This window comes from Rhopalosiphum maidis, chromosome 2 (genome assembly GCF_003676215.2).
Source record: "Rhopalosiphum maidis isolate BTI-1 chromosome 2, ASM367621v3, whole genome shotgun sequence".
Taxonomy (NCBI): Eukaryota; Metazoa; Arthropoda; class Insecta; order Hemiptera; family Aphididae; genus Rhopalosiphum; species Rhopalosiphum maidis.
In genome coordinates this window covers 79,070,258-79,131,205 of record NC_040878.1, presented here as the reverse complement: position 1 = coordinate 79,131,205, position 60,948 = coordinate 79,070,258, and the positions used below count along the sequence as shown (strand labels likewise).

Sequence of the window (60,948 nt, the reverse complement as noted above, 5' to 3'; positions counted from 1 at the left end):
TTTATTTATTTTTTTTGGCACAATCATCTCTAAAACGTCGATTTCCCTAGGTTTCGAAAAGAATAAATTGCAAAAATCGCGCGGTAGCCAAACTTCAGTAATTATAATTATTACTATATGATCCCATCGATTCGATTTCGTTTAATCGCGCGCATGCCGCACGTCAACTTTATTATTGTCGTACGCGTACCGGTCGACGGCCGTCGCTACTCGTCGTCCGTCGGCTTTTGTACGATAACGAAAAAAAACACGAATAATTCCACCGCGAGCGGCATAAACGAGGCAGTTAGCGCGCGTTCAGGTGCCGGCGTGACAGTTATTGTTCCTCTTGTCCTTTCGCTGTCGTCTTATCGCGGCGGTCCGTTCCATATTATATATTTTTTGTATTTTTTACATAATTATTGAAGTTATTGCAACAACGATAATCTACAATCGCTTTGTCACAGCACTTCAAACGATCCGAACGACACCCAAAATTTTCGTCCGTGGATCACGGATTCACGGTGTCGCGATTTTTTTTTTGTTGAATTTTATCCTTAACCGTTCGATAAGCTCGAATTCGTTTGACGGTGTTGGTGATTTACGGGTTTCAAAATCGAATCCTACACGTCTATACTAAGAACCGTTTTTAAAATAAAACCGTTTGTCGGCCTGGTTTTTTATACTCAGGTATTTATAAAATATACAAATTCTATAATTAATATGTATATAAATGTATAATACGCGTATTATGTGTTTCGTGCGTGCCCAGTATAAATTAAAATTTAAAATACTTTAATGTTTTCATGTACTAATCGTTCTTGATCGTTTCTTGTACCGTGACATTTTTGAAAAATTGATTTATATAAATATTATATTATATGATAATGTAGCAGGCAGAAACCATTACTTATAAAATAATTAACAAAGTACTGACAAAGACTAGTAGGTAATAGGTTAGCATAACAATTTCATATAGTCTGTCAGTCTGTGATACTGGTTACTGCTCGTTTCTGACGACCTGGCGTATCTGTAGGTATTAGGTACCTACACAATATATGATGGGTGATATTCGTTGCAACTATAATATAATATTATCGTTGTAATCAATAATAATTAATAATTAATAAGATATAATAAACGTAAAAATAAACGGAATTTTTCTTTCAAAAACCCTATAGTTAATAATATTCATAAATTTTATATCATTAATTTTTCCGCGTGAAATAAAAATATATCTACCCATTAATATGACATAATATTTTAAGCCAGACGCCAATCGTAGGTAGATACATAGTGTGCGACGTGCGGACGATTCTTGATTTTGTTTATGGATACTGTATTTTATCGTGTGCATATAGAACACGCCTTTATATATATGCATAATCTGTGTAATATGTATGGTCGTCTATTTATAACCACATATGCAAGTAATATATTTTATTGCCAATAGCTTCGCCTGGAGATTTTTTCGAAAACTACAAACTTTGCAATATCCTTCTCAAAATTCTGAATCCGATAGCAGTTCCGTCGTCCCGTCAGATTCAATCAAAAAAATCCAAAGTTCCGAGATACCTACCAATACATGAGTTAGGAACTTAAATTATTTTAACATTTATCAATTTCACTTTAGGTATGTAAATCATTTATTTATAAAAAGTCACAAATTTTCAAAAAAATGAATACAAAATATAGATTATGTGACTGTAGACAAATCGTTAACATTATAAAGGAGTCAAATTCGTATGATCGTTTATTATTTACTATAGCAATTTAAATACTTCGTTTATGTATGATTACTGCTAAAATATCTCGGTACAGTTTTTAATTTTTCGGCATGTAAAAGCTACAAAGTTTAATATTATGGCTACATCTTTAATGCAGCGACAGCGGTACATAAATGGCGCCAAAACATGAATTTAAAATCGACCTACCTATTGCGCGTACGTTTATGTTTTCCACTGTTAATACAGCTTGTGTTTTGTTAAATTTTTAGAGGTCGTCAACAAACGGATTATCCTCCAACTCTCGGGTGCTGAGACTCCCGAAGTAATCATGATTAAAGTGGACGAATCAGATCCAATAGGAGGTAAAAGTATTTTTTTGATCGTTTTACTTCTAATTTACTGCTGTAATATATTATATTATGATTATAAGTATTTATAATACATAAAAACAAACATACATGATAGTGTAGTAGTACAATATTGAGAAGATATTTGGGAACTATATGTTCCTTATTAATGACTAATGTCTTTAATTCCCTCGTTATTTAAGAAGTATATCTACATTTCAATATTTTTTTTTGCTTTTAAGTCCTATCGGAAAATTGATTTAGAAACTTAGATTAAAAAAAGTCTTGTTTTCGGAGTCTTTAAATTTCATTGTGTTGCACATATACCTAATATGCTCTTGGCCTGTAAATCGTGCAATACAGTAATGTAGCCAGGATTTTTCTTCATGGGGGGATCAATTTTTGTAAAATAAAATTTAAGAATTTTGTTGCATTTTGTGAAATCTAGTCTGCGATGAAATTGTTGGAGAATATAGTTATATACTTGCTATAATTTCTTTGTAACAAACCTGAGGTTAGGAATGAAGTCAGAACATAGGATTTTAATTCTTAATTTTTTTTTGAGGGGGGGTACTCGAGGACGCTAAGCACATAGATTTGAGTATACCTATCCACCTAAGCATTTTAAATAATAACTAAGTCATAGAAATTATTAATAATTTTCGTACTAAGATATACTTGACATAATATTGTATGTTGACGGAATGGACACTTAAAGTGCCCCCTCCTTTTTATATACGTGTTTTAGGTATGAGAATCTTTAAATCTGTTTATATTATTATTTGTTAGTGGGCAGTGATAAGTACTGGACATTTGATAGACAATAACAACGCGAATAGAGTACACGTAAAACATATTAAAAACATTAAACATTTACTCGGGGGATACTCTACACGCGCGTGTGTAGAAGAATGAATATAATATATTATAGCAAGCTATTATACGCGGTACGGATTTCGCGAGACCCGTACGTGGGCGGTGACAAGGTGGAAAAAAAACCGTCACAATACACGAAGAACACGGCTGCCGTTGTCCGAGCTCTTCGGTCCGGTGAGCGTAAAGTATTTGCGAGATCAGCAGCGGCGACACTATAATAGTCTATAACATAATAATAATACGCTGGCCGAGCTAAAATTAGACAGTCCGACGCGTATCTCCTACCGCCGACCGGACGCTGTCTTTCTTTTCTGTTGCTGCGTGCCTGCGTTAGCGTAATTTTATCATATTATTATTATTATTATTACTATTATACGCGTGTAGATGTGTATATATAATATTAATAATATTAAAATATATTATTATAAACGTACAACGTACCACGGTATAAACGTTTTTTTTTTTTTTTTTTTTTGGCAACAATGACCGCATATTTTTTTTTTTGTTTTCCGTCCGAGTGTACGAAAAATTCACCTATTTATAAAAGCCCCGCAAGCCGGGTCCACCAACTACGCACACGCCACTGACTCTATTGCTCCTCTAGACCGCCTTAACGGTGTGTAATGAATGACGCCGCGATCGCCGTATAATATACCAAGTGCACGTCGTGACTCGTGAGTGCACACCTATAGCTTTTGAACGTTTGCCAATCCGAATTTCCGTACCATTCTCTGGCATAGTTTTTTTTTTTTTTTTTTTACTATTTCGTTTTACTCCTTCGTTGAGGAAACAACCGAACAATCTCGTAAACATATTTCACAAAATTAATAGATACACATTAATGATAAATAATTGGCCCTTTGGTACATTATGAATTGAATTTAAAAAGTTATAAAGATAGAGATTTGAGTGCCCACTACCCATCAAATCCGATGCCTAAGAAGAAAGTGTTTTGGTCCTACATGAAAAAAAAAATCATTCATAGTACTTACACAGGGAATTAGTATGAATAAAAGAAGATATGAGAAAATTAAAAACATAATACACAATTGTTAATATGTTATACACACAATTTTATTGTACGTTTTTACAACAAATCTTATAAAATACATCAGATTAAATACATTTTTGTGTTAGGTACGATGTAATTATTGAAAAGAATATTTTATAAACAAACCTTAATAATAATAAATATACTATAAAGTTTAAACTTTCAAAAAATCTTGGGCTTCGTCTTGCATCCTGTACTGCATGTTCTTGACTTCCGAACACCATGTGTCCAGTCTACCAATCATACCCGATATTGGTGTTTTGTTCATCACTCTTGGTTGAACCCATTCCAAGTATACACCTTCACTGACTTGATCGATTTTACCCTTAACTAGACCTAATGATAAAGCTTTCATTACCAACATTTCAATCTGTTCTAATGATAACTGTGTCTCAAGTGCAATTTCTTGAAATGATAAACACCTGTTTTTAGCTTGTCGTTTGAATGTCATTTCCATCAAACAAAGTAAGGAAATTTTTTGTCTGAGTTTATGTTCTTGAACTGCTATATCAGGTATAGAAGCCCACTGTGGTTTCATTTTGGCAAATTTTGTAATGTCTCCTGTGTTGAACGCATTTAATAGTTCTACCAACCAATAATTTGTTGTGTTGGTTAATGAATCTAAAATGGGATGCATGAGCAGTTCACCCAAATTATAAATGTCATCACTTAGTAATGCAGCAAGACCTAATAAAAATGCGTTTCTTATTTGATCCGGTTGGCTAATAGTAGACAAATCGATTGCACCCAAATACTTCAAACAAGTGCGGTAGTATTCAGTATGCTTTCCTTGAATACGATACAGGTGACTGGCCAACAAATAATATCGACTGTGCACAGGAGATATTTCATCCAGATCACTCAGCAATTTATCGACATCAGTAATAACAACCAAACAGTCTTGTTGATTTTTCAATTTATCCAAAAGTATTTCACCTTTTAAAACTTTAGCAAAAATTAAAGCTTCGACTTTGTCTTTAACTTTGGGTTCCAGAGTTTCTAAAAATATAACTGCTTCCTTTGGTTCTTTAATAAATGGAATTACATATGAAACAATTTCAACCAAAGCAAAAGAATTCATTTTACTTTCTATTGGTTGGATAAATTTATTGTAGAAATTCAATAAGTCAACCTTTTTTTGAACATTTGTATCCTTAACATAGGCCAAGAGTTTTAAAGTCAATTGATGCCATAATTTTTTGGTTTGTAATTCTTCCAATTCTGACATTTCAACTTCAGGTTGTGCCATGTTTGAACTAAAAAAAAATTACGTTTAGATTAAATAATTTAGTACAATAAGTACAATATATAAATAATAATTAAATTATTGTAATTATTTTTTTAGAACTAGAACCTAGTTTTCCTTACAAAGATATTACAATTCGTAGAGGAGTAGATATGAAAGAACACTATGAACTACAATCAGAAATTGGACGGTAAGAACTTTTATACGTTTCACAGAAATTTGTATTATTAGTTAATGTGATTAAGGAGCCAGACCATTAAATAATACTAATTTAAATTTTTACTTAAAACATAATGCATTATATGTCACATATAATTCATTAATATGGCTATGATAATAACTTATTCAAAACTTAATTAAAACTTAATACATTAACATAATATACTATATACATATAGTACTTCTGCCAAATCTTTAATTTAATCTAAAAATCAACTATAATTAATATTTCAAATAAATACCTGTAATATTAATTATAAACTATGCATACAACAAATAGTGCTAAAAAGATAAATTATAAAACCGTAGGTTGTGCACAAAGTAAATTATTATTTACTGGCACTAGTAGAGTTTGACCAAATATTCCAACTATGTGATAATGACCATCACGACCATGTTAGCTGGCTTTAAGCTATTTATAAAATATATAAAGCTTTTAATGCCAACTGTCTAAAAACAACTTAAACTCTATGGTAATACTGTTGTGAAAATCTTTTCAAAAGATAATTTCTTTTGATTTCATACCTTAGTATTTAATACAAGATTTTAAAAAGGATTTTATTTAAAACTAACATTCAGTACCGATATTTTAGAATTAATTTACTTAAAGAATTATATAAAATGCAAATGGATCAAACAAATTATTTAAACATTTTTAAAAACAAGTTTATTTTAAGCATTATTCATTTTTAATACAAACATATTGCTACTTATTGTAAACATTTAAAATGCATGATAATAACAAAAATATTTTGGCATTAGCCGTTTATAAATAAACATCCATATAATAAACAAATTAATAAGTTATATTTTTTATTCTAAGTATACAAATAATTTAAATATAACGTTATGGCTTTATGGGATACACTATTCTTATTAATGCTTTTGTTTTAAGTTCATAACTAATAAAAAGTTAATTGTTAAATAAATTATATGAATTGTAGTAGTAATATTTTTTTTTTGTGATTATTTATGATAAATAATTTGTTTAAGAAAATAGTTTAATGAACTTATTTACAAAGATCATTATTAAAATACAATTATCAATGTTATCTTATTAATAAAGTTAAATTAAAAAATTCCAAATTAAAATTAATAACAGTATCTACTTGAGTATCTATTTCAAGATAGAGAAAACATTCTACTACATCTGTAGTTAATTTTTCAATATTAACACTAATATTGGTAAATAGGTATTGAATGATATTAAAAAATGTTTAGATTATAATTTAAAAAAATTATAGTTATTGGAATTCAATTATTTTATTTTGTTAAATAAATTTAATTAATAAAAAATCAACCTAGTCCAAGGTATATTATTAGTTATGCTAATTTCTTAAAACTGTATGTATTTACTTGGTAAAATAAATTGATGACTAATCCTTATTAAATACATGTTTGTTTAAAATATTATGATTTATAATGATTGAATGATTTTTATTTTCCATAAATTACTATTATAGGCACAAATTATGTTATTTATACTAAACCCAATTAATAACTAAATAAGAATAGCAAATTCTTAAAATCATTGTCAATAATAATCTCGAATAAATTTAAGATAGGTATAATAGGTGGATACTACAAAAATTAATTTTCCAACAATATGAATAAAAATAGTTGAATCTCCAATTGTTGATTGGAACTTGTTCCAATTATTAACTTTTAGCTTTATAACACTAGGCTAACAATTATAAGCATATATTTTTGTCTAGTCATTGTGTCCTAATAATGAACGAATGATTTTTGCTTACCGATAACTTAGATACAGCCTTAAAAATATATTTTCAAACGAAATTAGTGTTAATAAATAGCAGTGAAATAATAATATACAATACTTACATAGTAATTTCAATTATAAGACACGAAAGGGTTAAGTTTGAGGATGAAAATTGATTTAACTTTGTTGTGCAAGTTGTGCTGTAATGCTTCAAATTAGTATAAAATAATATCACGGAACAAAACATTGATAACAAAATATACAATTCACGAATCCGGCATTATTTTCGTCGTGAGAGGAGGAGACTATTACAGTGATGCCAACTCTTATCGTACAATATTTCAAACATACTGCCAACGTTTGTTCTTGTTTATTAAATCAAATTTAATTTAAATTTAAACACCGGCGTCTGGCATAATATGGCTATATAATTGTGCGATTTATAAGACTGTTCATTATAGTTTAGTGTTCAAAAATCAAATAATTATTCGTCTATACACCTACCACCCAGAGCCGGCGAGAAGGTGGGGCAGAAGGGGCCAGAGCCCCGAGGGCCGTACCTTTAAGGGGGCCCGGCTAGGTTAGGTATAAAATAAGTATAATAAGTAAAAGGGCTCGGAATTGATCAGCCCTGGGGCCCACCATAGTTCTCGTCGGCCCTGCTACCACCTACCTAATATAAATAATTAATTAGTCATCCTGATCCTATACTCTATAATTTATAGGCACAACCGCACAACATTTTAGATAATACTACAGAATATAACAATACCACTTACATTTTCATGTGTGCGATTATAAAATAAATGCAATAACTACCCCACCCAATTTTTTTTTTTAATTTTCGTGTATTAAATATTTAAGAACAATGTTTTAATCAGAATAGTTGGTCGAACTAAGTTTTGAAGTTCACGATGTTCTTTTTAGTTCTTTTCATGCATTGCAGTATTGTATTATTGTAACATATTCTTTTAAAGTACCTACCGCCTGTACGAAGAAGTCACTCCTTTCACCTATACCGGCTCTGGGCGTTATAATAAAAACGCTATAACTTCGAAACTAAGTTCGACCGACAATTACTGATTGTTTTACCATTATTATTCTTAAATAGGTTAAAAACATAGGTTTCAAAAAAATAAAAAACATTGAAAAATTTGCATGTGTAAGTAAAAGCATTTTAGCCTAAATAATAATGAAACGACTTAACGATGTTAACAACAATCATAAAATATATAGGTAGTAACTAGCAAGAATGTATTACCAATATAATGCGTTCATTAACTATCTATTTATAATATTATACATTTGTTTTTCTTTTAAAAGGGGGAAGTTTGGTACGGTGTTCAAATGTCGAGAAAAAGCTACGAGTCTTATGTTGGCTGCTAAATTCGTCGGCATTGTTCATAAACAAGATCGTCGAAACGTAGAAAGAGAAGTAGAAATAATGTGTGAACTTCAACATCCCAGATTAATACAACTATACGACGCTTTTGAAGCAAATAATGCAATGTGCTTCATTTTAGAATTGTAATTGAAACATTATTTAATTATTATTTTATTTTTATTTTTTCAATACAATTGTAATTCAATTCAATTTTTAAATAAAATTAAAGATCGTATCAAATTTTTAAGATTTTGCATACTACATACAGAATATCTGCTCTGTGGAAATATTAACTTTTATTTTTTAAATGAGAACCCCCTCTTTTCTATTGTAAAATATTTAACAGATCATTTTTCTTGAAATTTTGTTGTATCAAAATCAGAATTTAAACTAGTAGTTTTTAAATTTTTCAATTTAGTGTACGAAAGATGATATATTCATAAATTATACTAATCATTAAGTAATTAACTTAAAAATTCCAAAAATTAGAATTTGAATAAATGTATTATTAAATGAAAAAAATGGGGTCCAGGGCTGAGAATACTTGGTGAATTACAATAGATATTTACATACTTATTAAAACTCCGTTTTTAAATTGGAACATTTACCTATATTTGTATACGAATAATTATTAATTTTCTAGAGTCGAGGGAGGTGAATTATTTGAACGAGTAATTGGTGATGATTTTGTATTGACTGAAAAAGCTGTAACGATATTTATGCGACAGATCTGTGAGGGAGTGCAGTTTATTCACTCGAAAAATATACTCCATCTTGACCTCAAGGTACCTATATATTTAAATATCACAGCATGTTTACATAAATTGTTTATTGTACGAATGTATATGCGATGATTACCTATATACCTAAATTTAAATATAAGTCTAAACACTATTGTGTTAATCGGATTTCAGCCAGAAAACATACTGTGCTTAACTAAAACTGGAAATCGTATTAAAATCATTGATTTTGGTTTGGCCAGAAAATTCAATCCAGAAAATAAACTCCAAGTGTTATTTGGTACACCAGAATTTGTAGCCCCTGAGGTAGTAAACTTCGATGCTATCGGATTTGGAACAGACATGTGGTCTGTCGGGGTAATATGTTATGTTTTGTAAGTAATAAATTTACAATTTCTACTATAACGAAATACCGAAGTTCAATTTAGTGTCTATATTATTATGTCCTGGTTTGATATATTTATTATAGATTATCGGGTCTATCGCCTTTTATGGGAGAAACTGACGTGGAAACTATGGCCAACGTAACAATTGCTCAATATGATTTTGATGATGAAGCATTCGATTCCATATCTAATGACGCAAAAGATTTTATCAAAAAGCTTCTTGTCAAAGATCACAAGTATGGTTTTTGTTGAATTGTGGTACAGTGAATTCCCGTTACAACGAATACCAATACAACGAAAAATCCCATTATAACGAAAGTCATAGAAGTTTCCTGCCGAAAAGCAGGCTTATAAAGAGCTTATTTGAATTTTCGTTACAACGAAAAATTCGGTCCCTTGGAGTTCGTTGTAATGGGATTTTACTGTATTATGTAATATATAATATATATAATATTGTACTAATTAAAACTCACTGATAATTTTTTGACTACCTTTTACATAATATTATATTAAACATTTTTTTTAATCACATTTTATTCCTAATTATAAAAATACATCACTCTATACAGCTATACATACTGACTATTGTAGAGATTTTATCAGGGCCGGTTCAGTGAATATATGCAGATATTTTTAATGGGGTGGAATAATTAAATCTTACATTCTTGCCTATGTGTAAAATGTCACTAGTACTGGCCTTGACTATCTATATTATGTAGTATAATAAATTGCATTTGATCTTTATTTAAATACCTACATACGTAGTTTAACACTAATATACATTATATAGTAAGACTAATAAGGACGCTTCGTGAGTCATAAACTTTTTAAACATAATATCATTATGATTTTATTTTTAAACAAACGTGCTTTATTTCATCGAATTAACATTAAAACTAATAAAAACGATTTTACTGGCTCATAAATGTGCAGATTTAAGTGTTTTAAAGTTAGTATGAAAATATTTTTAATTTAACTTCTATGTAGATATACCATACAATTAAGTTCTTTATAGGTACCTACCTAGTACCTACTCTGTAAACAAAAACATCGTATTTTTACTTTCCATTACAATTTAATTTATCGAACGATTTAAATATCTATCATAATTAATAAGTATTTAAAAATTATTTACTTTGTTATTAACTGTATGTTGTAGAAATTGATTGGATATTTAATTATGTAATACGTTTGCATTTATTTTAAGTCTTGATATTTTTATCACTAATTAGTAATAGTTCTAACCAATATATTTATCAACAAAAATAAAATAGATACCTACATAATAATACTTTTGGTTGATACGTTGTGTTTATAGTTGTACACATAATTAAATAGTTACAAGTAAAATTATTAAATTTAATTAAATACAAAGAACAGGGTTTCTAGGATATTTAGGTTTTTCTAGATTTAATTAAAAGTTTATAATTTTTATAAAATATTGTTTAAATTTAAATTTATTTTTAAAATTAGTGTATTTGTTTAACTGTTTAATAAAAATAGTGTACTCTCCTATAAGTACAACAACATGGTACCTATGTAGAAGTGACAATTTAAAAGATTTCTGTTTTTATATTGGTGTATTAATGTTTTCAATAAACCGTTGTTATAAACCTATTACCTAGGTACTTTATAATGTATTTAGCTGTTATTTACATTTTACTATAAAGTATATGTTCTAATTTATAAACTTGACTATACAGATACCAGATATATTGTACAGATACCTATACATAATATTTATACTTAATATGTATAATTACGTACCTACCTACTAAAAATATCAGTGATTTTAATACATTTTTATGTCAGCGTTATAGAATGTATAAATGTGTGTGTGTAGGGGCGGATTTAAGGCACTACGAACTATAAGCCAGCCGCATAATGTGTCAAATTTTGGAGGGCGGCAAAATTGTATTGAATATTTATTTTGTTTTTATATGTAAATATGTGATAGCTAATAAACTTACATAATTAAATAATTTTTAATATTTTACTATTTTAACATTTTAAACAGTGTAATTACTTGGATTTTTTTCCCAGGAACTCGTCGATGATGATGACGATTGTAACTTATTATAGCTTATCTAATTGTTTATAAAATATAGATAGGTACAAATTATACAATACACTATACGTTATACATTATATACTATTGAAATTACCCTTCAAATATTTATCTCTATACTAGCTATTAACTGTACCATCGAATGTTCGATTTTCGTTTAAAAAGAATAAAATATTATTGACTTAATATAATATTTTTAACTATGTTGCAAGAAAGATTAAATTCCTTAACCATTTTAACTATAGAAAGTGACTTAATGTCACCATTAGACTCATTAAAGTATGAAGATATCATTGATGACTTTTCAAGAATGAAATCTAGAAAAAAAAAATCTATGAATAGTTAGCATTAAAATAATAAAATCACCTATATTATTATAGCAACATTTATTCTATTTATTAAATTATATTTTTTTTTATACATTTTTAATTTATAAAAATAAATAGCTTTTATTATATTTGAATTACAACGTTTTCTTTCTAAACTTAACTTAATGAAAAAATATTGCATAATATTGAGAAAATAAATTTATTTAAGGATATTTAGTAATATAAAAGTTATTTATGTTAGGATAGGGATAGTAAATTTAATTTGGCAAATGAGCAGCAAGTTGTACAATCCGCCCCTATGTGTGTGTGCGTTCCTATTTTGATATATATTTTCCAGTGATAGGTATAATAATCTATATATCCTGTCCTCCAATATACATATGTTTGATTTTCGCTATGAATTTTTATTGTGTGTGTATGTTGGTTGATTGTAGGAGCCGTCTGACTGCCACTGAGTGCTTATCGCACCGATGGATGCAAAAGAAGAAACCGAAGAAAATGGTACGAAAAAGTTCGAGCAAAAAATTGGTGAAACAAACCGAAGAAAATACAATACAAGCACCAGCAGTGGCGATGATAGAGACTACAACATGCACCGGACAAGACTCGTTACTGTTGCCTTTGGATACGAGCAAAGAGAACTTGAAAGAGTTATGCAGCAAGTCGCGAAGCCAATCTCCGTTGGAGATTACCGCCGTATCACCAACTGTTGTTCTACAAAAGGACAGTGAATCGTCAAAAACGTGTGGAAACGATGAAGATATATCTACAACCGCCGAAATCGCCACAAGCAAATCTATGGTGCCGGCGCCAGTACCGCGAGACACGAACCCCACCTCCAGCGTACCCCAGCACACAACTGTTATAACTTCTGGTGTACCACAGAACCCGGATGCTACATCTTCCGGCATACCGCAAAACACGACTGTTACAACTTCCAGCATACCGCAAAACACGAATAACACGACTTCTGGAATGTCTTCTTCAGCGGCCATCGACATAACACCGGCGTTAGATATCATGCAAGGCGGTGCAGACAGACAGCGGATGTCGACGACCACCTGGTCGCAGACAACTTTCCGAACGATGACGAACTGCAGCAATAATTACCGACGGGCGTCAGACGTGTCGTATACGTTTTCGAACTTCCGGACGTCTTCGGCGGCGGCTGTGTCGTCCAATTTCCTGGGACAGGAGCTACGAGACTTGCAGACAATGATGTTGGGAGACCGGCCGGAAGCACTTCAGAAGGACGGCGCGAGCGGCTCCGGAAGCAGCTTGCATAAGCTGTTGCTGAATAGGCAGCACTTGACTGCGGCAGTTGCGGACCGGAAGCCCAAGTTCAAGTTCTCGTCGATGAATCGCGACGTGCCGGCGGGGTCCCCGCCACCCGTCAGCAACTTGTTGTATTATATGACCGCGGCGGCAGCGGCAGCGTCGTCGTCGTCATCGGCATCGTCGTCGTGCCGGTCCGCGCCACACAGCAAGCGCGCCTCCCCCGAACACGAATTGACCTCCGCCAGAGAAATGTTGCTCAAATTGTTCTACGGTGGCAGTGACACCGTGGCCGAACCCAATTTGTCCACTTGATACTCCCCCTCCCTGCAAGTATATACCATAATAAATACAGTTAAACGTAAATAATATGTATGTGTGATTTATTGTATACATATTATATATATGTGTGTGTGTGTGTGTGTGTGTGTGATTTATTATATACCTTTATCACAAATTAATAATATGTAAATGTTTATCGATAAATCTCCGAAATGTGTTATATTATTTATATTATATAATGTTACTGAGGGTGTAAGTACAAGTTCCCGCTCTGCATCCCTAACAACACACTCTATAGGCCCTTAATAATATATAATACTGCTGGAAACCCGACAGTTCCGCGTGTTATCGATCATCATCACACATCATGGAAATATTTTATTTTACGTACCTATTTTCTTTTTTTATATATACAAAATGTACATACCCGCTGTACACTATAATATTTTATATAATAACCCTATTCTATATTTTATATCTAGTGTATGATATATATACGTATATACTTTCTCGTTTGAACTTAAAAGCACTGGCAACGTTGTACTTCCGACTGGATTTCGTTATATAGGTACACACACACTCACACCACGCTATTAACTCAAATTTATAGTTACCAATTCTTTTTTAATACCGTGTTATTAATATATAATATAATATACGGTGCTTTCCGTGATACGACTCCAGTATTTGTAATTTAATTCCCCGTGCGAAAAGTTGTTTTTATTGTCGAGACACAATGTACTTAATTAGGTATATTATACTGTGTTTTATGTTCTGATTCTCTAATTTTTAAAAGAAATTTTTTTTTTATTGTTTATATTATTTATCTATATACTTTGTACAACCACTAGTTTTGTTATTTATTTTTACTATAGTTGCGTTTTGATTTATATATTATTATTTATTATAGGATTATACCAAAGTAGTAATTGCGTTTTAGTTTTAATCGTGCCTATAGATTTTGTTATACAAATGACCAAAAGTCCGTAGTAAAAAAAAAAAATGTGTCAATTACTTATTACTTCATAATACACAATAATGATTATGAAAAAAAACGTTGGCTCAATTTAAGATTAATTAAATGTTAATAGTTTTAATCGTTTGATGTATACCTACAATTTTATATAACTATATTTAAGTACCTATTAAAAATGTATGTCTAACAAACATAATATTATATTGTTTTACTATCTGTCAAAACGTGTATTATCAAGAAATTGTAATATATAATATATATACTTTATTATTATAAACTTAAGTGTAAAAATGATTCGTATTTGCTAATAACTTTTTTCATTCTTCCATTATATAATGTCATATCCCGTTTATAATGATATTATATAGGTACCATGCATATTATACTGATATCATAATCGGGAAATCAATTTATTGACCGTATACTTTTAATTTAGTCGTTACTCATCTTCTTTTATAATTTAGCCGACGTCTCCAAACCCTATATAATATTTTTGAGTAGGTACAGCTTATATCGTATGTATACGCAAATAAACGATGCAAAGCCATATCTAATAAGCTAAAAATACGAGAACATCTAAAGCTTCGCAATAATTTTCATAGCATCATAACATATAATATCATACGTAATAATACCAATTAAATCATTGTCGTCGTTTATTTATTTTACTAATGTATATGAGCTTTTATTTCTATTTCGTTTTGCGTTTGTTTTTGCTTGATCGGAGAAGAGTTTAAGTTTATACGGTCGAACTACAACATCATTTTTGACGGTTGGCAATAATTATTGTTGATGTGTTTAGTGTTTACATTATTATTTCGCATATACGTAACATAGCACATACGCAGACATGCAGTACCTACCGGTTCTCAGTATATCTATATATTCAAATATACATATTATCTACCAAGATAATTCAAAAATACTTAAAAATATAACTTTTAATGTAATATTGTCTCTATGCACAGGAACAGGATGTCGGCTGCTGAAGCTCTTAGACACAACTGGCTAAAGACGGCAGAACGTCGGAAAGCGTTGAGCAAAACCAAATTGAAACGATACGTAATAAAAAAACAGTGGATTCGGGCGACCAATACAATTTTAGCGTTAAAACGTATGGGCGCTAAGTTGGAATAATAATAATAAATACAAGGTTTGTCGGTATAGGATAGGACAAAGGTACTTATAAGTTATAACTGCCATATTATATATTATATATGTGTACCTACGGAGACATGGAGTGATCTGTTTAACTATAGTTACACTAAAGCTCTCAGTATAGAATTTTGTCGTTTCGAAGTTTATTATTTTTATGTACAGTAAATGAAGGTATAAGTATTTTATTTCCTGTATAGGTTTTTAATTTTTTTTTTAATGGAAAGCTGCCAAGTCATGTATTTTAAATTATATAATCGAAAGCAATATTATTTTCAAATAAATAATAATGTTGATGTATTTGTAAAGGATAATATTAAACAAATAGTTTAATAATAAGCTAATAAATAATAATTTACTATTAACAAAAAAAAATATTTCTTCTGATGCAAATTAAGTTTAGACATTCATATTTTAAAGAAAATATTATAAATATTATAATGCTTCTGATAACGAAAAAAACAACATTTTTGTCATTAAAAATAGTAGATTTTTTAAAGTGTAGTGATACGATTACTTTTTATAATTGGTTATAATTATAAAAATCTCAAGCTAGGTAACTTAGTAAAATGTTTTAAAAAAACTAAAAAGTTCTTGATAAATTAGTGCGGCCACAAACGATGAAAATCATTCTGTATACATATTATTATGATCATTATGCTAGACAAATTTTTATCGATGTTTTAAGTTATTTTACATGTATTTTTAATTTCATACTCCTAATTAGAATATTTTTTTAAGTATTTCTATACATGTAAATCTAATTTCGAACTAGTACCTAGTTATTTAAAATACTTATAACTCAAAATTACTTAACTATTCGTTTGAAATTTGATTGTAGATACAAATTTTACTCAGAAAAATATTTTGATTCGGAATATGAAATCAAAAATGTAGATATTTAAATAAGTAAAAACTTGAAAAATAATAACTTACATTTTTTTTTCTAAAAATGTTGTTTTTCAATTACATCAAACTATGTAAAAAGAATAGGCTAGATTGCGCCCAATTTGTTAGTACGTTTAAAGCTAAATCATAGGTATTATTGTTATACACTACTTATATAGTTATATATACGTGTTGTATTAATGCTATGAACTGGAACCGTCTTATCTACGTGGACTCAGTGCCTCGGTGGACACAATATGGTAGCTATATTGTGAAAGTTATATTAATTTTAAATATAATTGTATAAAGATGAATGTTTTTATAAATTATAAATACTATAAACTAACTGAGCACTTTTGAAGACATTCGTTTATATTAATATATTAAATTTATATAAGCACAAATGCGTAATACCTACTTACTACCTAGATGGCTAGATATCTAAATATCTATAATATCTATAATGTACCATACAATGTTATTATAATTATAATAATAATATGTATCATTATTCATTGTTAATTAATTTATAAATTGTATACAGGTAGTGGGTACTATGCATTTATACAATTACATAACGTATGTTCTTAGACAACACGGTGCTGTTAAATTTATGAAATATTTTGAGCTTAATATCTTTTATTTAGTTGATAGAAGGTTTTTTTGTTTCCTGTGTTATTACTAGATTTTTTTAATTATTTTTTTTTTCGTTTTGATTTGTTAAGACATTTTATTTTAAAAATACAGAAAGACATTTTTGGGAATTAAGAGTGATTTAACCTTTTTTTAGCATTGGCTTAGTATAGCTATATCCAATTATATGGCCTATACATTGTACCTAGTTATATTAATACTATTAAGTAAGTAGTACTAGTAGTAGGTAATAAGAACTAATTTTAATCACAATATGCAATAGTTTATAGATACAAATTAGTTATTATTTTTAAATATGCCTATTTAGTGCTGGAAAATTATTGATTGTAAAAGTACAAACAGTGAACTTATTAATTGTTTAAAAATTAAGTTATAAAAAAATATAAATCAATGTTAAAACATTATTTCAATTTAATAAATTGTACATGTTTTGTCTAATTTTCTAATGTTTTCCAGATCCTATATATATCTATCTTATGTAACTACTGGATGAAAACTAAGCACGTACTCAGGATTAATTTTTGGGGGGAGGGGTTTATGTAAGAGTTAATTTAATACAGGTACATTATAATATTATAATATGTAGCAACTAGTGAGTTGATTAAACTTATAGCTCAATTTATACAAGTTTATTGCTATAGTAACTGTGATGAAGTATTTAAATATATTGTTAACATAATAATTGGCCATATTAGGAATATGAAAATTTTTTGCGAACCATTAAAATTCTTAGTACATATTCACATTATTTTAAAACCAATAATATTTATCAAAAATAATACATATTATATTATGAAATTTATTCTTTGCCTGCTGACCGGATAAAATTTGTTCACCACTTACCAGTCGTATGCGGACCACGGGCCGCCATTTGGTGATCCATGGTTTATATGTGTGCATTGTGCATTACATTTTTATTGATTTATGGCCCTAACCTTTTATATACCCTAAAAAAAATCAGGCAACCACCAACCACCCATAAAAACATTTGTAACCAATCTACTGATTACTGGTTAATAAGAATAATATTCATCTATAAATATATTAATTTAACTATTAAGCTATTAATGTGAGAATCAAGAATGTCCTTCCTTATTTTCTATTTTTAACAAAAGTACATTTTAACCATTCCTTTGGGTTTATGTCTTATTTGAAATATTTAGTTTTCAAATAAATTATTTAAAACTTTTAGTCTAGATTTAATTAAATTTTAAATGACATTTGTCCATAACATTTAATTAAATATTAACCACAGTAGAATTAATCGCATAATACAATAGATATTAAAATCCTTTGTATAATTAATTGATGTACATTTATTTTAATCTACATTAATTAGAATGTATAATGTACTAAAATGCAATTTTTTATTATACTGCTATTAGAAATCAATTAATGATAATATAGTTTGATATATTTTAAGACAATTATAAAAGAATTTAAGGCTGATGCAAGAGTGATAATTGACTAATAACTCCAACAATTAGTAAACAAGACATTTCTTAACAAAAAGTAATTGGCAGTGGTAATAAAAATAATTATTATTTTAAACTAAGATTAACAAATCCTTTAAGTGTTGAAGTATATAAGTAGATGACATGTGCAAGAAAAATAAACAAATTAACACAATTAATCTATTAAAATTGTTTTTTATAAAAACAGACCATAAATAAAAATACCAATAACAAAATAATTTAATTATCTACTGAGTAATCAAAATAATTGAACAATAAGTTACTTTTTTTTAGATAATACAAAAATATCTTATCAAATACAATAAAAATTTACCAATCAACTAAAATTTTATCACAATAATGTTTCCCTTTTTCCTAATTAAACGCGCAATAATTGTACCATAAATTTAGCTAAATAAAATTTTGTAAAGGTACCACCATTCTGGGATTTAATGCTTTGCGGCATATTGGACAAAAGTCGTTAGTTTGTAACCATTCATGAATACAAGACCAACAAAACAGATGTCCACAAAATGAAAGCGAGGTTTTTTGTCTTGGTTCTAAGCAAAGGGAACATTTACTGCTACTGTTCAATGGAATCGACTGACTGGGATGTTCTTCCTCATTTTTATGTGCTTTTGGGGATTTTAACACGGCCATAATCATGAGCACACTCAAATGGATGGCAGTCAAAACACTAAGAATTTTAAACACGTGTAAAGGCCGCTTAGGGTGGTACCATGGAACTGCATAGATCTTAAAAAAAAAAAAATTAATATTAAAACTTTGAGCTATTTAAGTTAAAAGTTTGAGCCCATGCTTACATATTTAATGAGGAAAAATCGTTTAGCCCACGTATAAAAGGAACCGTTCCAGTAAAATAATACTCTGTTGAGGCTTTGTAACAGTGGAACTAGAGATTTGACAGTTGTTGTGACTTGTATGATTTGATCTTTAGCTTGATTCGTAATCGATTTGCTATGTTGAACGTTATCAATCAAACGATCCAAGGCTAGGATGATAAGTCTGTCTCCAAATACATGGGCTAATATCATACCAGTGCTTTGCTATAAGTAACAACATTCTTGGTGAACAAAAATAATTGTTTATTATTGTCTATTTTTTGCATTTTAATTACCACAAGTCCTGGGACGTGTTTTCCAGTTTTTCCAACTTGGACGATTTTTGTATATTCTTCGCCCAGTGTTTGGAGCTTAGACAGTGTCGTGAGCGCATAGTACAGTAATTGTGACGTGCAAAAGATGTTCTGTTTATTTTTGTTTATAAACACATGTCCTAAAAATATATAATTATTAGCAGCAGTAGGCCAATGTCTGTAACGACAGACAATCACATAACATCATACTATTTCGTAGTAAATTAATTACCTTTGAATTTTAGAAGAAAACTACATAGCTGTCGATTAATTCGTTCGTAAAGTTCCTCGTCTTTTTGTTCCGCTCTCAATATCTCCGCGGGCCCGCTAGGATTAAACGCCGACATGATGATTTTTCGGTTATATTGTTCATCTCATTAAAGAAGACATTTTCAGTCTGTGGATTTTCTTTGAAATATTATGATTGAAAAATCAAAATTGTAAGTATTTGTATTTACAGTTTTGAGTTTTTAAATTTTCCACAGTGATAAGGTTATCGCTCTATCAGTAATAAAAAAAACGATTCAAATCCATTGACAAATCAAACACTAGCTATCAAGTATCAATATTTTATTGTCATGTATCACAATTTTATACTTGCAACTTTGAAAGCATAAAAAAATATTAAAATAGACAAAAATATTTTTTATAAGTTTACTGCTTACATGTTACAAGTATTTAATAATTTTTTTTTAGGTTGTTATGTTTCTACTTAGGTTGAGCCTGTACCAAATCGTGGAAAACGAATAAGTTGATTTTTGGTTTTTGGAATAGTATTTTTTTTTTCGTTGTCAAAATCACTACATGGGGAGCTGAACTCTTTTCACATTATTTTACCCAAGGATTTGTATTATCTAAGATCAATGTATTTCACGTTTATTTTAAGAAAACCTTTCTTACTAAATTCAATTACTCTTATTGTCTCATATTTTAATCAAACCGACAAATGTTCGAGTCTAGTAGCTTAACCCAAAAATAATATTAGATAAAAGGAAATTTTAATCTGTATCCTATTGATGATTTCCACAATATAGCATAAATGCATTACCCTTGTTCAATTTTTCTACTTTCTTCAAAACGTTTGTTGAAGTACAGAATCTTGGCATTTGAAAAACTTGTCATTTTTATTTTAACATTAGATATTACACCAAAGGGACTGGTAAAACGTAAAAAAATATTATGATTTTTTAATGTTTTAGGTTGATATGTTGGAACAATCAAACTTCAACTAAGGTATTAACTTTTTAAGTAAATTGTCATTGATTTGAAAGTAGGAGTACATAATTTTATTATTCAACTGATGCTATATTTTTTATTTACATTTATTGCAATCAGTAACTTTTTAAAATTTTTACTGAAGATCCAAGATTTTTGAAAAATACATTTTCATCAGTTCTTTTTTTTTTTGATATTGTTTTTATTTTAAAGAAGAAAATAAATTTAACAGCGCTTCTATAAGCATGGGTACTCCTTACACCGTTTTGCTAAATTAGTTGCTGTGTCAACAATCATAAGAATAAAAACCTTTTAAAAATTATTGTTAAATAAATATTTTATTATTTGTCAACAGTCTATAATGTGATGGGTATAATATAAACACAGATAGATATAGTTGGTTTTACAGTAAATATACTATAGTACTATACACACATAGACATAGACATAATATTTTGAAAATTAATATACATGACTAATAGATATTTGGTTTAAAACTAGTACATTTGGCTCTTTAATGAAATTTACTATTGATGAAAAGACGATACTAATTATAAAGAAAAACAAGTTTAATAAATCTGATAATTACATTTACATTGAAGTACTACAAGATAAATTTGTATAAGTACACACACTTGTTTAAAAAAAATATTAATAAATGATCTACAAAAAAAGAACAGAATATAACAGTTTTATATTTTTAAGTATAAAAATCTAAAATTACTAAACAGATATAAATAATGTAAAAAAATAGTATCATATAAAAGAAAAAAAAACAGTTTTGGCATAATGATTCAGTCAGATCTTAATTTTTAATACTTAATAATTATTAAATATTAAAATAAATGTCGTATACAAACAAAAATAATATTTTAAGGTTACTACACTAGTATAATGTATATTATAAATATATTGACTCATATAAAAATATTATTTTATTAAAAGTATTTAAAAACTTATTTTTTCTTTTTGTAATTGTTTTATAACTCATCATGTTTCATAATGGCCTCTCCAAAATCAGTTGCTTGGGATCCGACAAACAAATCATATTTCGCTAATATTTCTTCTTTAGTTAATTTGCCATCAGCATCTGAATCAGATTCATACACAAGGTGTCTGCTTTCTGCTTCAGCATGATCAAAATTGTCAGGTAATATCCAATCTTTGACCTAAAATTAAAAATTATTATAATGTATTATCAAAATGATGAGCTGAAATAAAATAAATTCTTTCAAACCTCTCCAATGTCCAAAAACCCGTCACCATCTTTATCTCTGTATGTCTTAAACTGTTCTATTTCACTTTTAATGAAATTTGGTTCTTCATTTGGCTCCACACCAGGGAATAAATCAGCTAATAAAGATAAATAGTAAAATTTATTTTTAAACCAAGTTGCTGGAGCCAGTGTATTTATTATTTCCAAGAGGCAAATACACAAATAATCAAATATTCAAGTTGTTTTTATATTAAGTGTCCCGATAATTGGCAAATTTGTTAAGTACTTGAATATAAATACAACTATAATTCTAAAAATATTCAATTATACACTTTACGCCTTACCCGCATTTACGCCTGGTTATTTTCAATTAACATTAAAAAATTGGTAAGTACCTATATTGATTTTAAATAGATTATTATAAAATCAATGGTACTTACTTATATTAAAATGTTTAATAATGTATTAACAATAACTTTAAAAACTTAAAAAGCTTTTTAAGTGTAAAAAAAAATGCATGGTTATGCTTTAGTATGCAATTACATAAAAAATACAATTTTACAATATATTGAATCCTGTAAACTTGAAGCAATTTTATTTGTTATCTACTATGTAATAGACTTGATAAGATTGATATAAAAATACATGAACTCACAAGACCTGTATATTAGTTAATTGACCATGACTTTTGATTTGTGATATATTTACCAACTATCCTTGAAAAATATACTAGGGATAAACTAATTGTGCAAACAGAAGACTATTTTCATGGTATAGCAACTGGCAAGTATTTACAAATGACAAATATTTGACAATATCACACATGGGAATCAACTTTAGTTTTAGGGTAAATATATAAAAATAAAATTACCAATATATTCATCCATTGATATTTTATTGTCTTTATCTTTATCCATATCATCCATAGTTTCATAGACAACAATATCTTTCATGTGAACACTTTCTTCGGGATGTAAGAAAGATATAAATTCCTCTTTGGACAATAGACCATCACCATCTACGTCAGCTGCTGCCCATCTTCTCTTATCTCTCAATATCATTTTGGCATATGTATAGGAATCATCAGATTTATGCACTTCTTTTGCTTCGTCATCTAAAAAGACAAATTTATTCAGTAAAAATATTGCAACTAATTCACTTAACCTAACCTTGACAAAGTTCAAAATGAATTGATTGGGTTATACATTTTTAATTAGTGCTTGAATTTAGGGGCTTTTTTTCTTTAAAAAAAAATATTTATGCGTATCTCTTCTAGAAATATATTAATTAAAAACTAATATTCAGATACATACATTTTAATTTTTAATTACACTTTTTTATTCCCCTTTTAATTTTTTCCAATTCAAGCGCTGCTTGTAATAACTAATAGTTAATGGGTGATAATCATAAAATCTATAACATTAAAATAAGTTGATCTTACCAGACATAAATCCATACGTATCTTTCCTATATATTGCCCATGATAACTTTTCGTTTTCCAAGTTTTTATGGTTATCCCATTGGCTGTGCACATCATTCATTATGTAACGAGTTTGAGTGAATTTAATCCAATCTTTAAGCTCCTCTTGTGTTACATATCCATCATTATTTTTATCAATTTTATCGACTATTACGCTACAAACCACAACCAAAATAGGAGGTACTGATTAATAGATGGTAATATCTAAACAAAAACTGATTTGAGAATTGAAAAGCCAAAATTACCTAAGTCTCCTTTGACTTTCTTCTTGTGTCAAATTATCAAATTCTTCCGCTTCTTGTCCAAGAAAAGCTTCATGGTCATAATCTGTATTATGCTCTTCACCTCTGAAATGTTGCTGTTGCGCTTGTAACTACACATACAGAATTAATATAATGCATTATGAGTTTATGTGTTAAATAATTTATTGAAACTAAATAAAAATTAAACACGGTGCACTCTTACTTTTTCTAAAACCGGTTCCTTGGTGTTCGGCACTCCATATACAGTAATTGTACAAATGAAAAACATTAAGACTAACGTCATACAATTGAATATTACTTTCTGCAAGCAAAATTAAATGGAATTAATTTTTTTTAAGTCATGCTTGGGGTAAAATATTATTGTTTAATAAATAGTATATCTAAACTCTTAAGTAATAATAAAATAAATTGTAATTTAAACATCTTGTTAACTTACCATGATTGATCTCTGTTTTTTTGTTGAAAACTGAAAAAATATAAATAAATCTTGAAAATACCGATCATACAACTAAACGCTGTTCAATTTAGATAATTGTCATTACACGTCATGTTTTTCGATGTGCTATAAAACAGTAATCATAACCTATTGAACACAACGAACTGCAGAGCGATGCTGAGCTCATTAATTGTATTAATCTAAAACCCAGTTTTGTTCTGTAGTTCAACGGAAGCCGCTGCGAAACTATTATAGACAGATAACCGAAAATATGATAACAAATAATGATAATAAGCTGGACGACGTACTCCTTTTTTCCTGTGGTTTGTATTATTACTCTATGGGTTTGTGAACAAGACGAATCAAAAAGCGGAAGATGATAACATAATATTTTTCTAATCACTATTCACTGTGGTCTATGATTTGAGTATGATTGTTGACTGTTGTGAGCAACGTGGCACATCAATACAATTGTATACATCATCAATACATCATCATACCACTATAAAGGCCTACGCCTACGCCACGATATGTGTAACTTTTAAATTATTATTATTGTGTAATAGCTGCGGCCTGTAGATTATACTGCTTAGTAATTCATCTTTGTAAATAAATATATATTTGTTAAGGAATAAGGAAAACTTAAAAACAAGTTTTGAATTATATTTGTAGTAGGTAATATAACAAAAAAAAAAAAAAAAAACGAGTAAAAATAATGTTTCTTAAGAGGACGTCTCACCCGCATGTGTTGTCTCCGTCTTACACACGTACGGCATAGTAAATTTTTGTTCACCAGTTTCAATAGTGTGCTTTTAGTTTTAATATTAGAGTGAATTGACCTATTATCAAACTTTTAGGTAAGGACATTATCTGTGTTGTCTCGTTGACTTTTTACGATATTTTAATTTTTAGGTGAGTTATGAGTATTAAACTATTAAATATTTGAAAATGATCATAATTCACTTAAAAATTAAAATATCGTAAAAAGCCAACGAGAGAACACAGATAATGTTCTTGCCTAAAAGTTTGATAGTAGGTCAATTCACTCTAATATTAAAACTAAAAGCACACTATTGAAATTGGTGAACAAAAATTTACTATGCCGTACGTGTGTAAGACGGAGACAACACATGCGGGTGAGACGTCCTCTTAATAATTAAAATATAGGCAAGTTGGTTTTACTCTACTGTACACTAGGTGTCCTGTAGGCGGGCGGCAGGCACGTAAACAAATTTTCGGGGGGGGGGGGGGTGAACACCAAAACCCCCCTGTATACGCCCCTGCCTGTGGGTCATTATTATTATGAGTATGTTAAATCGTTGTGACGTTATAGACGAAAAACGATTCTGAGCGGAGAGACGATCTGTCAGTGTGATGTATATTTTATGATGTTTTTTTGATAAATCTACCTATTGGTAATTTATTTAACTTTTAAATTTTAATATAGCAGTACGCATTAGGTTAATATAATTTTTTCCGAAAATATTGCATTTATCAATGGCGTTTTCAGCTTTTTTGAAAGGAGGGATATTCATTTTTGACTAGTCAGTTATCACAGGCCCTACATTTTTTTTCGTGTAGATAATATATTATTACAGAGATTCCCCTCGTGAGCACGCCACTGGTATTTATTATGTTATAATTTATATATTATTATTAATATTTAGGCCGCATTTAAAATTTAGTTACCACGTGAAAACAAAATTTGCTACATCCCTCCCTCTTTTAATTCATTAAATGTATTTTATAAACGAGCTTTAACTGGTTTTTGTAAAAATATTGTATAAATGTATACGGTCAAAACTTGAATAGTGAATTCTCAATCAATTATTATTATATATTTATATAAATACAGTTTTCGTTATGTCGAATTTTAAGGGGAACATGAAAAAGTTAGAGATATCAAAAACTGAGATATCGAGTTCTATTATAATTTTTAAAAAAATTACTAAATAATTTGAATACCTACTTAAAGTACTAACACTACACACATATCAATAAACTACAATAATGAATAAATTATTATTTTTTTTAAAACCTTTCATTACAGTTTGTCTTGTTACTTTTGGTTTTGTAAGAATATACAAATGAATTTTAAGGACATTTGATTTACGCTTATTTTCCATTTCATTATATTTTATACAAATGATTACAAATATTGACAACCAAAGTACCAATGCGTGAAATCACAACACTACCTACCTATACTGAATGTACCTACATACTGCTTAATTTTTTGATTTTACCATAGTAAAAATATTATTTGTGTATCTGAAATATTCAATGTATGTAGTTCAAAATATTGACGTTCGACATAAAAAAAATTTACTGTATATAAAATTGTTCAAATTCTTCAACTGAATACATTATTTTTGTTTATTTTAAGTATTAGCGCTAATTGACAGTTTACGGCTTTTATAATTATAAAATTGTATATACTCGTAACTATATGTCAATATATTATAAGATTAAGAATTGTTACTTTCATGTTTTGTTAGTATTACTACTAATACTACTAGTAATTTTTTTATTTAACTTTTAAGACTATCAACTATCACTTTTTTGCTTTTTCTTTTAATTACTCGGTGTCAATGTATCGTAAATTTGTACATATTTACCCTGGGGCCAGGGCCTGATTTGGGCATTTTGTGGTCTTAGGCAAAATAAAAAATGTAGCTCCTTATTGTCAACAGTAGCGTATATAAGCATATAGCATATAGCCATACCCCCTCCACAAATGAGTTGTATAAAACGAAATGATAATTTATTACAATTTAGTATTTACCTACCTACTTATACATTTTCACAAACATAATTATAATGTTATACATTTTTTTACCTCTACAGGCTACAGATTTCTTGTAGGCATCTATTATTTTAATTTACATTTTACGCTGAAAAGGGTTACATAATTATATTACTTATTTTATATGATGAAAGTAGTACTCTAAAAGAAAAAAATAAGGTTCATAAAAATCGGAAACTCTCTAATAACGGAGGCTATAGGCAGTTGCTTATCCTGATTGGGAGGATAAATCCCCCAATAAGGTGTATTAATATATTGACTTTTACCAGTTTTACCTACATATAGTTTAAATATAAACACATTTATAAATTATTGCAAAACGAAATCAAATTAAATGTTTAGTTGTATATTTGTATTAGTACCTGTATAAATAGGTAGTTTATTACTCGATAAGTAATAAGCATGATTTTCAGTAGTGTATTTACGGGGGGGTCCAGTACTCCTGGACCCCCCCAGAACCTCTAAAAAAAAAAAAAATTAAAAATTCTTACATATTTGCCAACTTTGATTTATCTAGGCACGTGCGGACGATGCAATTTTTCCCGTGAACAAAATATTTATATAAAATATAGCTTAAAATTAGCCAACGGACGCGGTCGAACGCTCAAAAACCCGCCGCCACGCGTAACTAAACTTTTCCTTGTATTTTATGTATTACCACTTTATAAAATACCCGTATTAGATAAACATCAATAATTGTAAAAAAAAAAGACGCTTGGTTTTTGTACTTTAAAATATAATAAAACAACTATTTTGTATTCTTATAATCTATTAAAAACTATTTCTTTATATCAGCACTTATTTATATTATGTCGGTTTATTAGACCCTCCCCCAGAAAAAAGTTGAAAATACGCCACTGATGATTTTTAAAATATTTATTATTTTTATAATATTAAATTTCATTATTTCATTTTTATCGTTATCTTATTTATTTATATAACACGAGGTGCCGGCTTTACAACAATACAACACACTGTACCTAATTACTAATTAGTAATTACTGTAGGTACCGTCTGTAAACTGGAACCCAGAAATTTAATAATATAATATACTTATAAAAAATGATTTTAATATATGTTTGAGAACTTGACAATAAATCCACACAGTTATAAAAGTCAGCAAATGCTTTGATACCAATACAGTTTGAAGCATCTAGTTGTGTTTGTAAGATCTCGGCGCATATATTTTTACATAGTCTAACTGTAATAGAATTGCAGCTGCTAACAATACCTAGAAAAATTTAACATAAACCATTTGAATAATTTTGGGCCTAGGTACATAAAAATGAAATATTTATTTATTTTATACCTTTACATTTCCTTTAGTGATTATGATTTCACCAGTATTAAAATAATTTATCAAGAGTTGTAGAATGGTTGAATCTAATTCTCTCATATTAATATGATTGCTTTCATTATGACTGGAAAAAATTTCACGAAAATATGTACTAACTGATATAAAAACGACCTTATGTCCAAGTATAATTGTACCATCGTCTGTTTCTATTTTAATATCACATAGGATTTTGTCTCTAAAAACGAAAGTTTTTTGCTTTAAGTTATTTTACTTGCAGTTAAAAATTAAATTCCTTCACACATACTTGCGTAAATATTGTAGGACTTCAAATACTCCAATCGTATGAGAGCTATTGTTATATATAGTTTGTTCACTCCTTTTGATTGTCTTGACTTCTTTTTGATCATTTGGTTTACATGGGGAATTTTCCTTTATAGTTTCATCCATCTCTATTTTTTTTGTGAAAAAATATTTAAAGAATATGTGGCTAGTTTTTATGTGTATTGTGTATTGTAGGTTTAAGTTAGTAAAAAGATGGAGGAAAATAACTTCCACAAGGCTACAAATACTGTACTGTTATAAAATTATCAATTTATTACAAGTATAAATTTTGGTTGAATTACTTGAAACTACCTATGTATAATAAAATAGGTATAATTAATAATTATTATATAATAAAAACCTATTATTGTTGCATTGTAACGGTTTTATTAGACGGTATCAGTAGTCGATATAGGTACCATTGGAATAGAACTGATTCCTGAGTATTATGGTAGAAACACTAGAAACTAGAAATGTAATAAAACATTAATAACACGAAACCTCAGCGTACCGCTTACGCCACACATAAATAAAACCGCCAAGTACCTAGTGAAGATCGTATTATTATACTTTATACGATAACAAAAACAAAAATATATAAGTAGAAAATACTCGACACTGCTCTGTTGCCCCCGTTAGTCAAACCACTCAATACTCAAACCAAGCCGTGTTATCAATCTTTAATACAATTATGTATTAGCGGCATTAGCGCCCATTTTACCAAATAATATTGTGTACTTTCCCACGGTTATTTATAAATATTTTATAACTGGGGGGGGGGTAAAGTAAATATCTGTCCTGTATTACTTCATAAAAATTCAACTTAAAATTACGATAGGTAATCCAAAACACTTGTTAGGAATCCCTGCCAACTGAGCTAGTATAGTAAATAGTAATATATAAACATCTAATGTGATGTAATTCAGTACAAACATTTTCATTATATTTATATCATTCGACGAATCGATCGCCCAGTGACACTTTTGGTTCACATACAGAGCCTAAATCTCCACCGAAAGAGAAATAATGCTGTAGCGCCTGTAGCTGTTATCGATTTAGAACGTAATTTGTAAATTTTCATACGTCTTTTTAGACAAAAAAGCTTTTTTTCTTTTAGACAGTGTAATTCGTTTACTTAAAAAATCCGTCATAAAACATTACTAATATTTGACGAATTGGCGATCACGCAGAAACAATTCAAAATAAACAAAATTCATTCTCTAATCTCTATTAATGCATAGTTGCGTAGATGTGTATGTGTTATATTGTTATATATTATATATTATATAATAATATCCTTAATATATTAAGAGGATACAAATGCAATACGACCCATATTTCAATATATTTTGTTGTTTCCATCTTGCAAGTGCGTAACCAATGTACGCTCATCAGTACACAATAGTTCATTTTCTAGGCGAGTTTTGCGTATAGGAAATAGTGCAATTTTAAAATGCTCGATTAAAAACCCTCTAATAATATTTTTGAATTATAATAAAATATCTATTATTGTCATTCTTAGCTAAAACATTTAATTTTGTCCAAATTTTAACTTCAAATGTTTACGAAAATTTTTTTGCATACATCTATTTATCTTTAATATTTTTAAATAGATTCATTAACACCTTGAAAACTTAAATTAAATTTCAAGTTTTTTGACCTGAACATTAAAAAAAAAAATCGAAAATTTATAAATTTACATTAAATTGAGTTAAAATATTTTTAAAATATTATCATGTATTCATCTTATGTGAATTCCGGAAAAAAAAAAAAATTTAAAAAATTTTAAATATATTAATTGATTATATAAATTAAAAATTATTACTTACCACCTTGTACTTACGCCCACATTTACATTTATACAACCCGCATACACCCACATCGAAATTGCCTACATTGAACTCCTTAAGAAGATGTCGGCGCACAATTTGTTTTTTCTCTCTGACCCATGTGCAACATAGAAAATTTTACGTTCACAATAATGATTATAACAATATTAATTTTTTAAATTGGAGTGAAATGACCTCTGTAAATTGTTTATACATCTTAAGAAACTCATAACTCGCTTTAAAATTGAAATATAATAAAACGCTTATGAGATGCCCCAGATAATGTTCTTAACTTTAAATTTTATAAGGGGTCATTTTACTCTGATTTGAGAAATTAATATGATTATAGGCTTATAGCAGTGCCGTAAAAACCGGATAGACCTCAACCTCTATTGCAGCCTAGCAGGGCATCAAAAAAATGTATAATACGTAATACGGCCATACAGGACTCTAAATTTTGGTTTGCACACAGGGCTCAAGTAGACAGTAGTCTTAGTTACGGCATTTGGTTATAGTCATTATTGTGAACGTAAAATTTGCTATGTTGCGCGTGGATTAGAGGGAGACAACTTATATTACGTTGACATCGCCTTAATAACCGTCGGTATCTAATCTATATAATATCTATGCATAATAATATTATAAATAAAGGAAAGGTTTGATTGTTTGTATTGAATACAGAATAGGTTCTGAAACTACTGAACCGATTTAAATGAAATTTGGTACATAGATAGTTTAGACACTGAGAAAGGACATAGGATATTTTTTAATACTATAAAAGGGGTGTAAGGGGTTGAAATAGGGTAGGGGTGGCCAAACGGTCGATCGCAAACGATTTCAAAGTCGATCGTGTTAGAATTTATTTTAAGGCTATGCACACGAAAATTAATCACGGTGGCAGTTAACAACATTATCGATAAATGGAAGTCGATCCTCAAAGGTGCAGTATATTTTTAGTAGATCGCGGCCAAAAAAAGTTTGGTCGTCCCTGAAATAGGGGATAGACAATTTTATAAACGTGTTGTAGTTACGACTTTTTTTAGTTGCATTTTAAGCCACTAGATGTCAATTTTTGTGTATTTAACCCACGGTCTTATATACCAAACCATTTTCGCTCATATACCCACCCGATTCAAATGATCTCGAATAATATGAGCAATGAGCATCGTGGGCAGGAGCTCCGTCGTGCTGAAAATAGAGGGTTTGACGCGTAGCTAATGGTAAATTTTCTAACATCAATAGTAAAACATTTGTTAAAAATGCTAAGTATCGCTGTGCAATTAAGTTTTCTGCATAGAAATATGGACCTAACAATTTTCCACCAAAAAGTCCACACCAAACAATTGTACTCCACACAGTTCGGTGATGACTATCCACTGCCCGGCTGCCCAATGGGGATTAACATCTGATCAGAAACAATTGTTTTGCTTATTAATAAACTCCATTGTTCGTGAATTTTAATTGCATTTTATATGCATTTTAATGTATTTTAGTGAATTGTAAATATGTATTATTTATTAAAATGTAACTGGCTCTTATTTGGTCAATTTTGGTTTTAGAGACATGGTTAATAGATCGAAATGACATAAAAAAATTCAGTCTATCTCAATTCGGCATCAAAAACACCGGTTGCCATTAAAACGAATGTAATTTATATTGCGCATGCGCGTACCGAGAGGGTTAAAAATTTGAAATTTATCATAAAATGTGTATTTATGTATCACTAGTTTGTAAAAAAGAATTTGATTCATTCCAATTTAATCCGGCCTAGGAATTCAGTGTTCCCTGTATAACACACTGTGTATATATATATATGGTCTGTGTATAAATAAACTACTGTATATAAACTATTTTTAAAAATAAATAAGATTATGCAAAAATAATTATTCGGTAGATGGCGTTCTAAGTCTTATTGATTTCCAATGCGCATCATTAAGCGAACGACAATCATTTGTTAGTTGCTCCGTGATTTAAACATACTCAGAATAATCTCATTAACAATATGACATCAAAACCTCATTTTTGATATTTTTGTAGTTATTGCTTTTCACAGTAGCAGGGCAGCGATAGGCACACATTGTAAGTATGTAAAATATAGGTAAGTAATAGATACAACTGAATAAATGATGTACAAATGTGTTTATTGCAGATAAAAATGTGTAAATATAATATAACAAAAAAAAAAATATAGCTCACATAAACGGGACTAACATAATAGATATAAAAATAAAATGCTGTACTATTGCAAAACAAAATATGTGATAAATTATATTAAAAAAAAGTTATAGAAAATAACATAATAAACTAAATGACCCGTGCTAAATAAATTGAAAGAAAAAAATTTCCCTTCTACCATATTTGGCCACTGAACAAAATAATAAATTTACGGTTATTGGGCTATTATAGCTGGTGTATTTTATAATCATCATTTGTCATTTGTACAATTGTTGAATTTTACCTGCATAATTCAAAAAAATGTTGAGGATAAAAGTTAAATTATTTAAATTTTTTTAAATTATATACAAATGACAATTATTTTTTAAATTATGTAGGTACAAATGACAAATGACAATTATCGACAATGTTAAACGGAGATTGCAGCTATATATTTTTAGATATGTTAAAGAAATGTTACATAGATATATTATGTAATGATTATATTTAATTATGTAAATCATAATAAAATAACGAATAATGTATTTGTTGGTACGGGGCTTTTTTTCCGAATACCCAATTTTGAATTCATTTTAAGTGGGATTATAAATGTATGTGATTGTTATTATATGTCTATAATATATCGAATCATTATTTGTATCTTATTTGTTCAAATGAGTCTGAAAACAGACACCAATTTATTTTATTGTTATAGCAGATATATATAGTTGAAAATATGTGTACTTAGCTGTTAATAAGCACCGAAGTTTTTCATTTTATTTATTCCTAAAATTATTATGTTCTGTCATGCAACATATATGGTTGTTTTTGTAATTTTCTTTTTCATTGTGTCAGAATATTTTTTGTAATTAATTAGTACAATAACTATGATTTCTCATAAAGTTTTAATAACATTAATTGTGATATTTATTAGAAGCTGTATTGGTATCAGTCACGGTAATAACTAACAATATTAATTTTAATTAAATTTAAATAATGGAAATATATTATGTAAGATGTAAGAATCGTAAAACTAATATGATATGAAATTGATATTCAATATTTTAAGAGGAATCTTAAAATTTAAAGTGATTTTCCTCAATAGACTGTTTTGATTTTATTAAAAATTTAACGAAGACACTTTGGTGTAGTTAGAAGTTGTTTAAATATAAATATTGTATATTAATAAATCAATTTATTTTAGATATTTTAAAATCTTAATTGGTATTTTTGTAAAATACAATGACATTGAAACAAAATATTTATTACTTAATCCAAGTATGGACATTAAGAATATTTACATACTTATTAAAAACTAACGACATTTAAGAATTTAAAAAAATATATATTTCACACATTTTATTATTATATTATCTTTGAAAGAATACATACTCGTAGGTTTAATTTAATACATTTTTAATTTCTTTACATACCATAATATAACCTTAAATAATACAAGAACTAAATCATATAAATAATTAGTAATAATATTCTGACAATTGGTATATGTTACGGTGAATGAAAAAATTGGTAAATGACGTAATGTATCAAAATGTTTCTATCATGCAGTAAATGCTGTAAAAAAATACGTTTAAACTTAAAATTTAAATTTACATCTTTCACCGGCTATTGACGTCATTTACCGCGATTAGAGGTAAATTATGATAAATTTCAAATAAAACGTTAATTGTTTTATTATACTTAACTGATTGTCTTACTACTTAGTTTAATAAAAAGTTAGGTTGATTAAAAATAATAAAATAGATGCACAATGTAAATAATTTATCGGTGCAATATTAAGATTATTACGACTTTTCATTATTTCAAACATTGTAAGCACATTTTTTAGTGCTACAACCAGTTTTGTAGTTGCATCGATTAAAACCTCGATGGCCAGCTATTCCTTGTCCTGCATCTTCGTGTAGGGTTATTTCCCTATCTTTAAACTCGCTAGAATATAAGTGAAGATTGTAAACAATAAACTAATAAACCATTTCATAATTTTTTTTTTAAATATACAAGTGGATTTTCGCTCATCTATCTACTTTCAGGCATGATATATTTTACGAACAAAGTTGCGTATACATTTATCACTGGACGCGTTATTGAATGTCGTTTACACCGATATAAATTCAATTAATGTCAATCTCCAGCTAAACTGGTAATAATTGATGTCGATAACCGGGCAATGTATACATTTTCCAATTTTTAGGTGAATTACGTCATTTACCACGCTTACATAACATTGTTCACCGTAACACCTATTTAAATTTTCAAGTCGTAGCATTCTTCAAATGTTGCCATACGATAAATTTAACGCAACGATGGTAAAATTACTATTATTGTATTTATAGTGATATAACTTTTATTTAGTTATTAATAATAAGTTATAACAAAATAAATAATTTATATATAAATATATTATATTATAATAAAATGTACATTAAAATATCCATTCGACGACATTAATCTCTTTTCAATGTAAAAGTTTAAACTCATTACAATTATTTTGCTTTTTTAGAAATAAAATGCTGGTGTAAGAGATGTCAAATTATTAAATAATATACAGTACTACTACTACTACAATTTATAATTACAACACGGCTATAATAAATCAATTGTATTTTACGTGCATATTGTACTTATATGAAATTAATTGAAGATTTAACATGTAATAAAATCTATTTTTATTTATTTTATCTTTATGCTAGTCGTTAGGTAACAAAAGTTGAAATCAACTTTAGTTATTTTTTGATTACGTTTTGTTTAATAACATCTTTTATACATTATTCCTTACATTGTATGTTATATATTTATAAAGTTGGTGTGTATTAAAAATAGGTGAATTAAATAATGCTGGGTTTTCAAGTAAGTATGTATAAGTTTAAGATAACAACAAATTTTGGTTATAGTAATTAATGTTTTTGAATATTTTTTTTTTTTTTATATAATTCTGATTCCTGATTAAATAAAAAAAAATATTTTATAATAGCTTATACTAACTTACCTCAGACTAAGCAGCATTCAACTTAGAAAAACATTAATACGTGGTATATGTTTATTATTTGTATAGATTATGCAGGATTTATAAATTACTTTTATGCAAAGGACTTTGGTAGGTAATTTAGACTTTAGAGTGATCATTTTGATTTATTTGGTGAACTATATGCCACTTCACGGCGCGTACGAATGATGGTGATAAAAATTTAATACTCATTACAGAAAATCGTGAACAGTTAAAAATTCATTTAAAAAATATGATGCCTCGTATGACATTTGGAGGTAAGTTTTTACATTTATATAAACTTTTGGGTCGTTCCTCGTAATAATACATTGCACGTGTAAACCAAATTTGCAAAGCTATAATGTAATTATCAATATTATAAAATAATTTACGAACAAAAAGAAATTGAAAAAGCAATTATTATGTTTTAGAAGAGGTATTCAAATTCTTCGAAAAAAACAAAGAAATAGAAATTGATGCTATTGGTAAGTATTTTTTTTTAAATGCCCCGGGGCATTATAATTTAAACGACCAAATGTATTTATAATAAATAAGTAATTTTAACAAATATATATTTTTTACATACCTAATAGATATAAACAATACACAAGATATACGTTGATGCATAGGCGTAGCCAGGGGGGGGGGTTTGGGTGTTGACCCCCTCCCCCTTCGGCCGTATTTTTATCAAAAATATGTTTATAATATATAGGGATACAATCATTTATTCGTGGTGAAATGTATTCTGTTATGCCGTATTTATTGGTGATAATAACTATTATCATTCAATTATTTTATTATTTTAACACGGTTGTAGATTTATTTTACTTTATTACTAACACCCCCCCCCCTAAAAAATCCTGGCTACCTGGCTACGCCACTGCAATGATGACATTTAAATAAAGTGGCTCCAGTCTTTAATATAAATTCTTAAACTAAGTTGTATGATTTTTGACGCTTATTGATACGTCCTTAGAATTGTTTGGTAATTAGATGGCCAATGGATTTATATATTAATATAGTGTCGTCTAGTTTGTATGAGCTAATCTTTGGATTTTGGATGCTATTGTCGTTTATTTTCGATGGTTAACTCGGGGTTGTGCCCGACTCACTTCGATTAACCAGTAAAGTTTTCACATATTTTCTTTAACTTACACTTTTATTTTCTGTCAAACAGGACGCAGTATTTTCCGCTTAGACGAGATTCAAGGTGCATTGATGTTATTTTTCTGAATCTCTTTGTGGGATCGATGATTAATTCAATACAATTTGAATGTTTTCGGTCTTGCGTAACGTACAGTTAATGTACCAATTTATCGCTATTAATCTTAATTGTCTAATGTCTCATCCATTCTAGCAAGTTGTCCTTTGATTTCTGTCAATCGCCAGTTGTAGAATGCTGACTCGTACGTAACTATTGGAAAATATAGCTATCGTTGTGTTATCATTGTTTGGTATATCAGCCGTATAGAGTATAGGTACAGGATACTGGATAGGTCCTAAAACACTTGCTTGTGATACTCCAGCTGATATGTCTTTCCACTACGCTACAAATTTTTCGTGATTTAAAATTGATGGTCGGTCAAGTATGATTTAAGAATTGGTAAGAATTTCAATGAATATTTTTAATAAATAAATAAAGTATTCACCCATATAATTGTTTTATGTAGATATATAAAACTAATAATATGTTCTTGTTTTAAATATGTAATAAATAAAAAAGTTAACTCAATAAATTACAAAGATTTTTTTATATTTGTTTACAGATATTCCAATGACTCCTGCACAATTTTGTCAAAACCTCTGTGAGTGATAGTATAATATTATAATCAATTATGAGTATTCAAAATTTAAAATTTATAAATCTAAAATGCACAGACATCATATTGGTTATATCTATATGTTTATCGTCATACCTGAGAATTACTTGTATGAAAAATGCTTACAACTGAGTTGTACGAAAATAGTTTAATATTAATTTATTTAAGGGGCGATTGTAAACACACCCGGGTCTTTAGTACTATTAATTTAATTTATTAAAAATCATAAAATAAATCTAATATAAATTTAAGTTTTATTTAAAAATAGTCAATCATATAATAATAATAATAATAATAATAATAATATAAATTATGCATTTAGCTGCTATGACCAATAATATTAATATATAGTCAAAATACATGAAAAAAATAAAAATGCATAAAATAAATCAAATAATATGCAAATATTCAAAATAAATACAAAATATGTAATAAAATAAAAATGTTTAAATTTAATTTTTTTGAGAACAGGAACACACAGATTTTAAAAAACTTATGTTGAATGATTCACAAGCCTTTGTTGTTTTTGAAGTTGATGATGATGCTATAGGCAACATTGTCGTGAGAGTTTACACATTTACTATTTGCTATAGGTAAACATAATGTTGACCCCGGAGAGTTTACCACCGCCTTATAATATAAGTAGGTGAAAAATTATTTTGTTTATAGGAAATAACAATACTGCATTTTGAATAAAATTTAAAACTCTTAAAATTACATTAAATTAAGTAAAATAATTAGAGGAAAATTCGATTTTATTTCATTTAAATATCCAATTTCATATAATTTTAACATTTAATGCGTATTAAATAAATATGAATTTAAATTTGATAATTTTATATTAATGTTAGAATAATTGAATTTGAACATTTTTGGGAACTATTTTCAATCATCAGTTATAAATATCGAAAATTTAATGAATTTATAATCTCAATATAAACTTGCAATTTTTTGAGATCTTGTAAACATTTTTTTAAAATTTGAACTCTAAATTGTGTTTATGTATTATTGACAATAAATTACTATACGTATAACTCAAGAACAAATCCATATTAGGTATATGTCAAGATTTTTAACAATTTATGATGCTTATCTGTTCCAAAAACAAAATTAAGGTAGATTAATTTATATATACAGAATGGTTCTTTCATCATGAACCACTCATTATTTCAAAAAGTATTCATGTTTTATGAGTTTATGAGTTATAAGTATTTTAAGTTTTAATGTGCGGAGTAGAGTGATACGACGTAACCCCGCAAAATGTTTGTCCACTACTCCGCTTGTCTAAACTTTCAATACGTATAACTCATAAACTATTCGTCCTAAATTCGATTTTATGTATCAAATACTTTGAAAATTATTCTGGTTTGGAAAATGAAAATAAAACTATGTTGTCATTCAAAAAAGTAAAAACTTAAAAAAAAATATAAGGATAAAAAATATTTTAAAATATAATTTTTTAATAAAAACGTTGTTTTTTTAACAATTTGAAACTATGTAAAAAAATGTTTCCAAAAACATGAATACTTTTTGAAAAAATGAGTGGTTCATGATAAAAGAATCACCCTGTAGAGGTATTTGGTATAAATTTGTATACTAAAATATTATTGTTATTAAAGATGTGGAAGATATTCTAAATAATGAACTAATAATAAAAAAATTATACATTGTTTATAATTTCAGGGGAAAAAAGTAAGACCAAAAATCGTATTTTAATTTATATTTTCCAATTATTAATTCTTATATAATAAAAATAAATTTATTTGACAATCGATCTACTTTCTTTGTATACTTTTTAGGAATTTTGTTATATCACAATAGAACTGTATAATAAAACGATTAGCATAAAGTTAATTAGTTAAATTATGATAAATACTTCAGTAGATTATTCAAATTACACTTTAATGTGATCATTGATATTTGATGGTTGAATTTAAAATATTTCTACATATCCTAACATAATAACTTGTTTTATAATTTCAGAGCAAGGGCGTAAGCATGAAAATCGTATTTCACTTTATATCTTATTATTATTACTGCCTACATGAAAATTGATTTATAAATCAATCTAATTTGTCTAGTTTAAGGAAGTATGTATGTAGAAATAATTGGCATTCAATTGAACGGATAAATTGTGAAATAGGTATAACACAGTAGATTATATAAAATATGTTTGGAGGTGATCATTGCTTACCATTGCAGAGATATGGTGTATATTTTTTTTTTTATCAATATTTTTGATAATTACTTTAATTATAACTCACAAGGAACCAAACCTCGTAATAAATTACTGAGATTTTCAACTTTTTGTACTGCTTATCTGTTCCATAAATGAAGGCTGTTTTGAGCTTATACATATAGTACAAAAACATAGAAGTCCCAATACATTTTTAATCCCAATCAGGATTAAAAATAAAAATTTTCTTTATTATAAAATAATAAAATATTAAATCGTGTTATAATTTCAATGAATGAATGTAAGCCTGAAAATCGTTTTTTCACTTTATATTTAACAATTATTACTATCTAAATGAAAATTGATCTACTTTGTTTAGTTTAAGGTAGTTTATTACACCATTTAACTGTAAAATAAAATAATATCTATAATATTAATAATTTAATATAGAATATTTACTAAGCGAATTCTAGATAGTTCACAAATAAAATCTAAAATAGCTATTTATTATAGCAATAAACACTTGTTTCGGATAGTAGAAGCACTAGAAGCTATATTGTTATTATATTGTTATAAATAAACATAACTGATATGTGAATACATCATTGATAATATAATAAGCATTACAATTACTATGTGCTGTAAGTTTATAGTATGCATTTTAACAAAATATTTTCTTAAATAATATTTCGAATTTTTAATTAAGATTTAAGTTATAAATGATAAAAAATAAAAATTGTGTATTTGTTAAGTATACCTCATTTGGGTCTTTCAAGGTTTTTGTTACTATCTGTTCCAAAACAAAATGAAGGCAGATTATATACATTTATATTTCTAACAAAAATAGTAATCAGTAAAAATGGCATTCTCCACCCCATTCCGAATTAAAAATATGAAGGATTTTCTCGAAAATAATACTCATTATAATTATTGTGTTTTTTAAATTAATAGTATGCAATATAAAAAAATACTTTTTAAAACATTAAGTACCCAGAACTAATTAATTAAAAATATTTAATTTTCATTCATTAATCAAATATTTATATTTATAAATTTTCAGACAAAAATTTTTTTTGTTTAACTGATATGAATGGTATGATTATAGTAAATATATTATAAATTATTATGGATTTGTAAATTTGTTATATAAACTGTAATAGGTGCACAATAAAGAATGTTATAATTTTTGTTTAAAATAAAATATTAAATTGGTTGTACAAAATAATTTGCAAATGTTCAAATAAAATATTTGCATTTTGTAAAATATAGATTTTTATTGTATTTGTAATTTGTATACATATCATCTTAGATTATAGCCGATATAGGTTTATATATTAGGCTAACATGTATACCATAGCTATATACTTTCTATTAAAATACATAGTTTATTAAATCAAATACTACCCTTATGAATTAATTGACAGATTATTTTACTATATAAAATAGCATATTGTTTAATATATTGAATTTATAGTGTAGTGCACGGTTATCTATCGGTAGATAACCTACTGGTGTAGTGGTTCTTATTCGTCACTTTTAAGTTTCATATTTATTGTTAAAAGTCATTATACTGAATGATAATTTTGTTTTTGCACAGACTTGATATTCTAAAGACCTTTTACAAATTAATTTTCGTCAAAAATGTTATATAAATGTATTTTATCTGTAATGAAAATTATGCTTTATAAAAGTATAACTATAATATCTTATTATTTATCATAATAATAAACCAATTATGTTTTTTTCGTGCGTACTACGTATAGATATTGAAGGTAAGCTCATAATAGTTTATCGATGAAGTTATTTAGTAAATTAGAATTGACGATCATGTCAATGATTACAAGTTTATGTTCGTAGCTAGTAATGGGACTTGTTTTTCATTATGTCGAGCATGCAATTATTCGATTCTAATGTGAATTTGCTGCGAATTGACATTGGACGCCATGTTATTATAATTTAGTATAATAATTATATAGTGATTGTATTCGATACTTATATCTGGATTCATTTGAATCATAAACTTCTCAACAACATAAGACCAACATAGTTACATGTCTCATTTATAATCATATTATTATTGGGGGGTTTTGTTGATGTCCGGCCGCATATACTTTGTTTAAGTGTTATATTTTGACCGTGAAGTAAGATACAAACTTGGCTTTTTCAAGATACAGTCGAGTCGTGATAACTCGAAGTTGAAGGGAGATAAAATTCGTTTCAAGATATGTATTATTCGAGTTATCTAACTCGAATTTATATTAATTTATGTATAATTTATACATAATGTATTTCTAGGGGAATATAAAAAGTTCGAGTTGTCAAGTTTTTTGAGTTATTAAAGTTCGAGTTATCGCGACTCGCCTGTATTATACAAATAATTTTTTGTTGAAAATGTTACAAATTATACAACCGTATTTTATTAGTCTTTATCATTTCATTAAAGTAATTTTATAGTAGTTTAATAGTTTGTGATTTATAATATTAATCAATAAATTATGTTTATACACATTCAGATCCTGTAGGTAAGCTTATCATAATAATTATAGACTATATTAAACAGTTTTTTTTTTTGAATAATTTATAATAAATTTTTAAATTATATTTATATTTAATATCTTAATAACCGTCGTTTGGTCGACTATTAAAGGATAAATTAAAAGTCTGATATTATATGCTACCTTTGCTGACAGCCATTAAAATTATTTAAGAATAGCTATGCTTAACTTCAAGTTGTAGTGTCGTAACTATCTGTAAAATCGTATTTTATCTGAATAATAAATCAATCACAATATTTCCTGATATTTCATATGTTTTTTGGATTCGATTTATATCTCATAAATAGAAACTTAAACTTAGCTTCCGGCTGACACTTTTTTTTTTTTTTTAATAAACATTTACAATGCATTTGAGCCTTGTTTTAAAACTATCACAGTCGGTTTGTCTTGCCAGATCCAAGGTAACTGTATCCAATTTTACGTAGTGTATTATTAAGTTTTTCTCAAGGAAATCACATTCAATATAATATAAAATTATTTATTATTAATTATTAAGTTCTTTAGCACTATAAATTTAAGTTTAATTAAATACAAATCTGAAAATATTAGATTAATTTATAATTTTTGATACTTTTAGATTGTGAAAGTAAGATAATAGATGTTACATTAAATACTTTTTAGTGTTTAACCTAATAGTAGTCATTAGATTCTATTGTATTATAGAATAATATCAAATTAAATTCTTAATTTAAGAACTTAAGACATGATGTGGTCAATTTAATATCTACACCGAGTATTATGTCGTAAATACAACAGTACGTGTGTTTAGTTGTGGCCTGATTTCTAAATAAATTGATTAAGATTTAAGGCCAAGAAGTAAATAATAATAGTTTATTCATCGAAGATGCAAGGTTTGAAAAACCTGTATATTCCATTTTATTGTAATCCTACAGCTGTATAGGGTACTACATTATATGCAATGAACAATGATTGTAGTACAGGCGGAATCCACTGTATATTTATTATATACCTCCTAAGAAGTGTACGAATCATCACACCGAGAGAATTCGATTTGGACGACAGTAGGAGTAATTTAATAGGAAAAATAAAATACGTACTAAACCGTTTACAAATTTTGATAGAAATCGCAGAATAACACAATACCACATAAACTACACGTGGTAGGTTAGGTTAACATAAATCGATAACATAAAGAAAGTGAAGAAATAAGCACGTGAAAAATTATAGGTACATATGTTTGTGAAGACATTTTTGAATATAATTTCAATATTTAATGAATTATGATTTGATCCTAACCGTGAATTTAAACTTGCAAAATAACATAATATTGAATATCAGGTTTTAAGTAAAACGTATCGTGTCATCCACTAAAATTTTGTGGAGTGTTTTAAATCACTGGAAACAGGCAAACAACATATAATTGGTAGATTAGAAATACACATTTTGTTCACTTACATAAAGAGATGGAAATACTTGAGCTACATAAACATTATTAAATTTACCAATCACATCTTACACAGCACACACACAACATAAATCTCAGTGTAAAAAACGTGTGAATTTACTGGTTCACGGCCCATCGCAATATTTATAGTTGTGGTGTGTATTGAAAATATACCTTATAGTTAACTGTGTGTGAATATGTATTCTATCGGTCAGCAGTTTGTTGTATCGTGTCTTGTAATATCATTGTTGTATTAGTATTTTGAAAGATTTTACATTATTTCAAAAAATTCCTTATTCTAATGAATTAACAGAGTTCATAATTTTAATAAAATTAAAAGTATTAACATATACCATTGCATTGTTACAATTTTTAATTATTAAAGATTTTAATAGCAGTTAATTGTGTCTGTTTAAACTATAAAAAAAAATCTAAAACCATACATTATGTTTTAACAGATTCAATAGTTCAACACATTTATTGTAAGTATAATAATATTAATTATCTAAATTTCACTTTGAAAAAAAAAAAATAAAAATAATATTGATAACATGGGATATTAAAAAGGGTATCAGACATTTATACTACGTCAACTTAGTTTCTCACATCTTGATGTCACAACAACATTTTAAATGTGAACATTCTACATACAGAGTTTCTATTATTCTATTTTCTGTTAGTTATTTATTAATTATACAATATCATCAATCCTGTAACCATACAATACTAAGTTATAAAATAATTTTTGAAATATAATTGTAACAAGTCCATTTATTAGGTAATTCGAAAATCATTATTATAGGCAGGCCCTGGTTTATGCAAGTGTAGATGGAGCACTTGCACTTGGTCCCCAATTTCTGGGGACCACCGGGCTCCGTAAGTTGTAAAAAATTGTTTTTTTTTTTTAAATTAATTCCACAAAAATGTATTTTGTAAAATGTAATACCAATTGCGATGTCAATGTTCAGAATTCAGTATATTTTTATCATTAAATTGTCAGTTGAATTTTGGTTATTTTTGTCATTCCACACCCCAGTGCTAATCAGTTACCATCACAAAATATTATAATAATAATAATATAAAATTGTTTGAACATCGGAAATATTTGATACCTAATTAAATAACTATTCATAAATTTCTTCGAGCCCAGTATTTACAGATTAACACTTTCAACAGACTTTATTCCAACGGGCCGAAATTATAGAAATTGATTATTTTTTATTTAATTTTAATTATATAAAATAAATTGTTAAATTAATATATTATTTTCCATTTTTATTACTTTATGAAAGATTGAAAATTAATTATTTTAATTTAAATTCATATGATACAATTCTTGTGCATTTTTAATATTTTAATAGAGTATAATTAGTATTATCTTTTCATTGGCCTTAATTTACTAGACCAAATAATTAAATTGTATTTATAGTACATGAAATAATGTATAAATGTTTTATGAGTTTTGAGATAGGTATTAACCAGTGCTTGATTTGGAAAAAACTAGAAGGGGAACTCAGTGGATGTTGGATGCGTTCCACACAAAATTCAATATCACATTACTGTGCGGAGCAAAGCCCCCCCCATATCACCTTCAACCGCCCGTAATCTCTAAAAATCATTAAATTTATTATATAAAAATATTTTAAAATAAAGAAACACTTATTTATCGATTACACATCATCCAATGACATTATAATTTAAATTACGATTTATAAAGATATATAACATGTTATTAATAACTCATCAATACACCCACAAAAAACGTATCATGTATTATTACATATATACACTAAGGTACATGAATACGTTATTGTGCGACTTAAACGTCGTCGATAAACATTTTTATGGTATATAGCACAACCCGTGGTTGAAGATATATGACATTAAAGTTTAGCTACCAAGAACAAAAAAAAAAAAAAAAATATTAACACGATAAAATGCAATTTATTGAATCAAAAAAACAGTATTGTACATCGACAAATGGGTTTCGAATCAAATGTATATTATACACGTGAACATTTAAGCAATAACAATAAAATAAATATCTCGTACGTCGATCGGCGTCCGCGATCTTATGTGCGAAAATAAAAAGAACGAAGAAAAACGACCGGGGGACTGTCGTCGGCGGTCGTACTCGTTACGAACGCAAACGGTGAAAAAAATCGTATATACGCACGGCTTTCAAAAGACGCAAACTACGCGAATACGAAAAGAACGGTTTGGAAAAAACTCTGGAAAACTCTTAAAATTTAATTTAAAAATTAAATTGTGCGTTTATCGGCGATTGCACTGTTGGGGTTTCTCCGGTTTCTTGTTATCTGTCACAGAACACTATACCGGTCCTGTGTAATCGCTAATGAACTGGGTATAAAATGCCGGGCGAAACGACCGGCATTGACATTCGCTGTCTGTCCTCCGTCGTAGCAAGACCCACCCCGGGCAGACTTGCGCGATCAGGGAAGGCATCTTGTATGTATATTTTTTGATCTTTAACATATTATGTTGCTTGCACATAACATTGCTTGTACTCGTATTTTAATCATACCTATTCGCAACTCTAACATTTCCTTAGCTCAAGCTCTAGTATGCACAAACAAAATTCGACCTTGGCCTTGTTCCGTGGCCTATAATATAAGTCTGACACCGTTCAGGCAGTGCGTTAGTGGTTGGTTTGTTGCGTTTGCGCGAACACTGTCCATCACATCATATTTGCATGTTTTATTCTTTCTGTTCCCGTGATATTCGATAAACAGTCATTCGTAGGTATACGTTATCAGTAAGTGTTCAAGTATGTTTCCCAAACAGAACGTATATTTGTAAAACCCCGTTTCCCTGTGCGTTATCATCATTGTCGAAATATGCGCAGAGCTACGGCGGGTTACGTTCTGCAGAAATGACAAGTCGCGCGTACGTCGGATCTCGCGAGCAGATGGCACAGTTCCAGCGACTCGTCAGAGTTCCGCGTTACGGGTGTATTGCTCTTATCGTTTGAGTTGCCCGTCTCGCGTGTCGCTGAAATGATCTGACAACGTGTGCGATTCGATTCTGATCCGATTATTCGGTGGCTGTGACGTCGTTAAATGACATACGAATCAGTTCGAAACACTGTACACATTACGAAAACGTTAATTTTTTTTTTTTTTTTGGTAGTGTTTGTAAAATTGTAACGTATAATAATTGTCTATTATATAAGATATTTTTTAATAATACATATATCCACGTTAATTTAGCTAAGTTTATTATTTATAAGCACTTTATAGTTCCTATAAAAATGAGCAATTAACTCCACTGAGGCCAACTGCTGTTGAAAGTGAATTAGTGTAAAATTTGTTGAAAAAACACTCATAGATTTGACATCTTCTTCTTTTATGTATTATTATAATTATAATAAAGTGAAAAATAGTCACCTTCACAATATCTAGGATCGGAGCGGTCGCATAGAAAAAAGGTCTAGGTGTGGTCGCCGCATCGACTGATTATATTAATTAGCCATTATTATTAACCAATTTTTTTTTCCAAAGTCGATACAAATATAAAAATATTATGGCTATAGTTTATAGCCAGGTATATTTTGTATCAGAAGAAACCGATGATTTACAAATTCAATCACAGCAAATTTTTGCGTTTCCAACGTTCCGTTTCAAATAAATAGAAGGAGTATGCTAAAAAAAAAATAAAAAAGAAGGCGGACTCCGTCCCCTCACGTCCAACCCCAATTCAAGCACTGGTATTAATACTTTTAACATATAAATACTTTTTTTTTATTATCAACATTTTGCCATCTCTCTATATAGAATTTTTCTAGAACATTGGTTATTCGTTTTTGAGTTAAATCGAGACACCAAATTAATTTTGTCGAAAATTGGATTTGTGTAAATATTCTCGTTTTTCTTTAATTATTTTTAATTGTTTTTCCCAATTATAAAAATAAGTATATTAAGGAACTTTTAAATTTGATCTCTTAAAAGTATAAACTAGATCCAATTTTAGATCCAAAACCATCTCCATTTTTGAAAATCGAAGCATTTTATCATGGTGTACTCAAACGTATAAAAAACACATTATGATAAAATCAATATATTCATCGCTCCGCTTAGAATCTAAAATAAAAATAAAGTATTTAACCCAATATAGTAGCTATACATATTTATACATAAGCTGACATCAACATTAAAATAAATAAATTATAGTTAATAAATAATTATCATGTTTTTATTAGCGAACGATGCATACAAAAATGTCATTAAAACATATAGAATAAGTATGTGAGAAAATTATTTTAAAATATATATTTTTTATTGATAAACCATTGATTAATTGATAATATTAAAGTTCGCTAATATGAGTGATGAATCATTAATTGAGTTCAGATATTGGAAAAGATAATTTAAAAAATAAAGTCATTGTATCACATCTGATTTTATGCGAATTTTTATACTATGTTCAACCCCTGCGCTAAATAATGTAGAGGTTGTGATAGAATAGCTTACACAACAGTCACACATGAATTTCGACTATTTTTTTGTTTAAATTTATGGTTGTTACAGATTGATAGAAAATAATAAAGTTCTTAATAACTAAAGGCAACCCGAAAAAAACCAACAGAATAAAAATTATACTTTTTTAATATTTGAATTGCAATGTTTACATATTTGTAGGTTATTTATTCAAGAACTACTCGATCTATGAGAGAGGAGGTAAGCTTAGAATATATAACTTGAAATTTGCCGTGTGCTTTATCCAATCCAATCCAATAGAAGCGGTTTTTCCATCTCAGTTAAATTTATTTACAAAGCGAGTTATACCTACGCAAATTTTACATTGAACTGATGGTTCCTAACCTAACAATTTTTTACTTTTACGTGTAGATCCTTATTGGTATGATTCTATAACAGGTAACAGCAAAATAAAAAATAAAGATTAACTTATGAAATATATTTATTCTTAAAATTATACTTTAAAGATATTATTATTTATTTATATTAGTATGATCACTTTATTAAGGGTTAGAATTTAATAAAAAATTATAGTTCTTAGAAACACATTTAATAACATAATATTTTATTGATATAGACGATTGTGTGGCACTAAACATGTTGACAAGTATTTTTTGTATAGTTTTTTAGAATTTAAAAATACTATAAAATACAATTCATATTATAAAATAGCTAATAATAGATTATAATATTTTAATATAATTTAAGTGATTTTATGTAATTTATTGATGATTAATTATTAATAATATTGGCTATGTTATAGTATTTTATAATTTATTGATATTAATTTGAACATTTGAAAAATCTGAACGGTCAGAAAAACAATATGCTTATTGAATATAAAAAAAAAGTATCACAACAAATCAAACGATACTAATTAAAAACGAAAATTCTTTAGAACTAATAACTCAAATAGTAATTTCGCTCTTTATATTACCCGTTTTACATAGTAACAATTACAGTCAAGTTAAAAAAAAACACCTTCATAAAATTCATTTGTTCATAGCTCGCTTAAATTTAAAATAAAAATAAATTCAATTGATTATTTTATTTATCCCTGTTATTTTAATTAAACACAAAATTATGTAATATAATACCATAAATAATCAATTCATGAGAAAATTTACAAGTACTTGTAGTCTCTGTTTTATAGTACACATTATTTATTACAAATAATAATAATAATAATAAAAAAATAGACCGCATTACTGATGGTGTTATAGTCTTACTAATCTTCACTATTCAAAGTATTAAAATATTTTAAATTTTACAATTTTTTATTTTAGTGTCTGGACAAAGATATTATTTTTATCACATTGAGTTTATAAGAAAATTGCAGAAATGTGCGTATTCTAGTAAAATATTTAATAATTGTTTTTAATTAAGTATTTTTGGATAAATAAAAAAATATTGTGCAATTGCTATATTAATCGTAACTTGTATATAATATTCATTTATAATCTATTAGCATGTCATAAAATTCACAATATTATAAGATTGAATGAGCTTACTATCAAACAACAAATTAATAACTAACACGAACAAATATTTCAAGATATAAACAAAGTACATATCACATTAAATATTAACATTTAATAAAGAGATCAGCTGGCCACTTATCAATATAGTTGGTAGCCCAATAAGCGTTTCATTGACTGGCTCTATTTCGCTGCATTAGTTTACAAATATAATGCATTTTTCTGAATGCTTTATTGATCCCTATTGGTACCTAAATGAATTTAATTATGCATTGTTATATATTTTATATATAAATAAGTAATTTTGTGTTATACAACCAACAAATTAAACAGATTTAGTTTAAAATTTCTGCGTGTTTATAATTGCCAATATAAATTTTGTAAAGTAATACAGTGATAGCAAATGAAATTTAAGTATATTTTTTTATTTTAGTTTATAACACTATTTTTGTTAAATTAATAATTTACTTTTACAATCGTATTTTAATGTTTATTTAATTTATTATAACAAAAAACCTATAAAAAGGCTAAATAATTAATAATTCAATTTAATGTAACATAAATTACGGGGAAAAAACTACGAAATGTAATCTTGTTTTTAATATTATTTATAGCTAAAAAATATTTGAAAGTAAAAACATTTTGCGGAGGAGAATATTCACTTTCCAATAAGGATTAACACAGCTTACCTTAAACACCGCATCAGAATATAACTCTATAACCTACAGAACCTAGTTAGTTGTAATAAAATTAATTACTTTTATTTACCTTTTAGTTTTTATTGTTTTAAATTATTGATTTTAATATATTATATGTTAAATAAAACAACCACTGATCCCCGCATTTCTACAGTATGGTGAGCAGGTGCTTATTTTCCAAGTCTAAATCGTTATTTTTAACTTATTTATTGATTATATTCATTAAAATATAATATTGTATTTATAATATTAAATAAACAAAATTTGTTAACTTAAAATTACTATGCAATAGCTATTATTTTTTAATCGTTATTTAAACATTGTTTGAAAATTAATTTCGACAACTTATATATTTGGAAATTATACATTTTACACAAATAGAGTGAAAAAGAATACAAAAAATTAAATTAAACTATATATAGCCTGCGTCGTTAAAGATAGGTATACATATTGAATGCTTAATAATAATGATTTTCAGTTGAAATAAGATTATATTTTAGATGTCGAAAGGGATGACGGAGGAGGAAGACTAATTTAATTTTAATTTAATAATATATTCAACTATATTGTAAGCAGCTGAAATGAACAAATTAAGGGTTAACGAATTATCCCTCAAATACACTTAGTCCGTTCCACTACTATCCGATCCACAGATATATATTTTCGTATAATTTAATACAGTATAATGGATAATATTAAAATTATGTATTATTGATTTTTTTTCGGAGGGGGGGAGCACTGCGAATTAGTTATTTTATTTATTGGTAGTAATTGCCTTGGCGACTAGGGATATTGGCTATGGGAAATTTCTAATTTTAAAATTATGCTCACTGGCCACTGGACATGTTCACAGAAATCGTGTAAGTATATTATACTTTTATAAATTAGTTTTAAGAATTAACGGCTTATAAAATCGTTAATATATATAAATGTTTACGCCAGAAGATTCGTTTATATATAGAATAATATAATGAGCATTATTAATCTGTAAATTAACTCTACACTCTAATTATATATGTTTCAAGAAATAGCATCAAACACTAACCACAATATTGGTTTAGAGGGTCAACATTTGATCACCTGAAAGAAATGCATAAACTTATCGGAATTGTTTTAAACTGTATTTAGTTATATTATGTGAATTCACAACACTATAAGATTTTGGTTATCATAATAAAAATATATTATTATAATATCGTGTGATTTTTATTATCGTTAAATTAAATTTGTAAATTATAATTATAAAGACACTTAATTGTAAACAGCTCAACCAGATTTAAAATAATTCAGAAGTCTTCAACTGAACAAAGATGTGTTGCTTATCATTATTAACTTATTTATTTATCGTAAACAATCAATTATACCATCGAATGAAATTAATGTTGTGTGAATAATTGCTAATGTGACTATAATAAATAAAATAGGTACGTATATTATCGGTACTTACGTAATTATTTAACTAAATTTTATAATTTGTTATTTTTGTTGTTTATAACAATAATTAAAAATATGATGATTTTATAATTATATTATTAAATGTGACACTGTAAACAATTCGAGTATTAAAATAATCATTATTATATTGCTCTAAATACTTGGGCATTGCTATACAATGCCCGGATTTTCTACTTTGCCCGTAACAGACAACACTGCTGATATTTTTATTCCAAGCAACTCAACCCGTACCGTCTTCGCTATAAATACGCCATAAAGAACGGGAATTTATACGCATAACAAATTTTCGACAAAATCGATTTTTTTATTTTGCTGTAACTCAAAAACGAATCATTTTAAAATTTTAAATACTTGAAATTTTTACCAAATGTTTATATTAACGTTATTTATTTATGAATAGATTTTCATGTTTTTTACTTTTTTAAGCTATATTTATAGACAATTGAAATTTCCAATTTTTCTAAATGTTTTATTTTGAAATACCGATAAAAAAAATTTGGCTTTCCAAAAAATCATTAAAAATTAATAGAGAGTTCGTTATAAATTGTATTTATTGTAGTAAAAAAAAAATCGTTAGTCACAATTTTTGTATTTAAGCATTTAAAGTTCAAATGTTTAAAAAATATGTCAAAATCGCGAAAACCTGCAAGGATTTTTTGAAGATGAAAATTCATAACATTTTAGTGGTTTAAACCTAAGGTTAAAAAACTCAACAGAAGATTCTTCATAATCTTTTCTTCAAACAACTGTAAAAAAAAAATTCTAGCGTTGATACATAAACAATTTTATGAGTAAATGAAATTTAATTTTTTACGAAATCGCGTAAAATAACTATATATTACAATTTAAATATAGGTAATAATATAATATATCCTACTATTTATTCTAGACTGACAAATCATCTTCGTTCAGAACCGTTTTTCGTATACAATGATCTGTCATTGCATTCAAATTTAACACATCCATTATAGTGACCTATTCTCCATCTCTACAATACAGCAGAGCAATACCCACTTTCCCACCTTTTTAATATTGTTTGTATAGAAAAAAGAATAAATATTGTAGAATCTAAAATCTTGCATTAAATTGGTAAGAATTTGAATTCAGCGATTAGTTTTTTATCGACATTTGTAAGAGAAAAACAGGAAAAAATCAATATATTCATTGCTCCGCTCAGAACATAGTTTTATATAGTTAAAATTGTTATCTATATTAAAATTTGTAAAGAATTTACTTTGTTTGTGCGAACCATAAAAATTCTAAAACCATAATATTGTCAATAGATGAGATAACTGAAAAAATGTATTGTAAGTATAATAGTCAGTTTCTGTATTTATTTACTAGAACCTTATTGGCTCCTAACTCCAAAAGGTAATAAAAAAATAACCACTTAAGTTTAATTTATGATATAATTTATTTATTGTAATTATTTTATTTAGGTACTTTTTATAGTTCATAATAATTAATAAGTATATAAAGGGGTAGAATTAAAATAATATTATAGTTACCAGTACCACGTTTAATAATCTATATAACTTATTCATACAGAAAGTCTAATGTAAAAGATGTCACTTTCAAGTAATATTTTAAGTATTCATTAAATCGGTTTATTGAAATGTATAAAACATAATTCATAATAAAATAAAATAGATTAAAAATATAAAAATATTTTGATTATTTTTTTCATGGATTTTTGATGATTCATGTATCATATTGGCTGAGTTTTAGTATTTTATAATTTATTCATATTACATTTGTTGCGTCAGAATAAGTTTATTCTTTCCACTATTAAGAATAAATAATCGAACAACATTAATGACAAATAAAAATTTCAACTATCTTTAGAAATAATAGTATAACTAGTGATAAATTTTTATAAAAATATTATTTGAATATAAGATTAAATTATGATGAACTTTTTTTGAATTACAATATAGAAAAACAAAAATAATTCAAGTAGAAATAGTTTGAAGAATTAACAATTAAGTTATTTAGATGACCCTTTCCTCTAAATAAAAACTATATACATTTTTTTACCATAATTCAATGTTAAAATTGAAAATTGAAGTAGTTTTTGTACAATGACATCGAAAAAAAGTGTAAATCTGAAATCAAAATAAATTTAATTTATTATCCTATTTATACCGATTATACCTATTGTGATTCTTAACACAAAATTATGTAGTGCAAATTACATACGGAGTGATTCTTTTATCATAAAACACTCATTATTTCAAAAAGTATTCATGTTTTTGAAACATTTTTTTACATAGTTTCAAGTTGTTAAAAAATCGTTTTTATTAAAAATTATATTTTAAATATTTTTTATCCTTATATTTTTTTAACTTTTTTAAATGACAACATAGAGTTTTAATTTCATACTCCGTAGCAGAATAATTTTCAGAGTATTTTGATACATAAAAATCGAATTTAAGGCGAGTAGTTTATGAGTTATACGTATTTAAAGTTTAGACAAGCCAAACATTTTGCGGGGTAACCCCGTACCACTTCACACCGCTTTTCTAAACTTTAAATACGTTTAACTTATAAACTACTCGCCCTAAATTCGATTTTTATGTATCAAAATACTCTGAAAATTATTCTGCTACGGAGTATGAAATTAATTCAAAAAAGTAAAAAACTTAAAAGAATATATGGATAAAAAATATTTAGAAATATAATTTTTTAATAAAATTGTAGTCTTTTTAACAACTTGAAACTATGTAAAAAAATGTTTCCAAAAACATGAATACTTTTTGAAATAATGAGTGTTTCATGATAAAAGAATCACCCTATATAGTTAATAAATAAGTAAGAACGTTTATATTGCTTTATAAGTATGCCTATTATAATTAATTATCTATGTTATTTTATTATTGTTTTTAATATAATATAATGTTAAGAATAAATCACTAAACAAATTCTACCGTATTGTAAGCAACTATTTATGTTCCGCGTTTAAATCGTTATTTTTAGCTTATTCATTTATGATATTCATTCAAATATAATAGTTAACAAATAAAATATATTAACATTCACTTAATAAAATATATTTTTAACTATGAAAAAAATATTGAAAATTGTTTGAGGAGAAAGAATTAATGACGACGACGACGACGACTTATCAATGAACGAACCAAGTATAGGCCAACAAATTATCGTCCAAATATACTTAGTCCACTCCACTGCTAACTAATAAACAGATATATTTTTATACAATAAAAAAATGGTCATTAAAATTTAAAATTATTGATTGTAATAAAAGAAGTAATTATATTTTTTGGTCGTCAACGATTTAAATTACAGACAGTTTAGGATGCGCAATAGGGGAAATGTGGTTTGGTTGTAATTTTAACATGATGTACGTCCATAAGTCGTTTTCTAACTTTGATCTTAAAATTCGCATATTTCCAAATATTAACTCGCAGTATTCAATTTCAAAATATTATACAGGTATTTCTGTTTTAAATTATAAATGTACCATAGAAATATTGTGTAGTTTATAATTTAGCAATTAAACGACGAGATCAACAACTCAAGTGTTCGGATGACCAATCGATTTTTATGGCATAAGTGTGTCAATCTGGATAGTAGATTATTGGATAGTAAAACGGAGACCTGTTGAGACGTACGATTGTAACTTATTGTAATACGCCATTATTGCCCATTAATCCAATTTATTTTTTACTTTTTATGTATATTTATCAATATTAAATACAATTTATCACAAACATTGGATTTTCAGACCAAAATTTGTTTTTTATACACTTCTAATGTTCAGAACATCGATGTACATTTGTTGTACGATATTTTGACACAGGTGCGATGCTCAAATTATAAACGGTCTAGTTCGTGTTATTCGTGTCTATATTGCTAAACCATTATATTATTGTGTACGTGTACTTTATTAATTATTTGTTTATATGGGTCTGAGAACAAACAATGATATACTATAAAAATTGTATAGCAGGTATGCCTGGTTGGATAACTTGAACGATAACAATTAAACACCACAGTTTTATATTTTAAATTTTCGGATAATTCTTAAGTTTTATTCTTGCAAAAAATACGCTCGTTATTTTTAACTATTTAATTAAAAACAATGATTACTTACAAAGTCGTAATAATATTAATTGTGATATTTCTTAAAAGTTGTATTGGTATCAATAACGGTAATAACTAACAATATTTATTTTATTTAAATTGAAATATGGAAATTATTAACATGTTCAAGATAAATTTGTCAATTAAAAATGTAATTTTCCTTAATCAACGATTTTAATAAAAAATTTAATTAAGTCATATCATAAGTTATTTAAACATAAATATTATTCATATTATGTTTATAAATATTAATTGGTGTCATGTTACAATACATAGGCATTTGAATCAAAATAATCATTATTCAATCCTAATGTGGGTATAAAATACATAAACTTATTTATAATCATTAATATTCAGAAATTTTAAATGGTAAAAAATTTGTATTGAACACATTTTTTGAAATATAATAAAAACTTGATTACATAAATGTTGGCCAATAATATTCAGACGATGGGCAACTATACTTCAATTTGTGAACCGTAGCATTTTCTGTAAATGTCTCTATGACTATGAGATACATTTAACCCAACAACTGTAAATTGTTCAACCATAATCATTATGTTTAGAAGTATAAAACTTTTATTTAGGTTACTTAATTAATAGTTGTATAAAAAAATTATACAGTCATTCAGTGACATTCATCTCTTATAAATGTTATTTATTAATTTTTACAGATAGTTTGCTTTGCTGGCGTAAGAAACGTAAAATTATTAAATAATGTATGTTTTATTTTATTAATAGAACATGGTCATCACAAAGCGACTGCTTTTATACATCTTTTGAAATCCATTCAAGGCGTAAAACAATTTTTTTGATTTTGAGTTTTTAACAAAACCACGAAAACATACATATTATTATTATTATTTTTTTTTTTTGAATAATCATTAAATTACAATATTATATGAGTTAAAATTAACTACATCTATAAATATTTATAGCTTACTATTTGTTTGATAACAATTTTTCATTCATTTCATTGGATTTCATGTTTTGTAATTATGTATTTTTAAATAATTTTTTTTTAACTAACAGAGGAATTAAATGAAGCTGGATTTTCGGGTAATTAAGTATAAGTTTAAGATACCAAAAAATGTTGGTTAATATGATAGTATTGTCAATTGAGTTAAATAATATCTTTTTTTCTAATAAAATTTTTATAAAATAGTAGAAGTATTTAATAATAGTTGTATCTATTTTACCAATTTATTGTACACTTTAGACTAAGCTGAATTAAAATTAGAATAATATTAACGTGCGATATTATATTATTTGTATAGATCATAAAGCATTTATAAACTACTGTATTGCAAACAAATATGGTATGTAAATACGTAATTTACTTAGATTGCCAGTGGCGTATACAAAGGTGACCGGGGGGTCAGATCCCCATTGCTTGTTTATCATTTTCTGTTTTTGCTTAGATTATGTAGTCTGCACTATAGTGTAATATTTTGAGATATTATAAATCTATTAAGCTATTGAATTTTGACGATTTTATCAATACTAAATAATATAATAATTTTATTTTCGTTTATTTGGTCGAAATGGTCAGTAACGACTATGATTATACCTAATTACAGTTAGGGTGTCTAGACGTCCCGGTTTTTAAAGGTTTCTCCTGTCATTCCGAAAATCTTTATCAGAACTTCAATATATCCCGGATTAATGCATTAATATGAATTCGTATTACATTATGTTAAAATATATATAAATTTTATGGTATCTTTTGTTTTCTAGTTTTAATTATATTTTTTATTAGGCTATTTAATCACGACGATAAGATTGAATTGAAGCAATTTTACAAGTTCAAGTTAATTTTAAAATTAGTTGTTTATAATTTTATAATTTTTGATTCTTAAATATCTACCTAAATTATACAATTATTTTATTCAGAATAATTTTTTCTTTATGAAACATATTTTATTTGTCACAATTTTTCTTTTTATAATCTGGTCTTCTTAATTATAATGTATAGCTTATCTTATTATTTATAGAAACAATTCTATTTATAATATAATATGTATGCACATGATGTAGAATTTTATAATTTAGAAACTTTGACTTGATAGAGTATTGGAGTTGATAATCTTCCGTATTGTATTTGATATGAATTTTAAATTAATTCAAATTATATTTATTGCTCCTTATTTGTCCCTTTATTTTACTACCGAAGTAATAAGTTTTAGGAGGTTGAGGGATTTTTCAATTTTCTCCTCCCATTTAGCTTTGTTGTTTTCTTTTTTTGATGCCCTTCCTTTCATAAATCGTGTCTACGCCGCTGTATAATTTATGAACCATGTGATAATAAATTTCTGTAAATGATTGTAATAAAAATTATCTACCTACTGCAGAAAATCTTAAAGCATTCAAAACGCTTCTGAAGTCTGTTAATAGTTCTTCCACATTTGGAGGTAAGTTTTCACGTATTTTATTAATATGAAATATGGCTTTTAGTTTCAAAAAAAATATATTTATCATCTTTTTCACATAAAGCCTATTTACGAGTATTATATCATCAAATAATTTTATGTATGATAATATGGTACATAATACATATACTTCATTTATTTTCAAATTATTGCAGAAGCGTATCTACTTCATCTCTTAGGGGGAGTGGACGAATAGAAAAAAATTTTTGTCATTACAGTACCGTTCCAAATAAATATTAGTTGGCAAAAAAAAAGTTCTTCCCTACCGAATTATCGAATTATTTGCTAACTATTTGTTCGATGGGGGGGGGGATCACCCCTAACCAGCTCTACCACCACATTCGGAACGGCCTTGCTTCATTGTCACATACACTGTATTATTATCATATTAATATAATAATATTATGTCGATAACATAACTGTCATTACCGTGGTTTGTCACACGTTTACCGCGATAGGCATGATATCACAAAACAATTGATAGATATTTTTTTTATATTATTGAGGTCTATTACTAGTATTACTATTATAAATGTTCGTAATCAAGATAGAGATAATCATATACCACAGAACAATTAATTAATAATAAATAATAATTCTATTTATATACTATACAGTATAGGAATTAGGAGATATTATTGATGTTGATAGATTTTTGAATATTAAATAAGAATTAAAGGTTTTATTACATTTTAGTTTTAGTTCGATTAATTTTAGTCGTCAGTAGATCTGGATACCTACATACACAGTTAAATATCAAGGAGGCGATCGCTCCCATCGCCCCACCCCCTTGTAACGACCCTGAATTGTTTTACGTATTGATGACTAGGATAAGTTTGTTAATGATGGAAGAAGATATGATTTTCAATGGTTATCACTTACCTATTGAAGTGGAATAAAAATTAACAGATAGGAAATTAGTTAAGGATAAGTAACTGTCAAGATTTAAATTTTTTAGAATAAACTTTTTCTTTGCAATCCTTACATTCGTTTTACAGGACCTTGCAATACATTTACGTATCATTACTAGTTATTACGTTTTTTCGACAACGTGGACTTAAAATTGATAAATCGAAAGAATATAATATTAATATTTCAATTTTTTTCATCAAAAAGGTGTGTTTATTTCAAAAATACTGAAATCTTTTGGGCTGTTTCTTGTATTAATATCCTGCATATTGATTAACATGCAAAATTAAAAAATAATATAATTAACAGTATTATGATAAATTTTATGTCGAATATGTTTTAGAAAATACAGATTTATTCTTTGAAAAAAACAAAGCAATTAAATGTAATGATGATGGTAAGTAAAAAGTAAAATATTCTTCATTAGATATTTTTAATAAACTTTTTTTAGTATTCACCTTAGTTATTGTATTATAATATATGTGCGTATTTGTATAATAATATGTTATTTTTTTTCTAATATGTGACAAGTAAAAAAATTTAACTTAAGTCTAATTGAATACAATGTTTATTTTCTATTCATCTACAGAAATTCCAATGACTCCTGCACAATTTTGTCAAGCCCGCTGTGAGTAATAGTTAAATTTTAGATAAATCTAAAATGTACCTATACCAATATCATATTATTGTAATATGTTTATTGACATGCCTTAGAGTCATAGGCGCAACTAGGTCGGGGGATTGGGTGGGCTTAGCCACACTAATTTTTTTCTGTAGCCCACCCAGTTTTATATGTTATCAATACTAGTAATGTAGGGGCAAAGCCTATTCATAAATAGAGCTCTAGTTGCGCCTATGCTTAGAATGGTTTGATATATGATAATTAATATATAAATGTTCATAGGAAATAATAATATATATTATGAAACTAGTACTAATACTTTCTAAATCACAATAATTAAAGTAAAATGATTCATATGAACATCCAATTTCAAAAAATTGTTATTTAATTTTTTTGTATTTATGTATTATTGATAATTTTTAATTACTTAATGTATAACTCATGAGCAACTTCCCATTCAATTTTTTTTTGAACGAGAAACATATTCACAATTGATTTTTGGTGTATAATTAAAATAATAGAAATATAATATTGTAAATCAAAAAAATTAATATTTTTATTCAGTATTAAAAATATGAAGAATTAAAAAGCGTTTACTAATACTAATAATATAATAATAAAACAACACATTTTCTTATAATTTCAGGGGACAAATGTAAGCAAGAAAATAGTATTTTGATTTACACTTTACAATTATTACCTACTAAAAATAAGTAATCTTGTTATATCATATAACTTTAAAATAAAATTATTTATTTATTAGGAATATTGGGCCTAATTATTTTTATTTATTATAAACCATTAGATCATAATCGAATGTCAAATATTTATATTTATTAATTTTCAGATGTTAAAAGATGCTTTTTCT

At 27.2% G+C, this 60,948-nt stretch overlaps 5 protein-coding genes across 5 annotated transcripts; 1 reads left to right on the top strand and 4 right to left on the bottom strand.

The window, feature by feature from the left end:
* Nucleotides 1–289: 289 nt before the first annotated feature.
* Nucleotides 290–14,730, top strand: LOC113552034 (myosin light chain kinase, smooth muscle-like). Its single transcript, XM_026954692.1, has 8 exons — nucleotides 290–669; nucleotides 1,976–2,068; nucleotides 5,326–5,416; nucleotides 8,489–8,692; nucleotides 9,193–9,334; nucleotides 9,464–9,663; nucleotides 9,759–9,911; nucleotides 12,507–14,730. The coding sequence occupies exons 2-8, from the start codon at nucleotides 2,035–2,037 to the stop codon at nucleotides 13,660–13,662; spliced, it is 1,980 nt and encodes a 659-aa protein (XP_026810493.1). The 5' UTR covers nucleotides 290–669; nucleotides 1,976–2,034; the 3' UTR covers nucleotides 13,663–14,730.
* On the bottom strand, nucleotides 3,989–7,429 carry LOC113552035 (26S proteasome non-ATPase regulatory subunit 13-like). The gene is made up of 2 exons (XM_026954693.1): nucleotides 7,288–7,429; nucleotides 3,989–5,236 (listed from the first exon to the last, which is right to left on the bottom strand). The coding sequence occupies exons 1-2, from the start codon at nucleotides 7,410–7,412 to the stop codon at nucleotides 4,135–4,137; spliced, it is 1,227 nt and encodes a 408-aa protein (XP_026810494.1). The 5' UTR covers nucleotides 7,413–7,429; the 3' UTR covers nucleotides 3,989–4,134.
* Nucleotides 14,731–19,017: 4,287 nt separating the features above from the next.
* On the bottom strand, nucleotides 19,018–20,379 carry LOC113554262 (peroxisome biogenesis factor 10-like). Its single transcript, XM_026958021.1, has 4 exons — nucleotides 20,145–20,379; nucleotides 19,895–20,052; nucleotides 19,581–19,823; nucleotides 19,018–19,512 (listed from the first exon to the last, which is right to left on the bottom strand). The coding sequence occupies exons 1-4, from the start codon at nucleotides 20,257–20,259 to the stop codon at nucleotides 19,168–19,170; spliced, it is 861 nt and encodes a 286-aa protein (XP_026813822.1). The 5' UTR covers nucleotides 20,260–20,379; the 3' UTR covers nucleotides 19,018–19,167.
* Nucleotides 20,380–21,446: 1,067 nt separating this feature from the next.
* On the bottom strand, nucleotides 21,447–24,797 carry LOC113552781 (calumenin-like). The gene is made up of 7 exons (XM_026955706.1): nucleotides 24,523–24,797; nucleotides 24,289–24,387; nucleotides 24,069–24,196; nucleotides 23,785–23,978; nucleotides 23,215–23,457; nucleotides 22,365–22,480; nucleotides 21,447–22,296 (listed from the first exon to the last, which is right to left on the bottom strand). The coding sequence occupies exons 1-7, from the start codon at nucleotides 24,523–24,525 to the stop codon at nucleotides 22,108–22,110; spliced, it is 972 nt and encodes a 323-aa protein (XP_026811507.1). The 5' UTR covers nucleotides 24,526–24,797; the 3' UTR covers nucleotides 21,447–22,107.
* Nucleotides 24,798–28,481: 3,684 nt separating this feature from the next.
* LOC113552550 (kelch-like protein 2) lies at nucleotides 28,482–29,072 on the bottom strand. The gene is made up of 3 exons (XM_026955411.1): nucleotides 28,930–29,072; nucleotides 28,638–28,860; nucleotides 28,482–28,559 (listed from the first exon to the last, which is right to left on the bottom strand). Exons 1-3 carry the CDS (start codon nucleotides 29,070–29,072, stop codon nucleotides 28,482–28,484), a joined length of 444 nt encoding a protein of 147 aa, XP_026811212.1.
* Between the last annotated feature and the right edge of the window lie 31,876 nt (nucleotides 29,073–60,948).

Coding starts and splice junctions, on each gene's coding strand:
- LOC113552550 (XM_026955411.1), bottom strand. CDS start 29,072: ATGGATGAAACTATAAAGGAAAATTCCCCATGTAAACCAAATGATCAA. Junction 28,861..28,929: donor GTCCTACAATATTTACGCAA/GTATGTGTGAAG, acceptor TTTCGTTTTTAG/AGACAAAATCCTATGTGATA. Junction 28,560..28,637: donor TCACTAAAGGAAATGTAAAG/GTATAAAATAAA, acceptor AAATTTTTCTAG/GTATTGTTAGCAGCTGCAAT.
- LOC113554262 (XM_026958021.1), bottom strand. CDS start 20,259: ATGTCGGCGTTTAATCCTAGCGGGCCCGCGGAGATATTGAGAGCGGAA. Junction 19,824..19,894: donor AACACGTCCCAGGACTTGTG/GTAATTAAAATG, acceptor TGTTACTTATAG/CAAAGCACTGGTATGATATT. Junction 19,513..19,580: donor GATTTTTCCTCATTAAATAT/GTAAGCATGGGC, acceptor TTTTTTTTTAAG/ATCTATGCAGTTCCATGGTA.
- LOC113552034 (XM_026954692.1), top strand. CDS start 2,035: ATGATTAAAGTGGACGAATCAGATCCAATAGGAG. Junction 5,417..8,488: donor CTACAATCAGAAATTGGACG/GTAAGAACTTTT, acceptor TTCTTTTAAAAG/GGGGAAGTTTGGTACGGTGT. Junction 9,335..9,463: donor TACTCCATCTTGACCTCAAG/GTACCTATATAT, acceptor ATCGGATTTCAG/CCAGAAAACATACTGTGCTT.
- LOC113552781 (XM_026955706.1), bottom strand. Junction 24,197..24,288: donor AGGAACCGGTTTTAGAAAAA/GTAAGAGTGCAC, acceptor CTGTATGTGTAG/TTACAAGCGCAACAGCAACA. Junction 23,979..24,068: donor GAAAGTCAAAGGAGACTTAG/GTAATTTTGGCT, acceptor TGTGGTTTGTAG/CGTAATAGTCGATAAAATTG.
- LOC113552035 (XM_026954693.1), bottom strand. CDS start 7,412: ATGTTTTGTTCCGTGATATTATTTTATACTAATTTGAAGCATTACAGC. Junction 5,237..7,287: donor CTTATAATTGAAATTACTAT/GTAAGTATTGTA, acceptor ATTTTTTTTTAG/TTCAAACATGGCACAACCTG.